Genomic DNA, 72089 nt, shown 5'->3' with positions numbered 1-72089 from the left:
TAAGATTGAGGCTGTTGCAAAAAACAGTGAGGTAAAAGAGAACCCCAAAATGAAAATCCATTCTACTCCAAGAAGTAATCTGAAGTCGTACTTCTCAGCAGTTAGAAGATCAGCGAATTCAGCGCCAGTGGGACTTGTAGCTGCCAGGAAGCTTGCCTTGATTGTAAAATCAGTAATTATTGGTTTGAGGGAGTAGATATAAATCACCAACAGGAAAGAAGTAACAAGTATTATGAGAAGGGTGATGGAGGACATGGCCTTCCCATTTCGGAAGAAAAGCTTGTGGGATTCCCTTAGGAGTCCCAGAAAATCCAAAAGCATGTTAAACTTCATCAAAGGAAAGAGGGATTGATACTCTTCAGAGCTTCTAAATCTTTCTTGCATTGCAAAGGGGTACATAAGTGTAGCGTATTTATATTATGTTTTCCTTCCTTCTCAAGAGTACGTAGGTCCATTCTAATTTGTCAAAAATACTAGGTCTATTCTATTATTTCCTACATTTATATCCACATAGAAAAGTCATTAGATTGTTACGTCTTGAGCAAGGAAAGCCAATCACGGCCCAAGGCCCCAAGTCAATAATCATTTTGTGACTCGGCTCAATTTCCTAGAAATTTCTTCCAAATTCAAGCACAGTTGATGGAACCAGTCCACAAGGACCACAAATTCACAGCAGAAGGAAGACCCAGCAAGCAAGAATTTTAAATGTTTGTACCTGGAACTAAAAAATGGTTCAGGAAATAATTTATTTTTGAGCAGAAGACCTCAAAATTTATTAAAAATAGGCGAAATCTCTCCACTAACTATTTTCACCTTAGAAACACTTAAAGCAGAATATCTTGGTGTACAAATGGATGGAAGTATCAAGGCCCTGCGAAAAGCTAGCTCTAGTTCATGTGTTCACACCAAATCTTGTTCATTTATGGGTCTAATCGAAATGTCCATTTATAATATGTTAGTGTTAAAGCCGGCCCTGAGGCGATGCAGGTGGTGCAACTGCACCAGGTCTCCGATTTCGGGAGGTCTCCCAACTCATAATATGTTAGTGTTAAAGCCGGCCCTGAGGCGATGCAGGTGGTGCAACTGCACCAGGTCTCCGATTTCGGGAGGTCTCCCAACTCATAATATGTTAGTGTTAAAGCCGGCCCTGAGGCGATGCAAGTGTTGCAACTGCACCAGGTCTCCGATTTCGGGAGGTCTCCCAACTCATAATATGTTAGTGTTAAAGCCGGCCCTGAGGCGATGCAGGTGTTGCAACTGCACCAGGTCTCCGATTTCGGGAGGTCTCCCAACTCGTAAAGTTTTAATATGTTATGGACATCAGATATATACCAATGAAAACCTTGATAAAATGTAATGTGATGTAGCACAGTTGGCAAATGCACTTTTAAGTTTATAGGGATCACGGGATCAGTATCGACCACTGCTGGTTCCTTTTCAGATTTGTATTTAATATTATTGTGATTAAAGACTTATTTCATTTCTCTAGGTGAATCTTTCTTTCTATTTATTCTCTTTTTTTTGTTACAAAATTTTTCCTTTTTGTTTTTTTATTTTTAATTTTATTTTTATTTTACGAAATAGAAGTTGAAATTCATTCGATCAACAGCCAAAAGTCAGTCTACAAAACTTACATAAGAAAGCCAAAGCAACAGACTAGCTAAGCTAAAGCAAACTATTAAAATCTCTAAGACACTCACTATTTAGTAAGCCTATACAAGAATGATCAAAACTTCACTTTCTACTGAAAGAAATCATTCAACTAGCCTTTACCTGTCAAGCACGCAATTGTGGTACAAACAAGAGACTAGAAACGTCATAGAAGACATATAGAAGTTTAAACCAGACTCACACAGGCTTAGAGAAGACTAGAAAGAAAACTAGTAAATAACCAGCTCCTTCCCTTTCGAGTTAGAGCTTGAAGCAGTATCAGCCTTGTTTAGCTATGGCAATAGCTGTCTCTTGGCTGCCCTTTTCTTCTCAGTACCATCATCAACCTTCGCTGCATTGTTTTTTTCACCATACGGTAGCTTGTTCTTGCTACCAGTAGGCCTGCCTCGCTTCATTTTCAACTGACTATTATTGTCCTCATTTTGCAACACCGGCACTAGCCCCAAGTTCTTCGGTTCCAAATTCGATTTCTTTTCCCCACTGCGAGGCTTAGCTTCAGTTTCTAGGAGAAATAGAGACACCCTCCTTCTCCATACCTGGATGCTTACCTGTTAGTCTCTCAGGAATCATCACTAGCTCTGACAGCTCACGAATAGTTACCTGACGGCTTGGTCGCTGCAACAATGTTGCCGGATTATGAAGCACACACTCCGGCATTTGGTTTGGAACAGAGGGGAACAGAGGTACGAAAGACTAGGTGTTTGGCATTAACCGAAACCCTAGCCCTAGTACCTGCATTAACCCTGCTGCTCCTTATCGTGCCAGGTGTAGTCACTGAGGCACCTGCTAGTTGCAGTGCCATAGCAGGTGGTGCATCCACCGTCTGAGAGCCCAGAATAGTGCGCTCTGCCTCGGTATCATCTTCATCCAATGCCGAACCTGAACATGGGGGTCCTACATGAGTGAAAAATCACAAGTAGCACATCAACCAAACAACTTATCATACCTGAATTTGCAGAGGAATTCAACTTTGTGTTCTACCCAATGCCACTGCTTGAATGACAGAGGACGATTGAACAGGATCTCAACCCTAATCCGAAGCCTTCCATCCTGTTTTCCAAGTTTGTCAATCTCTTAGAAGTCCCCAAGAGCTTATCAAATCATTGTCATCACCTTTTCAGAACGGAAGACCAGTGGAATGCCTTGAAGCATGATCCAATACGATGACTAGGTGAACGGGACAGTCTCAATATCAGCGACGCCGTCGTAGTAGGCTAAGGCTATCAACGCATGATTGTAGCCCCACGGGGCTCCTTTCCAATCCGATCACGATCAGCGGCATCAGATAGCGTGAAAAGGATTCTCTGCCATTCAGCCTCCTCTAGTTGCAGTGAGCCATTCACTCTCCAAGCATTGCAAAACATCCCAAGGAAGGATCTGACCTTGTACTCCCTAGCAGTGCTTCCCTACCATGAAAACATATGCCTGCCTCAGACCTTTCCCCTGTGTAGTCTGCAAATCAACCTGCTTTTTTTCTAACTTGTTTGTTTTTTTCTGTATATTTTTATTTTTGTTTTCTTTTGTGACAGAATTTTGTTCTCTTTTATATAAGTGATCAAGCCCCTCCAAAGTAGCTACAAATTTGTAAAATTTCCTCGTTTGATCATAGGATTAGATAAGATAAAATAAAAAATTTATCATGGAACTTTTATCTAAAGAATTTTTTATAAGGCCTCATTTAAATCCCACGCCAGCCTCTCAAAATTATAAACGGTAATGAATCTTCCATCTACCAGCTAACATTGAAACCGGCATCATGATTACACTAATGCCAGAGTTGAGTTTTGGTCACTCCTCCGTAACTATTGTGAATGCTCACATCCTTCCTAAAAATCTAACAACTTACTAAAGTAATAATAAACTATAACCCATGATTAAGTTTTTGTACTAAATAAATAGCATTCCAAGAAAAAGAAAAATTAATTTGACAATAAATATCTTCTTGTCATTTAATATTTATAGCTTTTTTTTTTCCTGACGAAACAAGAGAGACTTTATTCATCAAACAAGATTGAGATCGTACAAGAGGGCATCCGAAAAGAAATCCGGATCATGATTGAACCATTCATATTGGATATCAGAATCAAAACTGATGTTTGCTAACTCATGAGCTACCTTATTAGCTTGCCAAGTTTGCAGTATATCTTTGATGTCTACTATAAATTACTCAAACCTGATAGATCTTCAGATGGGGATGAAATAGCATGAACATTAACCAAACAATCAGTCTCTATTATTGTACTGTTCACTCCCAAAGCCAGAAGCATGAGCATCCCTTGTTTTATGGCTAGCAATCTGACATGAAGGGGAGAAGTCACAAAGGATTTTCTAATAGAGAAGGCAGTCAAGAAAGCAGCTTGATCATTGCGAAGAACACCTTTTACACCACCATAAGTAACATTGGGGAGATAAGACCCATCAATATTCAAGTTCATAGTCTCAGGCCTAGGAGGACACCAAGATTTGGCTATAGGCCTCTGTGGTGTAGATGATCCTAAGCCAGAAGAAACGTTGGCTTGTAAATACTCTTCATACCATCTCTGTGTTTGTCTTTCCACAACTTATCATTCCAGTTCTTCCATAAGCTCTATAAAGTAACCAACATTTTATCAAACAATCCAGAAGACAAGGAAGTAGCTCTCTCAAGTAGCCAGTCTTTGAATTCAAATAAGACGAGATATCAAGAACAAGATTGAAAGGATGAGCACCCCAAATATTACGAGCTATAGGGCATTAACATAAAGTATGGCCCAAATCTTCCAAAGGAAACGGACAGTGTAAACAATGAAGGTCACCCATATAAACTTTCAAAGATAAACAAGTACGAGTTGGCAACAGATTGTGAGAAGCTCTCCAACCAAAAATTGCAACCTTACATGGAACTTTAGCTTTCCACAATGGGGCATATGGGTTGCCTCCAGAAGAAGAAGACATAATATGACTCAAAGTAAAATCTCTAGCAACTTTATAAGCAGACTTTACTGAAAAGAAACCTTTCTTGCTGGCTTCCATGTGATGGTATCTTATATTCTTCTATGACTTCGAGGGATGCACAGAACCTGTGTCACAACTTCAAGGGGAAAACAAGCATGCAATGCCGCCTCATTCCAAGAGTGTGAGCCAATATAAAAAAGGTCTACAACTTTATCAAAAATAATAGCCAGTTTAGATAAAGAGTGAGAAGAGATTGAGGGAATCCACTCATTTTCCCAAACACTAATGTGACTGCCATCTCCAACGTTCCAAAGAAGACCAGCTTTGATAATAGGCTTAGTCTCGATGATGCTCCTCTATGCATAGGATGGTCTATCTCCCATATTAGCAGTCAAGAAACTCCCATATGAAAAGTAGATTGATTTGAATAAACGACTCACTGATGAGGCTGGATTTGACATCAAATGCCAACCTTGCTTAGAAAGCATGGCAAAGTTATGTGCATGTAAGCTCTTGAAACCCATACCACCCTCCTGTTTCGACAAGCACATTCACTCCCAAGAGCGCCAATGAATTTTCTTTTGATCATCTGTACTGCCCCAAAAATATTTGTGCACACAATTGCTGAAGATCATCACAAAGAGACTTAGGAAGCAAGTAGCAATTCATCACATATTAAGGCACTGATTGAGCCATTACGTTGATCAAAGTTTCCTTCCCTGCAATACTAAGGGTTTTAGATCTCCAATTGACAAGCTTCTTTGTTAATCTTTCTTTTAAATAAGCAAAAACAGCCGTCTTCGATCTCCCCACATGAAGCGGTAAGCCAAGATACTAACCATGATCAGAAACTCCTTGAACCCGGAGAATACTAGCCAAAAAAAGTTAGAATCCATGCTAACATTAGAACTGAACACAACACTACTCTTTTGAAGGTTTATTTTCTAACCAGAAGCTCTTCCATAGATATCCAGAATTAATAGTCTTGACACTCAAGCACTCATGCTCCGAAGCTTCACCAAACATAAGGCTATCATCTGCAAATAACATATGATGAATAATGGGAGCTGAATGATTTATGAACATTCCCTTGAGGGTACCCTGAGCAACTGGAGCAGTGATAAAAGATGAAAGTACATCCTTCTGCGCATAGTATAAGCAAATATGGGATAAAGGGTCTCCTTGCCGGATTCCCCTAATTGGAGTAATGAAACCAATAGGTTCACCATTAATAGTGAGAGAGTAACTTACAGATTTCAATGAAGACAAAATACCTCCACCCATTTTGAACAGAAGCCTAGCCTTACCAAAATAGCTTCTAGAGAAGTCCATTCAAGACGATCATAAGCCTTACTTATGTCTAGCTTGAGGGAGAAGAAACCTTCAGCTTGAGTACGTAGCTTCTTCATAAAATGAGTAATCTCTGTAGCCACCAAAAAGTTATCAAAGTCTTCCTGGCACATAAGCACCTTGTAATGGGGAGATAATATGAGGTAATATCGCTTTTAGCTTGTTAGCTAACACTTTAGATGCAATCTTATACACCACATTGCACAGGAAAATAAGGCAGAGATCAGAAGCTGTCTTTTGTTCCTTCACTTTGGGAATGAGACTAAATGAGTAAAGTTAGACTCATGTGGTAATTGGTCGGTTTCAAGCATAGTTCTCTCACAGCCAAGCAAACATCAACATGTACAGTAGACCAATATTTCTGAAAAAATAAGGTGACATACAATCAAGGCCCAGAGACTTAGAGGGATCCATTTGAAAAAGAGCTACTTTAATTTCATCATCCGTGTAAAAAGCAACTAATTCTGCATTCATCTGTGAAGTAATCTGAGGTTAAACAACTTCCAAAATTAGATTAGAAGCAACAGGATCATAGCCCTCAGATTTGAAGATGTGCTCATAGTGAGTAGTAAGAACAACAATTATGTTAGAAGGAGAAGTGTGCCAAGTACCTGCAAAATCAAAGAGCCCCTTGATAGAGTTCCTGCACTTTTGGTTGCAGGCCTTCCTATGAAAAAATGTTGTATTCCTATCACCTTCTTTTAACCATTGCACCCTAGAGCGCTGCCTCCAGTACGTCTCATTTCAAGACAATAGCTCAATGAGCCGGAATTGTAATGCTTTTTGCTCTTCAAACTGCTCTGGATCATAAGGCTTACTCATAAGCTGCTCAAGTTTGTTTTGGAACACTCTCATCTCTGTATGCCGCTGCTGAAAGACTCCAACATGCCATTTCATTAATAACTTTTCTGTGTTTTGAATTTTCCTCCCAACTTATAACATTGGATCACCCGTAGAAGGTATCATCCAACCTCGTTGTATTAAATTTGGGCAATCTTTATGCTGAGACCACATCTCCTCAAACAGGAAACGTTTTGGGGCTCTATGATTAAGAGCTGCTGTCGAGTTAACCTCTACAAGGAGAGGGTTGTGGTTAGACAAGCTAAGAGGAAGGGTAACAACCTGAGAGTGTGGAAACTTATCTCTCCATTCCACCATGTGACAAGCACAATCTAATCTTTCTTTTGCAAATCTATTAGCCCAAGTAAATCTAGAACCAACAAACTTCATATCAACAAGGACACAATAAGCAAGAGCCTGCCTGAATCGCGCCATAGGTACGTACGATCTCAGAGGACCACCGGACTTTTCAGCATTGCTAAGAATTTCATTAAAGTCTTCTGCAACCAACCAAGGCAGAGTAGATTGAAAAGCCAAGGTGCATAGGAGATCCTAGGTTCGAATACGATTTGCAGTGGATGCAAAGCCGTGTATACCAGTGAAATGAAATTCCTTTGGGGAGCCCTTTGCACCAATTTTCACATCTATATGGTTGTTGAAATAATTTCGAATTTGCACTGGAATTCCTTGACGCCAGAGAAAAGCCAACCCCCGGGAGTCCTGTGAACAAAGCTAACATTTACAATACTCAAATCCCAAACACAATCTGATAAAAATATGAAATTGGGGTTCCTTTGTCAAATGATATTCACCAAAGCATCTTGTGTTTCTAAAATATTATTGAGTTCCTCAAGGTTTTTGGATTCAAACATGGCCAGTTGGACGAAAATTCTGGGAATAAAACGAGAAAAAATGATATGCTTAGACGGAAGCTGTAACCGGTCGAGCAAAGCCAAGCAGACTTCTAAATTGCAGAAACCTAGTCGGGTCGTGGCCTACAGACTACGCTGTTCACTGGTGGCGGTTCAAATTGCGTCGCTGACAAGCAGTGAGATGACAGCAGACACGCAGTGAAGCAGCGCCCAAATAGGATCATCCCTCGTTTAGAGGTTGGGATGCACGGACAGAGAGCACCATCACGGTTGAAGTGATAGCCGGAGTCGCAGTGAAAGAGGCAGAAGCCAATCTTGGTTTTTTCTTTGTTTTGTTAAGGGTTTTTTTTTTTTTTTTTTTTTAAATTATTATTATTATTATTTTAGAATGAACTAGTTTATTCTCTATGAATTTGATTATTGAACACAATTTAGCCGTCTTCTTCCTTATAGTCAAGAACGCGCCGCAAGTGTCCTAGATCGAATTTCGATTTTGCGAGGTTTTTCTCGTCCCACAGTGCGCCAACGTTAGTGTGGTCTCTAACCTTGAAAATGTTGTGCAAGTATGCTGCTGGATGGGTGATTGTTTATAGCGTTCAGATTATGGCTCTTTGGGAGTGTTGTGCTTGGAGGAATGGCAGAGATGATCAGTGTTGAGTTTCCAGTGTGAAACCATCATGAGGCATTGGAGGTCGTGGGTACAAGTTCATGGGACGGTCTATGGCGAATTGGGATGGGTTTGGATATCGGTCCATATCGATTCCAGGTGGCGGCGTCAGCATCAGGTGGTTCTGAGTGTACAGGATGACTCAAATCTGGTTTGCTTAGTATATCCAGTGTTTGAGACTCACAAGTGGCTGATGTGGTGTATCGACGTTGATGTTCCTGGATTGGTGGCGGCGGGGTCGTGCCTGCACTGTGCTTGCGACTGATGTGCAGAGGGAGTAGAGACTAGACCTGGGCTGGGCCAATCCTACATTGGATTGCTGTTTTTTGTTTTTTAGTTTTCCAACAAGTCTCGCCCTTTTTCTAGTGAATTTTAGTAAGTTTCGGCCCGATCTATGCCCTCTGTGTGTTTTTTTTTGTTCTAGTATTATGGTTCTTGCCTTTTCTATTTTATTTTTGCTAGCGAAAGCTCTTCTAGGAGCCTTTTATAAGTGTTTGGTTTCATCATACCACAATTGCTTGCTCGGCGTGTGGAGTCAAGTAGAATAGATTGCCTATAAGGCAAAGTGTTTTTGTTTTTAGCATAGACTAATAGGTGCTCATATTGTCATCATGGAGTAGTCGTCTTTGTACTATTCTAACCAAATTCAGGGTCATATTAATATTATGAATCCTTCAGTTAAAAAATCATTAGAAAAAGAAAACCAAAATGATTGATAGTTAAGGGTGTAAAATCATTTAAGGATTTTGTTTTAGAATTTAGAATTTAGAGTTTTCAAAAATAAAAAATAAAAACCAAAGTAGCAATGCTTTATCTCCATGATGTGAAATGTAAATATTGAAACTAATTTATTGTAAAGTTGCATCCGATACCTTGGCTTACCTATGAGAGTTGGAAAATCAAAGACGGCTATCTTTGACTACATCAAAGAAAAGCTAACCAAGAAGCTGATCAATTGGAAAGCTAAAATACTCAATTGTGCAGGTAAGGAAATTTTAATAAAAGCTGCGCACAAACAATGCATTAGAGAAAAATACACAAACAGTACCTGAACTTAGCCCCATTCTAAACATTAGTATCTGACTATGCAAAACTACAACTTTGGTACCCGAAGTTTGAAGCCCAACCCAATAATCGTACACCCCGTCCATAATAGCGTTAAGTGTCAGGCCATGTGGCAAACCATAAAGAGTAATTGGGTCATTTCGTTACCCAACCTGATCTATCTCCTCTACCGAAGCAGAGTTGCAGATTGTTTCTTCCTCCCCTTGTCGCCTCTATCTTCGTCTACTTCAAATTCGGGCTTCGCCGAAGACGGCAGCAAAAAAAACCGACTGGCTGTGGAAGCAAGGTGACTTCTTAAGGTAATGGGCGGGGCTCGTACTGTAGAACGGGAAGAAAGGTGATCACTGGAACTGTGATGGTCTAGAGCCGAAAAAGGCGTCGTCTTTCAAATTATGGTGAGGGGTTAGGGAGGGTAGGGATTTGGGGGTTTGGGAAGGTTCAGATTGGTCATTTGGGTCTCTAGAAGTATATGAGTTTGGCTTTGGTGGTTTTGAGGTGCAGGTTCCCGTGGTGATGAATTAAAGTGTGGGAATTTGGGAGCAGGCAAGTATTTTTCTGGGTTCGAAAAATTGAGGAGATGAATCAATGGTTATGGTGGTGGTGACATTTGGTAAGCTCTAGTGTCCATCACGGTTTAGAATGGGCCTAAGTTCGGGTACTATTTGTATATTTTTCTCATGTCTTTATATGCAATGGACTGTTATTTGTTGCCAAAGAGTTTATATGATAACATCCATGAACTGTGTGCTTCCTTCTTTTGGGGTGATACTGATGAGAAAAAAAAATACATTGGAGAAGTTGGGAAAGAATGTGCCTCACAAAACAGGAGGGTGGTATGAGTTTTAAAAATATTTATGCTTACAATTTGGCTATGCTTGCTAAGCAGGGTTAGAGAATTATCACTAATCCCGACTTATTAATCGCTAAATTATACAAGGCTTGTTATTTTCCCTCTGGCTCCTTGTGGGAGGCGGAACGTGGTGACTCACCTTCATTCTCCTAGAGAAGTATTATCAATGGAAGGCCTGTTCTTAAAGCTGGTGTTCAATGGAAGATTGGAGATGGAAAATAAGTCAACTTATGGTCAGACAAATGGATTCCTATAGCTCAACAGTTTAGAGTCCAGAGACCTCCAAATTTTACTTTTGAAAAGGTAGCTGATTTGACTAAATGAACATACGAGAGAATGGATACCTTCTACTGTTCATGCTCTCTAGCCTGATGATATTGCTACTAGAATTTTATGTATTCCACTTAGCCGGCACACAAGTACAGATAGACTTATTTGGAATGAAGAAGAACTGACGGGGACCAAAAAAAACCTTTACTCCTGCTCTGCCTTCTCTCTAGAAACTAGAGAGAGAAAGTAGATCTGAAACCTCTTCTCCCCCTTCTCTCTTGCTGGGAGCTAGATCCATCCGGGTCCAGATCTCCGGTTTGAGGGACGGGGGAGCGCGCTCTCTGTCGGGCTTTTAGTCCCAGTGCCCATTGTCTTTGCGTTGCGGCTTGTTAATTTTTCCCATCCCATCCACAGATTCATCTCCATACCCATGTCGTCTGTTGCCAAAGTTCTCCTCTCTGTCCTCCTCCCATCCTTTCTCTTCTATTTTTTCCTCAACCCATCTCACCTCAATCCAAAAACCCTTCTCTCCTCTGCTAATTGCAGCAAGCTCCACCCCTTCGATGCCGCTAGAAAAACGTCCCCGAGACCGGATCCGTCCCCAAGATATGATTACGGTGATTTGGACGCTAGAACGACCCCGTCTTTTTCAAAGACAAAGGAGTGGGGAAATCCCTCAAGATTCCACCCTGGGTGCCGGACCGAAGGTTCGCAGCTTCATGGTAGCGAGCATAGGAGAGAAAACGGTGGCGGAACCACTACAACACCCCTCGACGGCGACGCTGTTCCTTATGGAGATGGCGATGAATTTGTGATCGGTGTTCACTGATTTGGGCTGGGCTCCCTGTTTAGGCTACTGTTTGCTGGGTCTCATGTTTTGGGCCCATCATTTTATGTAATGTGTTTTACTAAGTTTGTTCCCCTTTGTGGGAGTAGGTGTTACGTTATGTTTGTACCCCTTTGTGGGTTTCCCCTTCATGGGCCTGTTTGTATTAATCTGGGCTAGTTGCTCTCATTAATATATTTTCCTATTTGATCAAAAAGACTTATTTGGAATTTGGAGAAACGGGGATTCTATTATGTTAAATCGGCATACTTCAACAAGTGCTCACCTCAACCGCCAATGGAGACTTATATGGACTTATGGAAAAAACTTTGAAAAGCTAGAGTTCTAGGGAAGGTACAAAAATGTGTATGGAGGCTTGCAATAACCTACTGCCCACAAGAGAGAGATTGCTCATCAAGGGATACAATGGAGATGTGAATAGTCTGTTGTATGCTCATCGAATGGAAGACACTTCCCATCTATTCTGTAAGTGTCCAATTGCGACCCAAAATTATTGCAGCACTACCTTTTAATCTAAGTGACACTTTGCTGCCCTCTATTCCATTCAAAGAGTGGATGCTTGAAAGAGCCGAGTCTCCAACCTGAAATTTTTGCTAAGCTTTTGATGATCATATGGGCCCTCTGGAAGAATAGGAATAATGCCCTCTGGTTAGGTACTCAACAAAGAGCGCAAGATGTTGTATTGAGTAGCTTCACATGGCTGGACGAGTCTAGACCTGCACCCTGCAAGAAGCAGAACCGGCAGCAATGGAAGCTAGCTGATCATGGGCGGCTTAAACTCAATGTCGACGCTACATTCTTACCTAACCAGAACCATGGAGGAATTGGAGGTGTGCTTCGAAAGTATGATGGTCAGTTTGTTGCAGCATACGCTAGACCTGTCCAGTGCACGACTTCTCCAAAACAATATGAACTGCTTGCAATAAGGGAGGGCTTTGATCTGCTATACTCGCTTCAAGTCAAAGATGTCACCATAGAAAGTGTCGTATGGAGGCAATTCAAGAAGTTCAAGGCTCTGTTATCAACTACTAGCGAATGGAGGTCTTATAGATGATATTCATCAAGCTTGGAAGAAACTAGAAGGTGTAACTTTAGTCTACACTCCTAGAACATGTAACTATGCGGCACATCGCCTAGCTAGTGTAAGATTTGAAGCAGATCAGGGTGTAGTTTGGTTAAGTCAAGCACCAGAGAGTATACTTGTAATGGCAGCTTTATTTTTGTTGTTTGCCAAGTGTTTCTGCCTAGATCTAGGGGGTCTATAGAGAAGCCTAGAAGATATTCGGCGGACAACGGGTCCGGAAGACGTTCAGCGGACAGTGGGTCTGGAAGATGTTAGCTGTTCTCCTGTTCTGTATAACACGAGCTTCAAGAGGGAGACCGAGGTGTCCGGTCTTCGCTTCTCTGATGTCTAAATTAGTTGAGTATTATTATTGACAGAATAACACTAAATGTACAGTAGTTGCTTGCCGTAATTATTAAGGTTTAGACTTATATAGGGAGCTGAGGATCGGAGCTTCTCCATATTTTCGATGTGGAACTACCGTGCATCAAAAGGGATTGAATGGAGACCGAATGGAGATCTGATCCCATCTAAAAGGACATCTTTAGCAAGCGCACGATTCGGCTCGCTGGTGAGTGGTGAGACTGTGGCATGGCCGAAACAGTCACAGAACGAGTGCTAATTATGCTCAGCAATAGGCTGTATGTACACCAAACATAGTCTCTAGTCTAAAATAGTTTTGCATTTCCATTTATTACTAGATCAGAAAGGGGAAAAAAAAAAAAAAAAAAACACTGCACAAAACCTGAAGAATTTGAAAGGACCAAAACCCAGATACTTTCCGTCTCTAATCAAATGTATGTGGCAATCTCCGATGAAGAAATTGTTGCAGTTGCACATATTACACTTCTGGCAACTCAAATCGTTAATCAGGCAACTTTCATCTCTTTACTTTTTCTTTTTTAAATAACTGAGACTATGGTAAGTTCAAAGTTCAACATATCTAAATCATAAACACTGCTGATTACTAGATGTCCTATACGGCACTGTCTTTGGCTATATCCTATACAGCTGATGGTTTCTTCATAATATTTTTCATAAGAATAGTTGCCGGTGCAATGCAGTCGTGCATATTTGAAATAATGTCAAATTTGTCTTCTCTTAAAAACAGAGGAGGAAGAAAAGAAAAACAAAAGAGAAAACAGAGAAAAGGATATCGAGTCATACTCATACCTTGGAATATGCCTCCAGTAGTCGTAGAATAAATCTATGAAAGAAGACTGTCCCCATCAACCGCCCTTGGATAAGCTTAGGTCAGAAACGTTGGAATACGAGACTCACCAACTAATTTTCCTAAAGCCATCCACAGCATCTCCCTCACACAGTTTGCAGGAGGTGGTTTAAGCATTAAGAATATCTATCTACCTCAATTTCGAATAAGAACGTAACGGACCTAATATAAGTGATTTCAGCATCGAATAAAGGGTTTGTCTCCCATGATGATCAATCGTGTAAAATCAACCTTAAAAACCAATCTAGAAAACTCATTATTGTGATTTGTGACGACATCCTGGTTCAGACTTCCATAGCCTAATTAATCAAAGCGATTTCAACTAAGACAAGCTGGTTTTCTTTTGAATCAAAACAAGGCCAACCTTTCATATCTGTGTTTTGAACCAAACCCAAGTCAATGAATACACCACAGATTTGATTCCAGAAAAAAAAAAAATGCCACGAAATGAGATATATATATATATACAATGACAAACCTTTAGAACAATCTAATATACATTAGCAAACAAAACAAACAAGACCAAATTCAAAGTATGATACAAAAGTTTACCTATTTCCTACCAAACCCTTGAATTAGTGTTCCTATTAAAATTCCACAAGCGCTTTGCCTCTTCTTCTTCACCGGCGGCGGAGGCAGTGTTCCCTAATTGAACAGGTGTCCGGCAAATGGGACAAACCGAAACCTTAACGAGCCACGTGTCGAGGCACCTCCTATGGAACAGGTGACCACATGCAGGGAGTTTCCGGCACCACTGGCCTTCCCGAAACGCGTCCAGGCAGACGACGCAGTCGGACGACGACGCCGTTTGGTTTTGGGTTCGGAAGCGGAACTGAGGGAGGGTCTTGAAGTGTCTGGGGGAGAACCCAGATGATGGGAGGTCGAACTGGGTGCGGCGACGGTGGAGAGCGCCGGCGGAGAGGATGAGAAAGAGGAGGAAGGCGACGAAGCCGAGGAAGAGGAAGAAGATTGAGGTTATGAAGGTCATTATGAGAGCTTTGAGGATTGAAGATAGGAGCTTCGGATTGGGTTTTGGGGGCGGTGGTTGATCATGATGGTGGTGGTGGTGGTGGTGGTGGTGGTGGTGAGGATGAGGAGGCATGGTGGGGTTTGATCCCAGTTTTGGTAAATGAAGATTTAGAGATCAAAGTTTAGGGGATTGACTATGACTATAAAAAAGGGAGAGGAAGATGGATTGGCTTAAATTAGAAAGCTCCTTTGTTGTTCTGCTTTCCAGAATCTGGGCTCGGTTTTGGATTAACAAGTGGACAGCTCTATATACCAATTGTTGGACTTGGAAATTGATAATACCAAGTGAAGAATCAAAGAAAAGTCCTTGGAGTGTGGTCTTCGAAGAACGGCTAGCCCAAGGTTGACACGGCCCAAAAAGGTGGGGTATATGTACTAGAATTAGGACTCACACTGTGAGCGATATCTTAGGCGGTGTCTAGTAACGTTTTACATCATGGTTTTTCGAAGAACTTGTGCAAAATGAAAATGAATTAAATTACATTTTTAATATCCGAAAAGGCATGTGGCAGCTTAATTAGAAATACTTTCAAAAAAAAAAAATGAAAATAGTAAATCACGTCGTGTACAAATAATATAAACAAGACAACAACTATGTGAGGTCGCTCACGTTGATAGCAACTATGAAAATGAATTAAATTACATAGCGACTTTGATCGAGCGGCGTTACAACTATCAGTGAGGCCTCCGCTCAATCAAAGTCGTTGTTAAGTCAGTTGGTCGGTGAGGTTGTCTTTCGGTCAGTGGGTCACTAGTGGGTCGATCGGCGAGGTCATCAACAGGTCGTTGAGGTCGCCAGTGGGTCGCTCAATGCAGTCACTGGTCGATTGTTAAGGTTGTTAAGTTTGTAGTTGAGGTAGCCAATTGGTTTGTGAGGTCGTCGATCGGTTGATAAGGTGGGGTTGTTGTATTTTCCATATGTGATTTTTTTTTTTTTTTTGGAATCCTATTTTCTAAAAACACTTGAAATTTAAACATAGACAAAACAATTATATTTGGCATTTTTGGGGTTTTCTAAATTCGTTTTTTGACAACAAGCATGTACTTTTGTATTTGAACATAAACTATTTTGCAAAACTTCTGTTGCTCTAGAGCGTACGTAGGCAATGCGGTATGTGGTACAATGATATATATTTCACACAATCATTGTTTTTTTCGATGAAAAAGTATAACAACAAAAAGCTACAAAGTAGCTCATCTAAAACAGTCTAACTAAGTCATGTCCAAATGAAAAGCTTGAACTGCTGAAGTCGGAACTCATCAAAATAAGTTTCCCACACATAACACTACATTTACATGCATTTGGCTGCTCATGTACATTGAGGAATTGCATAGTACATAGCAAAATAAATCAATTCCTATACTCAAATCTAACTATGTGGTTATATCGATCACTACGTCAAAATCTCTGAATGAGCGGAATGAAGTAGAGGCTTCTTTAGTGGACACTCGTCACCCTAACAGTTAATTTTTTTGCAAGTAGAGGATGATTTGTTCCCTATAGAGGATTGTTTCTTCTTCATAGAGGAAACCTGAGTCTTCAACTTGGAGCTTCAAGCATTCTTACTCACAGCAGTACACGAGAGAGATTTTTCCTCTTCTTTCTTCCTTAGCACAAAACTAGAATGAGCATCAACACTACTCAACCTCTTTTGTTATTAGGGAGAGGCAAAGTGGACTGAGCCTGGCCACTTACCCAGAGCTGGACACTTTGGGGTTGCAGCCTCTAAGAGTTTAGGGTGGTTGTAGGCATGGTCGATTGAAATGGCCTAATATGACAGTCAAAGCAATAAATGTTGACAGTGGTAATGAAAAATTCAATTTTAACTACTTAATAGATAAACAGCAAACCTGCTGAGTTTAACATGTAATTAACAACCTACTTAAACCCCTGAAATAGGCCCATGCTAGGCCAATCAATGGATCCCTTCTTCAAATCAAGCCGCTTTTTAGAGGACATGTTCACCTCTTTTGGGTGCTTGATCCTGTTGGAATTTACTTAGAACATTTCAAAATACCAGCTATATTTGAAACCACACTTTCAGAATACACTCTACATAGTGCAGCCTATAGGTTCTTAGTTATCAATAGTGACCATAATTTAATGGAGGTCAATACCAAAGTTGAAACTAAGAACGCAACATTCTTTGAAAATGTTTTTCCAATGAAACATGGACATTCTCTCATTTCGCAATTATACTTTGAAGGGACGTATTCCGAAACTTTAAATAGTACTTTTCATATTACGAAATAAAACATATAATGGGAAAAATAGGTATATACGCCTAAGACATAATATTGTGAAGCAATTGCTTGAGAATGGAGTCATATCCATTGACTACGTAAAATCAGAGTTGAATTTAGCGGATCCTCTAACAAAACCACTAAGCTGAAAACTAGTGAGTGAAACATCAAGGGGAATGGGGCTTATGCCTATAGACAAAGATCAAGAGTGATGGTAACCCAACCTATGTGATTAGAAATCCCATGAAGTATGTTCATATGGGTAATAATAAGTCACTTGTTGGTCAGTGGTGCACTATCAAATAAAACTATTGATAGTCCCTCCCTATGGTGTAAATAGATATTGCTTGAACTGCAATGTGTAAGGTAGGCCTCATCATATGGCCCTTGGGCCCTAAGCCCGCCCTAAACCCGCCCGGCCCGTAGGGCCGAAGCCCAGCCCGGCCCTTCCATTAGGGCGGGCCGGCCCGACCCTTTCTCAAATAGGGTAGGGTAAGGGTCATGCAAATGAATTCCGGCCCTACCCTACGGCCCGACCCGATTGAGCCCGAAAGGGCCAAGCCCGGCCCGGACCTAAAATTTATATTTTATTTTTATTATTTTTCTATATTACATATTTATATAAAAAGAAATAAGAAATATGTTATTTTAGAGAATGGGTATTAGATTGAACATTTGAACCCAATTAATTTATGTAAATCTAATTTTTATATCATACACTCCAAAGAGAATGGACACTAATTTTTTTATAAATCTATATTTATATATCATACACTCCAAAGAGCAACTTCTATCAATTCAAAGAAAATGAGAAAATCAACCGTTGGATGTGATTATTACAATAAATTATGCGTGTGGTTAAAAATTTAGTCAATTTCACCATAGTTTCGAACCCGATCGGATTGGTCAACCATATTCACTTGTATGTTTTCTTGGTTGACCGATGACGTGACAACCGCAAAACGTGCTAATTTTTTTACATCACATTTTTAAATATTTCATCAATGGATGTGCGTAGATATAAGATAAAAATTTCAAATTTAATTACAAATATGTTGGTCTATACCAATTTGCCTCCTAAAGTTGTATAACTTATACATTGCATTTAAATGATTGAGGTTACCCTCCATGAGCAAAATGGGGGACGAAATTGAATTTTTAAAAATGAACCGCTGGATGTTGTTTTCATATGAATATATGTTAGTGGTAGAAATTTCAGCAATTTCCGCCTTCGGTTGGACCTCGATCTACCCGGTCAACTCAATACCCTAAATAGAACATAAAACAAATATGCTCTTAACCGGTCCTTGGCAATTCACTTTTTTCGATGTTTCAGCTCCCACACTCTCATGGGTAGGGGTTCTACTTACTGATGTCAAAATTCCGCAACGTTTGTCCGCGCATGGTGCCGCTCCCCTTAAGGAAGTTTGCTTGTACAAAGCGTTGACCGCTACGTTGGACGCCTTATTCACGGCAGATCGGCCTAATTTCTTTACACAATACCTATCAATGTTGTATAAACATATGAGAATTTTCAGATTGGTCGATTTTCATTTCAAAATTTTTGGATCGCACATAATCCTTATATGCCTTGAAATGTAGTATAACTAGTTTATTAGGCTTGTTACCCTCCATGAGCAAAATGGGGGATGAAATGGAATTTTTTAAAATGAACTGCTGGATATTGTTTTCATATGAATATATGTTAGTGGTAGAAATTTCAGCAATTTCCGCCTTCGGTTGGACCTCGATCTACCCGGTCAACTCAATACCCTAAATAGAACATAAAACAAATATGCTCTTAACCGGTTCTTGGCAATTCACTTTTTTCGATCTTTCAGCTCCCACACTCTCATGGGTAGGGGGTCTACTTACGGATGTCAAAATTCCGCAACGTTTGTCCGCGCATGGTGCCGCTCCCCTTAGGGAAGTTTGCTTGTGCAAAGCGTTGACTGCTACGTTGGACGCCTTATTCACGGCAGATCGGCCTAATTTCTTTACACAATACCTATCAATGTTGTATAAACATATGAGAATTTTCAGATTGGTCGATTTTCATTTCAAAATTTTTGGATCGCACATAATCCTTATATGCCTTGTAATGTAGTATAACTAGTTTATTAGGCTTGTTACCCTCCATGAGCATTGTAAGATTGATCAATTGGCCCGCCCGAATAAGCCATAATTTTTTTTTTATTTTTTCTATTTTTTAATTACGTTTCTCTTTTTTCTATAATATGCAATTTATCTCTTTCTTTGTAATTGATTTCATAAGTTTTGTTTAATTTCTATTTTCTTTCTTACACAACAATTAATATTGGGAGATTTATATATAGATAGTTAATTGAATATAACCACCTTAAGTAATATTAATAAATGTTATAAGTTACAAGTATTATATGAATATAAAATATGTTCAATAAAAAACAATGAGTCTTTTATCACCAATATATACCATTAAGCCATATTTTGAGAAGAAAAAAATAATGTTTTTTTTTGTTAAACAAAATAAGGCCCTTTTTGGCCCATTTCTGCCCTATTTGGCCCTATTTGAGGGCCGGCCCGACCCGGCCCTTTCGGCCCTAACAGATCGGGCTTTTCGGGCGGGTAAGGGTTAACATATTTAAGTCCCGGCCCGACCCTACCCGGCCCTAAATTTTGTTGACTTTGACTAGGCCCGGCCCGGCCCGACCCTAAGCCCTAAAATTTAGGGTAGGGCTGGCCCTAGCCCGGCCCATGATGACCCCTAGTGTAAGGTTGAACAAATGTTCTTAATGAGTTCCATAGCCCAAACATTTGGGTGGTGTGTTTATTTGCAGTACACACTTGATGGATTCACCTATATTGATGTGGAAGTGGGGCCGCTTCCTATGAGAGTAAGGCATACTCTCTAGAGCATTCATGAATATCCAAGTAGGGCGCATGGCCTATTTGCGCCAACCCGCTTCGAACAACTTGATCCAAGAGTTAATGTGGATGGTTAGTTGACTGATTCACAGTTAGAAATTTTGATTCATAGAAAATTTTATTTTCACCAAGGTTTCGTGGGTCATGACTAATTTGTCCTATGGCTGGTTCATAGTCGAAAAGACACCAGTTCTGATGCATTGATTCTCACTTTCTTTTGGAATTTCTTATCTTACACTTTCCTTGAAATTTTGGTATTTTGAAATAGTGGGGAATTGTTGGAATTTACTCAGAATATTTCAAAATACCAGCTATATTTGAAACCTCCATTGGACCTTTAATTACAGATGGCAATAGTCATTAACTCTCTTTGATTGTGATTGACACAAAGATTTCATCAGTTTACTCATATACCATTCATTTGGTCAAAGTCTGCAATTATGGTGGTTCATTCCTTATTTGCTTTCTTCCATTTTAGTTTACTCATCAATGTCAAGAAATATATTGCCTTTCTGTTACATCAGGTACAGAGTGTAAATATTGTCATTCCTATTTTGATGTTTTGATTCTTCCTAATCAATGTCATAATATTCCTTTCGGTTACATAAGTTACATACCTTAATTGCTATTGTTAAATTGTCATTGCATTGATCATTCCTGCCCTATATATAATCCCTAGCTTTCCAGATCAAAATAGACAACAAAAATTCAATCTCCTTTGTTTCCTTTCCGAGCTCAAGTTACTCATGTGTTTCCTTTAATTTTCTCTATTCCACCAAAAGAAAGTTTCAAGTTGTTCGATACGATCCGAGTATTGCGAGTGTACACCTACAAGGATCGAGATTGTTGTACCCTGGAGGGTAGGCCGTCAACACTTATTGCTACACCAAGATATAATCTCTGAAAGGCGGACATCTACTCTTAAGGGCACTGTACCACACGCCTCAACCTATAAGTTCGTACTCAAAGCATCATCCATCTCCAGAATTTCCAACAAATCCACCCGTCATGGAAATTTCGTTCTGTGTCCCATTTTAGGATTCTCTTTAAGGGCCAGTTTAGTATGACTGTGCTTATAAGATAAGTTTGTTCATGCTGTGATATGAGAATAAGTGGTTGTCAAGTAAAGCAGCTATGTGTTTTTTTTTTCTTTTTTTTTGAAAGGGGTTTGGAACCCAGCCTAGCTAGGAGGTTCAGCCCCACGCTCGGTTCCATTTATTATATTAATAGTAGTACTTTGCGTCGGGGGGGGGGGGGGCATAAAACCTGAACCCCGCGCTACATTAGAACAATTACAATAATCCTCGTAGAGAATGTCCTGAATAATAGCAAGAGTCTCCTCTAACCAAACATCATCAAGTGCAAACAAGCGAGCAAGGTGAGCGAGACGATCTGCTACACCATTTGCTTCCCTATAAATATGTCTGATCTCAATAGATTGGAAAGCCGTCATATAGGACTTACAATCTTCCAATACCCGACCAACATCAGAGAAGTCATTCCCCTCTCTTTTCAGGGCTGCTATAAGGAGGGTGGAGTCACTTTCAATTTCAACTTCTGTCCATTCTTGGTGAATATCAAGTAACAAGCCCGCTCTACACGCTTCAACCTCCATATAAAGAGCTGAGTGAGCATGTAGAAATGGTCTAGCCAATGGCGCAACTCCCAAGCCTCTATCATTTCTAACCACAACCCCAATACCACCACAACCTGTTTCCACATGGAAGGCACCATCAACATTAATTTTGAGCCTACCACTAGGAGGACACTGCCATTTGGTTAGGGCTCTCTTCTTTTTGCAGCTCGGTTTAGCCTGTACCTTTAGGAACTCCTCCAAATACCTCTTCACCCAATCCACTATGAATAGAGGGCTAAATGAAACCTTTTTCCAAATAATATTGTTACGCTCGGACCACAGAGCCCATAACAACATGAAGAACATACAAACCTACTCCCCCCTCAACTTATCCAACATATCAAAGACCCATGCATTTAACGTACTTGCATGGTGGTCAACAACATTCAAACTTAAGGAAGAAGAAGACCAAAACATAATTAAAGCTGGGCAATGTTTAGAAAGGTGAATACCTGTCTCAAAGCTCTCCATGCAGAATACACACCTTAAATCAGGTAACTCTACTCTTCTTGTAGCTAAAGCTGTACGTGTAGGTAGCACACCTCGAAGCAAGCGCCAAATAAACACCCTAACTTTGGGCGGTACCCTAGTCTTCCATACAAAGTTCCAATACTTTCCCAGCGGTCCACCAATTACCTTAGTCGATGTAGACGCAATATTACTAGCCCCTCTCCAAGACCTCAGTGCATGGTACCCGCTCTTCACAAAGTACAACCCCTTCTTATCAAAATGCCATATCAAATGATCGTCTGTCTGTCTCAAACTCAGTGGTATACTTGCAATAGTCTTCACTTCATCAACTGTGAACAACTATTCTAACAGGTGAGTTTGCCACTCCATCTCCTCAACATCGATCAGGTTTAGTAAACTAAGGGGGGTGTATTGTATATGGAATTAGTGGAACTTTTAAAGAAATCTATGGAATTTAAAAGTCTGGGTGTATTCAATATAGACTTTTAACAGTCCATGAAAGTCTTGAGGTATTCAATTAGGATTTTTAAAGACTTCATGAATTCCACCAAAATCTAGAGGTATTCAATTAAGACTTTTAAAAATGAATAAAAGTACAGAGGTATTCAAAATATCATTCATACTTATGGAATTAGAAAATCATGACTATACATACCAAACTCCAATAATTTTCCAGCCTCCAGACCAAAGATTTCAAAAAGTCTATCAAAGTTTCATCTTCAACAAAAAAAAAATGGTCTATCAAAGTTCTTCTCTCTACGCACGAACAAGTTTGTCATTCATCATCTCTCTTTCTTAATTTTTAATCTTTTATGATATCAACCTTTTTTGATACCCAACATGTTCATTGTAGTTGTTGAATATGATTTTTGTTTTGTTTTGTTTTTTGTTTTTTTTTTTTCCAATTGTGATACTTCGAACTCTAATAGCAATAAAAATGATTTATGAAACCCTAAAACTCAAATATTGTGGTCTAACCCTAAGACCTTGAACCATACTAAATTTTATCTTATTAATTCATTATTCTCATTAATTTGAATTTATATTATGGTTCAAAAAAAGGTTGAACAATTGAATTTCAATTGATTGATTATAGATCAAGACATTGACCAATATTGCTACAATATATGTTAATCAGCAAAAACAAAATTGATGAGAATAATTAACTATAAACATCAAGTGATCTATATTGTATATTTATGTTGTTGGGAGATTAGGAATGAGAACAAACTCGCTAGACAGATTAACAATCATTTATTTGAGTCAATTTCTATTAGAAGATACTGGAGCATTGAAGAGACAACAAGTTATTATTTTGTTCTGTGTTTGGGCTGCATTAAAAAACATTTTGTTTTTTTTTTTTATATTTTGTACATCCTAGGAAATCTGTAGAAGTCATTCATAATAAAGTATATAGATTTTCATGAATCAATAAAAGTCTGTTGCTAAAATCAATGGTTTTAAGAAATCCATAACAGTCTATCAACTTTTTAAAGAGTCTGTGGACTTTTCAAAAAGTCTGTCATTTAAAAAAAGTCTGCACAAATCCAAATACAATACACCCCCCTAAATTTTTAAAAGTGCTAATAGTATTAAAAACAATGACAAAGTGTTTGGTTCGACTTGAAACTAAAAGTGCTACAGTAAAAAAATAAGCTACTTCCATAAGTTTAGCTGAGAGGGCTTCTACTTGTAAATATAAAAGAACTTTTGACGTAAAAAGAAAAAATGTCCAGGGGACCTAAAAGAGCCCTGGTATTTAAAATATATTGTTGTTTTTAGTTTACCAAACACATTACTATCAATTGTTTTAAACTTAAGCTGTTTATAAGATTTTTTCTAATGCAGCCTGAATTGTCAAAATTTGTTCACAATAAATTCACTTTGTTAAAAAAAAAAAAAATTGGCTTACATGAACACGCAGTTAGATTAAACATTAGTCTCAAAGATGGGACCTGCCATGCTAAGAAGACGAAATGTGAACCATGCATGAGCGTAGAATCAATCTACAAACCTAGATATCCCTTCAAAATCCATCGTAACGGCAACGTTAACTTTCTTTCTTCCCAATATGGTACGGTTGCTACCTTTGTTAGAACCAATCAGCATATAGGAATACATACAGTGTGTGTGTGTGTGTGTGTGTGTGTGTATTGAATATATATATATTGAATACAAACAAAATATATAACAACAAATAAAAAAAAAAAAAAAAGAAATCAAATAAATTTGAACATAAATTAAATTTCACTAACTTGATCAGATAGAGGCCTGCAACGCAGTGACCTAAGATAGAAATTTACCCCCATTTGTGTTGTAGTTTCAGACATCCGAGGATACAACTATTAAATGGTACAAAGTTCTTGTGCAAGAACTGGTACCCTGGCGAATTTTACTTTACGCTTCTCAAAGAAATAATTTAGGAGGAAGAAGAAGAAGAAGATTTTTCGATGATTGAATGACGACCTTGGGTCGTCTTTATATAAAAGGCAAAACGAACAGTTGTGTCGGCAGTTGTCGTTTGATTTCATCCATTGCAACTGTTTGGTTTTATCCAAAAAAAAAAAGAATATTAATTCAAAAAATAAAACCAAATTTAATTAACAGAGCCCAAGGCCTAAGGCCCATCTTTGATTTTTATATATATGCATAATCCTATGGGAAACCCAATAGAAAAGCCCACAAAGTGCACCTCTAGACTTATCAACCATTTACTTCTTTACATGGATGTTTCTTTATAAAGGCTATGAGCCTTTAAAACTTCTTCCATGTGGGACTAAAGTCCCACAAGTTCCAACAATACACCACATTTTCTATTCAAACCCTAACAATACCCCACATTTGAATAGAAAATAAGATAATTAGGAACTTATCGTTATTTCGGAGAACTTAGATAGGATATGCATCGGAAAATGTGTCTTTTAGACTTGAACATTTCGTAGTGAATACTTATCGGATTTACTTTATGAAGTAATGAACTCAAGTCTTGAACTATTCACGTTTTGTAGTAAACTGAGACAACAAGTATCACACATATCATATCTAGATATATTTCAAATTCTTACGGTTGTGTTCATTTTGGTCCTGAACAACTTCTTACTTCATGAGATTTTTTAGAGAACTTAGCCATGTTGGTTCTCATAGATGTGACCCCGCATCATTCTCATATAGGGAATGTCAATTAAGAATAGTCCGTACTATCCCACTTAAAAGCTATTAGCATTATCAAGAATATATTAATATTCATCCCTTAATCGTCAATGGAAAACACACTTTGTTTCATCTTAGGAATGAGCATATATGTGTGTGTTATGCATCTCCAATGTTGCTAGGTTAGGTTTCCGCCAAGTAGTGACTCATTGTATAGGCTTTAAGTCAATTCCTTCGATGTAAATAGTACTTGCTCTCTATTAAGGCCTTTAGTCAAAGGATCCGCTATATTTTCCTTTGATTTTACATAGTCAATGGAAATGATTCCATTCTTGAGCAAGTCTTGTATTGTTTTGTGATGTCGCCTTATATGCCTTGATTTGCCATTGTAGATTTGGTTCTTTGCTCTTGTAAGAGCAGCCATATTATCACAATGTATGCAAATGGTTGTGACAGGCTTTGGCCACAACGGAATACCTTCTAGAAAATTTTTGAGTCATTCCGCTTCTTTGGCGGCTTTGTCTAAGACTACAAATTCTGCTTCCATAGTCGAACGTGTATTCACAGTTTGTCTCGATGATTTCCAAGATACGGCTGCACCTCCAAGTGTAAATACATACCCACTTGTGGACTTACTTTCCGAATTATTGGAAATCCAATTTGCATCACAATACCCTTTTAATACAGGAGGATATTTGGTATAATGCAACCCATAGTCTATTGTATTTTTTCTGATATCGTAAGACTCTCACTAAAGCAATCCAATGTTCTTTTCCCGGATTGCTTGAGTACCTACTAAGTCGACTTAAACTATATGCCAAATCCGGTCTTGTACAATTTATTATGTACATTAAGCTTCCAAGAACTTGTGTATACGCCAATTGAGACACACTATCACCTTGATTTTTCTTAAGATGACTAGAGGGATCAAATGGAGTAATAACCAGCCTATCATCATAGTGTCCAAATTTTCTAAGGACCTTTTCTACATAATGAGATTGAGTAAGTATGTAACCATTCGAATTTCTTTGAATTCGAATACCAAGAATCACATATGCTATTCCCATATCTTTCATATCAAAAGAGGAATGCAACATTTTCTTTGTTTGATTAATTACATCCTTACTTGTTCCCATAATGAGCATGTCGTCCACATATAAATATACAATGATAAATGTGTTTCTACATTCTTTGACATAGACACATTTGTCACATTCATTTATTTTGAATCCATTTGATAATAGTACATTATCAAATTTCTCATGCCATTGCTTTGGAGATTGTTTAAGTCCGTAAAGGGACTTAACCAATTTACAAGATTTATTTTCTTGACCTTTAACAATAAACCCTTCGGGTTGTTCCATGTAGATTTCTTCATCTAGCTAGTTCGCCATTTAGAAATGCGGTTTTCACATCCATTTGGTGTATTTCCAAATTGTGTACAACCGCTATAGCAATTAATGTTCGTATTGACGTAATTCTTGTCACCGGTGAATAAGTATCGAAAAAATGTACACCTTCTTTTTGACGATACCCTTTAGCTACTATACGATCTTTGTATTCTTCTATGGTACCATCAGGTCTCATCTTTCTTTTGAAATCCATTTATGGCCTATTGGTTTATATCCCGGAGGTAAATCAACCAATGTCCAAGTATTATTTTGCATAATGGATTCCACTTCACTTTGAATAGCCTCTTTCCAATAAGGTGCTTCTGATGATTCCATGGCAGCCTTATATGTTTGAGGTTCTCCTTCAAGATTAAAGGTCATGAACTCAGGTCCAAAATCTTTAGCAATTTTTTCACGTTTACTTCTCCTTGGTTCTAGAATTTCTTCTTGAATAGTAGAAGTATTATCTTCACCAATTTCAGTAATTTTGTTTAACTCAATTTGAGGCAACGTATCTTCATACGTTCTTTTCCTTGGATTAGACCTATACTTGTAAGGAAGAATATCCTCAAAGAATTCTGCTTTGGCAGATTCTATGATGGTGTTTATGTTTATATCAGCAACATCAGACTTGTAAACCAAAAATCTATAGGTAGCACTATTATTGGCAGGGCCAATATATATGCAATCTATTGTTTTTGGTCGAAGTTTAGTTCTCTTTGGAAAGGGAACTTGAACTTTTGCAAGACAACCCCACACTTTCATCGTTTTATAAGTAGGCAGTCGTCCTTTCATAGTTCATAAGGAGATTGATCACTTAGCTTATAAGGAATCCTATTTAATATCATATTTACAGTAAGCAAGGCCTTAGCCCACAGATTATGTGGTGCTCCCAAACTAATTAACATTGAATTTATCATATTTTTCAATGTTCTATTCTTTCGTTTGACAACTCCATTTTGTTGTGGAGTATATGGCTGTCACGCCCCGAATTTTGAATAAAAGAATTCAAATCCGAAACGCGAAAACTCAACAAGCACAAGAAAATGCTTAGAAAATTTTCATTTAAATTAAGGAACTAAACAAACTGAGCTCACAATATCAATACCGACTCGTTCTTTAGAGTCACATATTACACTAAGGAAAGTTTACAAATTAAACTGAATAACAATTCAATAAGTAAACGCACCCGCCACACTCACTACACAGCGGAAGACTAAAACCAATACATTTCTATATATGTCCATGCTACAGAAAGTACACCTCAACCTCGACGACGATTACTCGATATTCTAACCTGCACAATAACCCCTACACCATGGAATAGTGCACCGGGTTGAAACAACAAACCCGGTAAGCTTTTGCAAGCTCGTATGAGTAAACTCAATTAAAATGACTCACGTCACGCATGCTTATAATTTCTCAACTCGTGAGATAAATTAAAGCAACAACATTTAACTCTACAAAACACAACCAAACATACAATCACACTAGATAAAAATTAGTAATCCCTGCATAGAAAATTAGTTGAGGAGATCACCTAAAATCACACAACTCAAAATCATAGTAATCTCTGCGTGTATTTTAGTTCAGGAGATTACAATTAAATCAACCATTAGAATGAGAAGGAAAATCAATAAGGAAGTCAAACAACTCACACTAAAATCGATGATCACCCATCAACTCCAAACTAAAGTCGATGATCACCCATCAACTTCCAATAAATCATATTATCTCAACTCACACCCTAATATAAAATCAAGTCCCTCCTCAGACAACAAAAGAAAGCATACACTCGAAACTCTCTTTTAAAAACATGTACTCTTGAGTGACATAACACAAAGTTAAACATGTACTCTTTTGTCGTAAAACAGAAAAGACACAGAGAATAGAATGTGTGTATTATTCATCTCACCATGAGGAGCCTTATATAGGACTACATGGCGTACACAAAAGGGTAATGCTTAATTACAATCCAATCACTCCTACAATTACAACCTATCAATCACCAATCTATAGGGATAGACACCTATTACTCAACATCTATTTACATGATTATCCACAAATATTTACAACACTCCCCCTTGGATATTCCATGTCAATATTGTTGCATAGGCTGAGCGCTTCTAAGTTGCCCCGTCAAAAACTTTGCCAAGTAATAAAAACCCTGTGGGGAAAAAAAACAACCTTGGTCGAAGGAGAAAAAGAGCACAACGCGCTTGAGTGTGGAGTAGTAGTATCACAGCTTCAGAGATAGGTGAAGTCTTCTTATCAACACCATAGGTAGGTAGTATGTCTACGAGAGGGATGCATTAGAGTTGCTACACCAAAATCTTGCCCGGTAAACCCAGTGGGAGAAACCCGTGGTCGAAGGGAAAAGATGAGCAAATGCATGTATATGTCGAATCAAAGCATCTTCAGGATGTAGTATAAGTGGGATGACCATGCTAAAGATGTGCCTCGTTAAAACCTTGTCAGGTAACAAAACCCAGTGGGACAAAATAACCCTGGACGAAGGACAAAAAGAGTACACGATGGTCAAGTGGGTATGCTTCAAGATACTCCCCCTGATTTTGACTCCCCCTGAAAATTACATTTCAGGTAATTTAGATAGTTTATGTAGACCAATACCTTGGACATGCTTCTGGAATATAGACTTTGGTACTGACTTCGTGAAGACCTTGGACATGTACATTCACATACTGCTTCGTGAAGAGCTAGTATCTCAGCATGATTCGAAGAGGTAGCAACAAGTCTATTTCGTAGACCTCCAAGAAATTGCAGTATTCCCAATGGTAAAGACATAACCAGTTTGGGAACGTGCCTTGTGCGGGTCTGATAGATAGTCTATATCAACATATCCAACAAGGCAAGCATCATTCTGAGGATCAAGGGGGTTTGATCCATTCCTTGATGCGTAGGGATAGAATAAGCCCATATCCGCCGTACCTCTAAGGTAGCGAAAAATGTCTTTTATGCCATTCCAGTGGCGGCGTGTTGGCGCAGAGATATATCTAGCTAACAAGTTCACATCGAATGAGATGTCCTGTCTAGGGCATTAAGCCAAGTACAATAATGCGCCTATTGCACTTAGATATGGGACTTCTGGCACCAATATCTCTTCGTTATCATCTGCAGGACGATACGGTTCTTTCTAGACTTCGGACGACTATGGGTATGCGCTTTTATCCTCATTAAAGCATCTTAACATCTTCTAGATGTAATTTGGTTGATGGACCAAAATTTCATCTGCACTGTGCTCGGGCTCCAGGTCGAGACAATAATTTGTTCTCACAAGGCCTTTCATCTCAAATCCCAACTTCAGGTGTTTTGCGGTTTCCTTGATCTCTTCAGGAGTATCAGTCAAATTTATGTCATTGACATAGACCATCATAATTGCAAACTCGGAACTTGTTTCCTTAATAAACACTCATGGGCATAGTTTATTATTCACATATCCCATCCCGATCAAATATTCACTTAGACGGTTATACCTCCTCCGTCTAAATTGTTTCAATCCATAAAGTGAACGCCTCAAAACTAATGGAGAGCGTGTTCCGTGATCTAGAACTATTTGCATCGGGTATCATAAGTCATTCATGAACTTTCATGTATATCTCTGTATCGTGATCCCCATAGAGATAAGTTATGACCACATTCATAAGCTGCATATTCAGTTTTTCGGAAACTACTAAACTGGAAAGGTAGTGGAACGTTATGACGTCCATTACGGGAGAATACGCCTCCTCGTAATCAATCACAGGGCGTTGAGAAAATTCTTGCGCCACGAGACGAGCCTTGTGTATCACAATCTCAATTTTCTCATTATGCTTCCTTACAAATACCCATTTAAATTCTACGGGTTTAACATGGGGAGGTGTAGGAACAACAGGTCCAAACACCTAGCTTTCTCTTTGTCAAGGAATCTAATTTGACCTGGATTGCTTATTTCCTTTTTGGCCAGTCGTCTCTTCATTGATATTGATCAACAAAGCAGGGTTCGAGGTCATCGCTTATTATAATTTTGGTGGCCACCGCAAATACTAATATACCATCGATGATAATCTCAATCCGATTCCAAATCTCACTAAATTTACAGAGATTTCTCTATTCTCGGGAGTGGGTTCAAATGTTGGAGCGTCCCCCAACATGGTCTCTTCTAGGACATACCCATAATCCGGATTTATCTCGTGAGATGAATCGGTTTGAGATTGCGATGTCAAGAGGATTCGTTTGTGCCAAGTTTACCCTCTTCTGGGGATAAGAATCCTTTGAACCTAATGGTCTACCTCACTTCTGGGCAGGGACATATGACTGGTTAGCCGCCATGGTCGTACCTCGTCCATCTAGGACGACACATCCTACTGGGACGTCTATCCTTGCAGGCACATTTGCAGCAGGTATATATGATCTCGTCACTTTTGCTAGATCAGAGAAAGTGCAATTACAGAATGGATGTATGTATTTCCCAACTAACGGAACTTATCAATATATAAACTTAGGAATCAGTCTTAGGAGTGCAGGCCAGTTCGCATCTTAATACAGGATAGCAAGACAACTTGAATCCTAAACGAAACTGCAGATCAATCTCAATAAGTCTGACGATGTTATGCTTTACTCAATTAGCCAAACCATTCAAAGTAAACTCATCACACATAACACAAGATCTGTTGACGCAGTAAAACCCTCCAAAGAGGTAAACAACTGCGGGCACTATGCCGGTGAACAATCCACTATATGAATATGAAAGTACATAAAGATCTTACACAACTCATCTACTAGAACCAATCTAGTGGGCAGCGGTGTCTCCTCATCTTTGCTACTTCCAAATCAGCGACCTTGTTCTCCTTTGTCAATCTTGAGATGGCATAACTCTCACCTCGGTTGTCAATCACCTCAAGGCACAAATCATGCATGAACTACCAACACACATGAAGCATAAAACCAGAAGACATTTTTTGACAGAAAAAAAAAACTTGGGATTTGATAATCCTTCAAAAGCTAAACAAGGAACAGCTTATGAAGGATTCTCACATGAAACTTTAGCTCAATGCTTTCTGAAGATAAAGGCAGAAAACTCTCAAGTCTCAAGAAGGCAACGACCAAATATTTTGATATATTCCACCACTTGAATAACCCTAAGAGAAACATATATATAGGAGAGGACGAGCTAGGGTTTCTGATGTACATGGGCTTCATGACGTCTTTTTAAAAAGCATGGATTAAAATAGAATCATCATTTAGAAAGCCCATAAACCAATTTAAGAAAGTTTGAATGCTTTTGATAAAACCATATGAAAAATCGCAGATCAGTACAATAGGATTGAAAAGAGAATCGCATCCTATAATAGGATTCAAAGGCAAGTTTAGTCCTAACCACTTTACAAGCATGCACATGTATGCAAGACATACCTGATTGATGAGAGTGGTACATGAAGCTTGAAGCATTCCATTCTTTCAAGGATCCAAGAGTAGAAAGCTATTACAAGAAACGATGACTCTTGGCTGTTGCGCTTAGGAAATGCCAATCAAAATTAACATTGCACTAACAATCTCCCCCTTTGACATTTCCTAGGCAAAACAACATATACATTTAATCATACACAATAGTTGATCCTATACTACCATGACCCAAGAAATATGAATTTCCAAGTTCTAATCTGCACACAAAACACATAACACCCGTGAAGAACATGTATGGTTGAAGTAGTGTAAGCATAAGCATATGAAACATTAAACTTCCAATCTCTCCCCCTTTTTGCCTGGAAAGGACAAAGGGACCAAAGCATATTGTGCATAAGATTTCACTCCCCCTAAATTCAATACCCATGTATTGGTAGCAGCGGAAACAAACATTAATCAGGGGGTTAGGAATAAAATATCAAAATGACCCTGCAATAGAATTGAACCTTCAAACACTCTTGAATATCAGTATGTTATGACAAATTTCAAAAGATCAAGAAGAATAGTGTATATGTTTGAACCAAGGTAACCTTCACTTTGTAGCAGACACAATTAAGAAGAACCAAGCAGAGATGATGCATGAGACATACCATTACCACACATAGAGCAATCAAGCAGAGCTTTTCCAAGATAACATCAACATGAACACTTCTCAAGAGCATCAACCAGCAGATTTGAAAGAGAGCAGGTTTCAGTAACAAAACACTTATAGCTAACAGATTTCAATTTTTTTTCCAATGTACGCTTCTGGCCACACACTTGGAGGTTATACAAAGATATTACACTCATTTTTCTCAGTGGTTTCAACGTGGTAACCGTTGGTTCGAATATCCTTAATACTCAATAACATTCTTCTGGAACGTGGAGATTATAAGGCCTCATTAATGGTAGGTTCAGTACCATTGGACAACATACAATGGGTTTTGCCATAACCCTCTATCAGGTTGGATTGGCCTGATACAGTTGTCACAGAGGTATGAATAGACATAAGTTTGAAAAATATCTCCGATCTGGGAGTATAGTGTGCGTAATAGCACTTTTAACCAGACAACAAACTTCCCCACAGAATATGCCTATTCATTTATTTAATTCAATGGATCACATGTATAAATAAGTTTATTGAATTAAATATATTCGAACATAACCACATTTCTAAAATCCAAAATAATTGAAAACATAAATCACCAAAATCCGAAGATGTTTCATTCATTAAGATGAAATAGATATGGCACAAGGGGCCAATTATACCCATGTCTTCGAGTTCTAATCCTCGGTATGTTCTGTAACTGCCTGAAAATCCATGATCTCTAGTGTGGAATCGATAGAAAATGACCCTTTAATAAAGTTGGTATTTTGAGTTCCGCGACCGGCGTAATTCTCATCTACTGCTTCGGCTATCGCACAACAGGTGCGGGACCAGCAGTCAATTCCTCCACATCGATAACAAAGATCATGCTGATTCTGGTGGCGACAGGCCGGACCAGTGTTCCTTTCAACTCGGGCTTGTTGAGTTATGACATCATGGTTCCTACCACGTGGGCTTTGGCCACGTGGAGCCTGATTACGTGGCCTCTTGGGCTTTGGCCAAGTGGCAGACGGTCATATGGGCTATTTTCGTTCTGCTAATAATGTCTTGCTTCAAGTAAGAAAATGGTCATCTGATGGTGAAAGTGCTCTTCCAGAGCGACCCAAAGAGTCTGTGTATCCTTTTCATCGGATACTCAACTTGGAGTGTTTTCTCCATATGTTTCCTTTTCAAAAATTATGGCACTCATATTAAAAGCCTCAATGACGACATTGTTAGCATTGATTGTTGATCTCATCTTCTTTGCAGTCAGATGAATTTTCACATCTTGAGTTCACTTTAGATAGTTTCTTCGGGAGACCACCAAAGCAACAAAGTCAAACATGTTAAGATTTGGGGAAAATTTCGCAAACAGTACACCAAGTAAAGACCACTAATAATTCTTATACATAAAGTTCCAAACCAAACATTTTGGTACACGAAATCTGAAACTCGACCCACTATCAGTACACGACGTCAATTTTTGACATCAAAATGTCCATTATGCCCTCAGTTTTTTTTTTTAATAATTTTTTTTTTCTGTTATTTTTTTCTATTATTTTTTTTTCCTTCTTTTTTTCTGTTATTTTTTTTCCTTCGTTTTTTCTGTTATTTTTTTATATTATTTTTTTTCCTTCTTTTTTTCTGTTATTTTTTTTCCTTCGCTTTTTCTGTTATTTTTTTCTATTATTTTTTTTCCTTCTTTTTTCTGTTATTTTTTTTTCCTTCTTTTTTTCTGTTATTTTTTTCTATTATTTTTTTTCCTTCGTTTTTTCTGTTATTTTTTTTCCTTCGTTTTTATCTCTTTCTTCTTCCTTCTTCCGGGCTCACTCCCTCGCTTCCAACGCCGCCTTCCTCACCTCCACGCTCACTCCCTCGCTTCCAATGCCGCCCTTGCCCTCCAATTGGTGAGATTTATGGTTCTACAGCTTATATTTGTAACTCAGCAAATATTTAGTCATGTGAAAAGAAAGAAAGAGATAAAAACGAAGGAAGAAAAAAAAAATAACAGAAAAAATGAAGGAAAAAAAATAATAGAAAAAAATAACAGAAAAAATGACGGAAAAAAATAATAGAAAAAAATAACAGATAAAACGAAGGAAAAAAAAAACAGAAAAAAAAATAATAGAAAAAAAGAAGGAAAAAAAACGAAGGAAAAAAAAAACAGAAAAAATGAAGGAAAAAAAAATTTATTAAAAAAAAAAAAGAACTGAGGGCATAATGGACATTTTGGTGTAAAAAATTGACATCGTGTACTGATAGTGGGTCGAGTTTCAGATTTCGTGTACCGAAATGTTTGGTTTGGAACTTTATGTATAAGAATTATTAGTGGCCTTTACTTGGTGTACTGTTTGCGAAATTTTCCCTAAGATTTGACATTTCTTACACGAAAGGAACAAATAATATTAGTGCTTTGGGTAATATCATCCATAAGCAAGTAATGAGAACTTCAGGTTCTATAACATGGTATGAAAAATCGGATTAGACATGTAAAATCTACTGGTTTTATCATGTGTGGTGAATTTATGAAGGAAACTTCAAGTTTCTTAAACGGCATTATCGAAACTACAAGTTCGATATATGTATGAACTACTGGTTCATTTAGAACTTCTAGTTCATTAGGTACTTGCATTTTCTACACATATTCTAGTGCAAAAATTTAGACAAGTAACTCAATAATATTGAATGAAGCAAATTGAAATAATCTCACAAATTTGGATAAATAAAAATCACAAATCAATTGAGATATTAATTGCATGCTACTAATTTAACATATTAACCATCACACAATTATGTGAATAAATGCTTCTGGCAATTAATTACACATATTAGATATGGTGAATCTATTTACAATATGAAATTATTTTTCCTTTTATTTTGATTCTGCTAGACCAAAGAAGGAGTGGGCTTGATAGTGAAGCCTATCAGGCTTAGTCTACGGGCTAGTGACCTGGGCTTAGTCTGCGGGCTTGTGACCCGGGCTTTCATGCGTAAGTCAAATGGTGTGTGAGACCTGCTGGGCTGCTAGGTCCTGCTGATGGAGAGTAGGCCTGCTGGGCTCAAACTGGTCTACCAAGGAATGAAAAATTATTACTCAACCCTTTCGGTAACTCCAATTGAATACGACCAGGTAAGGAAAAATGAGGTTTAGGTGGAGCGAGGTTCACTTAAGTACACGGCCTCATCTGAACCTTGCCTAGACATCGCATCCAACTGGATGAGCCTAGTTTGAGAAGATTCATAACTTTTGTCATGGCAACATGTGAGCTTCTGTTCTGGTCTTGCAACTTGGGCTTGAGCTTCTGGCTCGGATTTGTTGTTGTGACTTTGGGCTTGATTTGAGCTTCTGACTCAGCCTCATTTAATATTCACAATTATAACATAATTAAATTCAATATATGTTATTAAATCATAACGTAAATAAATTAATACAGCGGTTATGTACCTAAGGAAATGGGTTCAAATCCCATTAATGCTTCTGGCATTTCGTATAGGTAATAAATTGGGTAAATGCTTCTGGCATAATGTTAATGTAATAATCGCGTAATAATTTAGCCTATAATGCTTCTAGCATAAGGAATTATAATGGCATAATTCAAATTAGTGTAACCAAAAATTAAGCCCATAATTCGCGTAATATACAATATTAAAATGTAGTAATAAAGGATACATTGTGAAACTACTATGGCAATTGTTTTGGATAAATATCAATCAAAACCAAAACATGAATTGAATCAATTGATCAATCACCAATTATATGGAGTTGAATATGCTTCTGGCAGTATTAATATTAAATGGTGGTGATAATTACCAATTGGCCATAATGGCACAGTGGACAACATGCTGGGCTGGTACACATTGTGGTTGGGTTTGAATCCTAGAAATAGCAGACTTTATTTTTGCATGATTGATTGATGCTCTCTAGTTGTGAATTGGTGCTACTGGACCAAGTGCTAGAAATAGCTACAACCAAAGTATCCTAATTTTTTTCTTTTCCAATCAAACAATCCAAAACATGAACAAGTATATATATTCCAAATAAAACAATCAGAATTTAGGGTTCATGCATCATGGAGGATTTTTCATGTTCAATCAATAGGCTCAAATAAGCATGAATAAAATTAGATTTTGGAAAACATTACTTGATGAATGACGGATTAATCTTCAGCTTATGTGTGCAGAACTGAGAAGGTTGTCTTCTCAACTAATCCAAGAGATATTCGCCTCTTCTGGTAGGAAACTCCGAATCTCAAAGCTATTCGATCCAAATCTTAGAGCTAGTCGTGAACACGGAGCAGATTCTCTTCTGAATAGCTCCCACTTCGAATGGTGTACAGGTCTCAAAACGACTCCAATATGGCTAAGATTTGGAGGTCAGATAGAAGAGGCAGAGATGAACAACTTTGATGAAGGAAAAATTTTGATCTGAGGTCCCGATCAAGAGGTTTCGGGGTGTGCAAACAGGCTGATCTGCACAGGAACTAGCGTGCTGCTATGCTGCAGGGGCAGCAGGCGTGCGACGGTGCTACAGGAGCAGTGGGGGCTGCAGGGAGGCTGCGGCAGGGGGGTTTTTTCCTGGCTAGAGCTTGGGTTAGAGTTTTCGTGCTGATAACGTGTTGTAAAACAGAAAAGTTTTTGAGAGAGAGAGAGAGAGTTTGGACGCAGAGAATAGAATGTGTGTATTATTCATCTCACCATGAGGAGCCTTATATAGGACTACATGGTGTACACAAAAGGGTAATGCTTAATTACAATCCAATCACTCCTACAATTACAATCTATCAATCACCAATCTATAGGGATAGGCACATATTACTCAACATCTATTTACATGATTATCCACAAATATTTACAACATCTTTTAAAATTTAGCTTGGTATAGTTGTGAGGAGAAGGGTGCCATTTAATGACCTTACCAATGCTTGAAGGAGCAAAAAAAGGCCGGGCTTTGTATTATGTTCTCTGTAGGCAGCACTAAAGGAGGCAGAGGCATGCACCACAGAGATAGGAACAAACTCACCAGACCTGAAGATAACATTGTTTCTGGACTTCTAGATTTGCCAGCAGATAATTAAGCATTCTTCAATAGTAGGAGAATCTTCAGTCTGAAAAAGAGAGATCGACCAATGATCCAAATTAGGGAAGGAAGAAGGCTTCCGAATTGAATTAGTCATATTCCAGACAGTATTGGTTTTAGGACAGGAGTAAAAACATGCTTCACTCCATTATTACAGAGAGCACAAACAACATATTAGCCATGACAAGAACGAGCTAGTCTAGCTCTAGTCTTTAGCCTATCCCTAACCAAAAGTTAAAATTTTATAGTCTTTAGCCTATCCCTAACCAAAAGCCAAGCAAAAATCTTAACTTTTGGGGGGATATTGAGCTTCCAGATCTTATTCAACATTTTCGTCTTAGGATGGTTATCCTGATCGCATTAGATTCAGGTTGCCGTCTTAACGGAAAACTTACCATTAGAGGTCAGCCCCCAGAAAAATTCATCATCAACATCAACTAAGGAATATTGATAAAGGAAATATCTCTAACAATGGAGGCATCTAAAAAATTGAGAAAGTTTAGATATAAGAGCAACTCCAACAGCTTCCCTATAATTTCCATATAATAGGGAAGCAAAAGTCAAAGATTTAGCATTTTTTTCTTCTCCAACTCTAACAGATTCTCTATTTTACAGCAATCTCTAAAATCTCCATATTCTTCCTTAAAATTTTAGAGATTGCTGTAAATATAGGGAATTTGGTTTTCTCTTTCCTCACTTTCCCTAAAATAGGGATAGTTATAGGGAATCTATTGGAGCAAAAGATGCTTATTTTTTCCTAAAGTAGAGAAAAATCAAAATATAGGGAAGCTGTTGGAGTTGCTCTAATCCATGAACCGTTGTCAATGTAATCCGAAACTGAATCATCTAAATTAATCATATTCCTGATATTAGTATCAACTAGCTGAATCAGAGAAAAATCATAAATCTAATTAAAAATCCAGAACTTAATATTTTTCCCATTAAGGTATTCAATTTTTGTGAATGATTGAATGATATAATATATCGAAGTTATCTTAAACACCTGACAAGAAATCTTTTACATTTGGAGATCCACGTGAAAAGGAAGGAAGCATAATACAAAAAACATATAATCTACAAAGCAGCAAGGAACTGTCCGGAGAGGTCATGACAAAGCAAGTCCATAAAACGTGAAGATAAGGCCTGCTCTTCCATTTGGTTCCGGTATGCCCTAACTTGTGGTTCCAAATTGGCCATAATAATGCCTTTGGAGATGAAAAATAATGAAACGCGTTGCTGCAGAAATGGTGCTGCATGGCGCAGAAGATTGACAAGGATGTAAGCATACTAAAAATGTGAAGATAAGGAAAATCAAAGATCTATATGCACCCAGATTAGGCCATGCAACGGGAGAATATTGCCAAAATTGTGGTCCATTGTATATTTGTTTCATCTTCATAATAATGTGGGTATGGGACACCATTTTGTAGTCTGTTTTATTTGTTGGTTTCTAATACAACGTGATATCTGCTGCTGCGTTTTTCACGTTTGCATGGAATACGATTAACAACGGTTTGATTAACGATCAATCAATTAATCTCAAATTTAACCGGTCTGCTTATAGTTATTTTGTCTGAATTTCGTTATAAAATAGCTCCAAAAACATTAGATTAACGGTGAATCAATCTCAAATTTAACTGGTCAGTTTATAGCTATTCCGTCTCAATATCCTTGTAAAACAACTCGAAAAAATATAGTATTAAAGAATAAAGGAAAATGAGTTAAAATATGAGATCCAAAAGCTCGTACGAAAGCTAAATTTTTTTCTGCTTTATTTTTCTTTTATAGATGTAATTAGTTTAAACGATGATTGCTACAAGCATGTGTTTCACAACCTAGCTAGTTCCTCAGTTTCTTATGTGTGAAAATTTTGAAGAAATGAACTTGAATTTCTGGTGTACCCTTGTTCATACGGGACCTTGGTCCCCTACTAGAAAAAAGTACAAAGCATCTGCATTCATGAGAAGTTATGAGAGTCAGGCCAAATGAAGAAAAAATTGGTTAACAAAACAAAACAAAATTAACAATAATGGAGGTAGTTTTTAATTTTATTTTAAAAATTACATAAAATTTTTCATTACAATGTATAATTGATAACAGAAACCAGCAATGAAATTCTAATTGCTCTCTACATATAGGTGTCATACACAAAAAACTAAATTAAAGAGCCATATAGAGAGATCATTAGAGGCTACTTTAACATGAGACAATTCTTAGGTTCACCCCTAGGGTGAATGAGCATATTCACCCCCATTGTCGATTAATGCATAATAACTTTATAATTTTCTAATCAAACCATTCATGTTATATAACGTAATACAAAGATTAGCTTTCTAAAAAATCAATCAAATTGAAGACCTTTCAGTTATTCATTTCTATGAAATACATGGACGGTTCATCATAATAGTAGTAAGTGTTGTTAGAACCATCCATTTGTTTGATTCAATTAGATAATTAAACGATTTCCAATTCGATTGATTTTTTACAGAGATGATCTTTAAATGTTAATTTAAGATATGAACAATTGGATTATAAATTTATTAAATAAAAGTATGTTAATCGACAATGGGCGTGAATATGCTCATTCACCCTAGGGGTGAACCTAAGAATTGTCATTTAACATGCTTTCGATAATATTTAAGGAGCTAAAATAGAGAAAATCTTGTTGGGGGTGCTTTTATATACTTAATATTATTAAGAGAGTGTTGAAGGATGTCGACATAATGTGTGCCTCTACAAACTAGGGTTTAGAGTTGTAATAGGAATGTGTTATATGTATTCAATTGTAATTGGATTCTATTACCTTTTTGGGTACCTTGTAACTCCCTATTTAAAGGGCTCCTATTATCAATGATAAGACACAATTCTATTCTCCTACAACACGTTATCAGCACGAGTTCTAACCCTAGCTTCAGAAAAAAATGCTAGAAGAAAAAATCTTTTTCTTCTCTGCCGCCAACCCAAAAACAAAAAAAAAAAAAAACAGAAACTTGATACCTGCCTCAGCCTCAGCCTCACCTCACTGGCCGGACTTCTCCAGCAGCCCAGCCCGTCCGGCCTCTTCTCCAGCAGCCCCCGCGCCCACCAGACTGCCGCCACCAGTACCACTGCTGCTTTCACGCAGCCCGCCTGCAACCCGCACAGCCCACACCTAACCACAGCTGCCCAGCCTCACTCGGCCTCGCCTCCCTCCAGCCCGCACCGCTCAGCCTCCGCGCAAGCCTACTGCAGCCCAGCCTCCGTGCGCAGCCACAGCCCAGCCACCGCACCTCTCCAGCCACCGCACCGGCCCGCCTGCAGCCACCGCACCAGCACCTCTGCTGCAGATCGGAGACCAGAAGAAAGAAAAGAGAGGAAGACCAGAAGAAAGAAAAGGAAGAAGGAGAAGAACCAGAAGGAAGAAAGAAGTCGCGAAAAAAAAAAATGAAAAAAAAAAAAGAAAAAAAAAAAAACGAGAGGGACCCGGCCGGCCAGAAAAACAGAAAAAAAAGAAGAAAGAAAAAAAAAAGAAAGAGGAAAGCCCAACGAACAACAGCCCAGAGAGAAAAAAAAAAAACACGCCTGCTCCAACACGCGCGTGTCCTTAAGCCAAGAACAATCACGTAAGTTTTTATAATTAAGGTTGCTGCTTTCTTGTATTTAAATTCCTTTTATTTTCTGCAAATATTAGAATATATGCTGCCAAATGGTTTTGAGTATTTAACAAAGCGGAATTGTGGGGATTCACGCTTAACGAACTAAGAGTGTTCGTATGAACTAAGAGTGTTCGTATGAACTAAGAGTGTTCATAATTAAACGAACTAAGAGTGTTCGTGTGAACTAAGAGCGTTCACAATGCTTGGACTAAGAGCGTCCGTAAGCATCAAATTGTGACCATATTAAAACATCATGGTTTGGTCTAATCCAAAAGAGATTCTTGGAAATTGATTTCTTGGTAGCATAGCTCGGAAATCTTATTATTTTAGTTTTCGTGGAAGTTTAGCTCCGAAACTAATATATCTTATCTTCTTATTTTCAGGATGTCGAATGAACCTAGACTCGATTTTCCCATGCTTGACTCAACAGGCTCGGAGTACCATAGCTGGGTAACCGATGTTGAGAACCATCTCACTTCAAAGGGAATATTGCCCATAATCCAGGCACCTAACCCGGATCTTGTGTTCATCCCAACACTTGCAAAACATGCTCAAGCAGTCATCTTGATGCGACGTCATATGGACAAAGCACTCAGATTAGAGTATATGTCGATCAAGGATGCAAGAGAGCTATGGGTAGCGCTAGAAGAGCGCTTTGGCAATGTCCAAGATTCCCTCCTCCCTGACTTGAAGGTTCAATGGAACAATCTGCGCTTTGCTGACTTCAAGTCTGTTGCTGAATATAATTCAGAAGCTCTTCGCATACAATCAATGTTGAGGTTTTGTGGAAAACCTATCACAGAGCAAGAGTTAATTGAGAAGACTCTCTCCACCTTCCCCGTTTCAGCCATTGTGATATCAAAGCAATACCGTACTGAAGTCAATGCTGGACGGATCACGAGGTTTCATCAGCTTATCAATATCATATCTGTAGCTGAGAAACATGATAACATACTCGTGTGGAATTATAATTCAAGACCCATTGGAACTAAGAGCGTTCATGAGGCGAATTATAATGCACCCAAAGGAGGGTGCAAGGAGCGGTACCCTAAGAATGGGGGACATGAGGGACGTATGGGCCCATATAACCGCCCTAACCAGGAAGGAAACCGCAAGTTTGGTGTGGATACACGTGGTGGTAATGCCACACGTGGGAGAGGGGGTCGGGGTATCCCTAGCCGTAATGGTGGCTCAATGGGTCGTGGTGGTGGCACCAACCCTCCTAGGGAACGCCCGCAATGTGCACAACGTGCACCTCAATTAAAGGGAGGCAACCACAATGATGAGTGTCATCGATGTGGATCAATTGAGCATTGGTTCAAGCAATGCAAGGCAAGCGAGGAACTAGCTTCAAGATACAGGGCATATAGGGACCTGAGGGAGCAAGAAGTGTACCTTGCAGAAGAAGAAGAAGATGGTGGAGATGTCAATCTCACCATAGAGGACTTCAAAGCTGAAGATGAATTGCACAGGGATGCAGCAGACTTTCATTAGATTAGTCCTTTTATTTTTCCAAGAACTTTTGTAATGGCAATTTGCCTTAGTCAATAAATGACAATTGTATTAACTCTTTCTTATGTGGCGAACCCAATAAAATGTGATGTCTAGGAAAGTCATTGAGATTATTGGTACTTAAGAGAGCCTCGCTCCACCAACATCTCTCTCTACTTTCCTGGTCATATTTGATAGGAGTTACCAAACGGATAGAGTGACTACAATGTTTCTTAGTTTGATTTTATTTTGGATTAGATTTTTGGAAACTTTGATGTAATCATTGGCTATTAATAAAGTGTCAATTTTTTTTAATGTCTTGGACATACCTTAATTCGAACTTTATTATATAAGAGCCAATGGTTTTCATGTGGAAACACATTATGAGAATGGACAGAGTTCCTTTGCATCACCTCTAATGACTACGGACATAAACGAGTCTTAGAGAAACTTATGTGTCGCTCTAGTGGGTTGTATGCAACCACTATTCGAGTTATTGAATCCAACCATGTCATGAGAGACGACTTATGGGATTCTGACACATATAGGCTTTAACATGATGATCCGTGTATTAAAGACTTTACACGGACATCCATTTTCAGAACGAAGAAAAGTAAGAACCAAGAATTGGTTCGAGGAGCTGCACATGCGCCTCATGGCGCCATGATTGTGCAAAGACCGGCCATACATGGCCGGCGCCGCCTACCCCCTGCGGCAAATACATGGCATTGACGCCATAAACTCCTCTCTCTACTTCTCAAGTCTATTGTGACATTATGGCTTAACCAAAAGTCTCATTGGTTGATTATAAAGCCCATGTTTCGTTCTGTAAAGCCTGTTATTTAGGATTGAGACCATCTTATGCAAAGGAGATTGAGGAAATAATTCCATTCTTACAAAGAATCTAAGGGAATTCTATGGATTTGATCAACCAACTTGCGGACCGTATAGATGTTTTATGGTGTTGGTTGATACGCAAACACGCTGGTCATGTGTTGTGCCATTATCCACTCGTAATGCTGCTTATACTACACTCCTAGCACATAACATATGGCTACGGGCTCACTACCCAGATCATCCCATTCAGTCAATTTGACTTGATAATGCTAGAGAGTTTACATCGACAATTTTCGATGACTATTGCATATCATTGGGTATTGATATCAAGTATCGTATTCCCATGTACACACCCAATTGGTCTCGCGGAAAAGCCACCATTAAACGACTACGATGGTAGCCCGGACATTGGTAATGCGCACCAATATTTCCGCTTGGGTTATGCAATATCGCATGCAGCTATGCTAATTCGTCTACGACTCATAGCAGCCACTCAACTTTTATTTGCGTTACAGCTAGTGACTGGGTTCGAGTCTAATATCTCGTATTTATGCATATTTGAGTGTGCGGTGCATGTGCCAATTGTGCCGCCACAGCGCATCAACATGAGTCATTGCAACGAATGCATATATATATGTATAAGTCCGCTACGTAGAACCCTTGACAGGCGATCTCTATTTCGCTGGATTTGCGAATTGTCACTTTGATGAGACAGTCTTCCCGTCGTTAGGGGGAGATTAGAACGTCAATTTTCAACAGGAACGACAGGAATTGTCGTGGTCTGTCCCCACTATGTCTCATCTTGATCCCCTAAAAGTGACGAGATCACATATACCTGCTGCAAACATGCCTGCAAGGATTGATGTCCCCACAAGAGGACATGGTGTCACCCAGAGAAGATGGGTACGGCACCACCACCATGGATAGTGGTATGGTGACGCCACAAGGTGGCATAATGGCGTCATAGGCCATGGGTTCCGCTAGAGAGCGCAGGAGACCCATAAGTTCGATGGATTCTCGCCCTAAGAGGAGAGCGAGTTTGGCACAACTTGATCCATTGATCATTGATACTCAAAATCCGTCTCATGAGAATATTTTGGATTGTGGTTATGTCCAAGAGACATCGTTGGGGGACGCCTCAATGTTAGAACCAATTCCTGAGAATATAGAGATCTCTACGAACTACACTAGTGTACATGAGGACGTGGAATTATTGAGACCAATGATATCGAACCTTACTCCGTTGAAGAATGCCAACGTAGAGAAAATTGGCCTAAATGGAAAGATGCGATCCAGGTTGAATTGGATTCACTAACGAAGAGGAATGATTTCGGGCCTGAGATGCCAACACCTCCTAACATAAAACATGTTGACATTAATAGGTCTTCGTTAGATAGCGTGACGAGAAAAAGAGATGGTAATCTCACCTTATGGCGCAAGGTTTCTCACAACGCCCTGGAATCGACTACGAGAAGACATATTCTCTCGTAATGGATGTCACTGCACTCCACTACCTTGTCAGTTTGGTAGTTTCCAAATAACTGAACATGCAGCTTACAAATGTGGTCACTACATATCTTTATGGGGATCTAGATACGGAATATAATGAAGGTTCTTGTTAACTTCATTTACCCAAGTCAAGTGGCTCTAGACCACGGAGCGCGTTTGCAACGAGGTTGAAACGCTCACTAAAGTGACTACTTGATTGGGAAGGGATATGATGAACTATGCCCACGCGTTTCCATGACAAGTTCCAGATTTTCAATTGTCGCGGTTTATGTTGATAAACATAATTGGAACCCTTGTGGGTTAAGGAAAACCGTTGAACACCTGAAATCCGAGTTTGAGAGGAATGACCTTGGGAGAACACGGTTTTGTCTAAATTCAGAACTTGTATACCATGTCAAGAGACATTTTTGATAAAGTCAAAGATGCACCATGGTCGTCCGTAGTCTTGGCCCTAAGAGGGATCCGTTTCGTCACAGGGATGATGACGAAGACGTGTTAATAGCAGAAGTGCTTACTTATGTACAATATGCGCATTATTGTACTTAGCACAATACAAGACTGGACACCTCAATTATTATGAACTTGCTGGCTAGACCTAGCCCCGCGCCAACGCAACGCCATTAGATTGGTATAAAGACAATCTTTCGATACTTGAGAGGTACGATTGATATGGGCTTGTTCTATCCCTACAGCGAGACGGAAGTGTGGGATCGGACCCCACAAGGCAAAATGCCACCTTCCGTGCTCCTCCTCCCCTCCATCAAAATGACAACAGGCACTTCTAAATATTGAAGTGAACCAAATCCGATCTGAGGATAATGTAGCGGACTTATTTACTAAGTCGTTACCAAAATCCACTTTCGAGAAACATGTGAAGAGCATCGGATTAAGGAAGTTATCCGAACTCCCATGATTGTAGCAATCAGGGGGAGATATTGACATCAGGGGGAGGTATGATGTCTACATGTTAGATCTCGAAGAGTGAAGGACGTGTTGTGCTCTTTTTGTCCTTCGACCAGGGTTATTTTTGTCCCACAGGGTTTTTGTTACCTGGCAAGGTTTTTAACGAGGCAACAATCAAAGCGTCATCACCAAGTTTGAGCGGCACAAGGGGGAGTGTTGAAGGATGTCGACATAATGTGTGCCTCTACAAACTAGGGTTTAGAGTTGTAATAGGAATGTGTTATAGGTATTCAATTGTAATTGGATTCTATTACCTTTTTGGGTACCTTGTAACTCCCTATTTAAAGGGCTCCTATTATCAATGATAAGACACAATTCTATTCTCCTACAACAGAGAGATGAGTTTTGTACCATGTGGCCAGAATAAAACTCAAATGGATAATTTTAAGCACGTCTAAGCCTACATTATGAGTTTTTCTATTATTCTTTAACCATATTTATATTTGCATTGGGTCGCCTCTCGGACCTTTTGGAGACAATTTTGATTTCGGTGATTATAGATCACTAGAAACTACTTTAACATGCTTTCGATAATATTTAAGGAGCTAAAATAGAGAAATTAAATATTGTTGCGCGTGCTTTTATATACTTAATATTATTAAGAGAGATGAGTTTTGTACCATGTGGTCAGAATAAAACTCAAATGGATAATTTTGGTTAGAATAAAACTCAAATGGATAATTTTAAGCACGTCTAAGCCTACATTATGAGTTTTTCTATTATTATCTTTAACCATATTTATATTTGTATTGGGTCGCCTCTCGGACCTTTTGGAGACAGGTTTGATTTTGGTGATTATTGATGGATTCTTTCATCCAGGGAGTCATAAGTTGTCAGATAATTTTTTAAATTTTTTTTTAATTTATTTTTTATGGTAGTTACTTCAAAGATCTATACTATCTATTCTAATGGTGCTTTAGTTTTTATGATCATTTGTATAGTGACCTTCTTTTGGCGTCTTATTTTTTTTTTTAAAGAGAGGACGTCATAATTCATTGAGAAAAGCTAATTGTTACAAAAGAAATTGCTATGTTCTGGAGGGACATGCCCACTCCAAGAAACCTGCAATCCTGAAACCAAAGCATACTTACCTAGCTTGTGAGCTAGCATATTTGACTCTCTATAAACATGAGAGAAATAAGAACCAGCATATTGAATTCTTTTCGCGTCTTATGAGATAGACTATTATGCAAAATGGAATTTTTTTTCTTTTCCTAAATAGATACTGAATTTTTATACACTGCTATAGTTGAGATCTATTTGAGTTGAGTTAGTACTTTAGTGACTACTAATTTGATAGTTTCATGCATATTGTTGTATTCAATATGTTGCATAACATGAGCTTTCGATAATGCAGAACTCTTTCATTAAATTTCACTATTTTGCTGGTAAAACCTTGAAAAGCTACTTCTAAATTTCATACGCGGTCTTATAAGAAAAAGAAGAAGAAGTTCATACATGCTTTTTCAACTGTTGTAGAGCAATATCTTGTCTTTACCAGATTAAACAAATTTAGCAATGGATCCATTTTAATATTGGAATACATGTTTCTCCCAGTTTTACATAACTTTTTCTCCGTCCTTCATTCTTTATCTTTTGTATATCAACACGTGTTTGGTACTTGTACTTCATTTTTGTTTCATGAAAAACGTTCAGACCACCCAAAAAAAAAAAAATCTAAATGGAACGTGCACATTACTGTGAAGAACTCTCGCTTCTCATAGTAGGACGACCTCCTTGATCACTTGTTTCCCTATAAATACCACAGCGTTCCTCTCCCTATGCACAAACCAACTTTCCCCAACTACTCTTTCATAACCATTGCTTAGTTATTCTTCCGAATATACAAGATGTTCCAAATGCCCATTGTCCCAAACATCATTGACAATCTCAAGAATGGTTCCAACAAGAAGATCAAGGGAACCGTGGTGCTGATGAAGAAGAATGCGTTGGACTTTAATGACTTCCATGCTTCGGTTCTCGACCGTGTGCATGAGTTGTTGGGCCAAGGCGTTTCTTTGCAGCTCATTAGTGCTGTTAATGGTGATTCTTGTGAGTAATCTCATCTCATCTCTATTCCATGCCTAACTAAATATGTATGGGGTGATGGTCTTTTTCACTCGAAAGTCATAAGAATCTTATGTTGCCCGACCATATATGAACTTAGAGTCTTGGACAACACATTCACTAAAGAACAAATGGTATTGATAGTCTTTCTAGACTACATTGCAAGAGATTGTACATTTTGTTTACCATATATAGGTAGATTTTCTTTAGTTTTTTTCTTCTTATAATTAAACTTGGTTCTGTAAATTTTTGCAGCAAATGGGTCGCAAGGGAAACTCGGAAAAGTAGCATATTTGGAGAACTGGATTACCACACTTGGTCCGTTAACAGCAGGAGAGACTGCATTCAAGGTTACCTTCGACGTTGAAGGCGAAATTGGAGTTCCAGGAGCATTCACAATAAGAAACAATCATCACAGTGAGTTCTTCCTTAAGACGGTCACACTCGAAGATGTTCCCGGTGCGGGTCAGATCCACTTTGTTTGCAACTCATGGGTCTACCCTGCATCCAAATACAAGAAAGACCGTATTTTCTTTGCTAACAAGGTAATTACTGATATTTTAAATTTATAACTTGATTCAAATTCTTCGAAAAATATGGTTTGTTGATTAACTTAATTGAAAATGAAGATGACGTACAGTTTCTATGTAATATTTGCAGACGTATCTTCCGAATGATACACCATTGCCACTACGCAAATACAGACAACAGGAACTTGAGCAGTTAAGAGGAAATGGAACAGGAGAGCTCAAGGAATGGGACAGGGTCTACGACTATGCTTACTACAATGATCTCGGTGACCCAGACAAGGGTTCCTACTATGCCCGTCCAGTTCTAGGAGGGTCTAGCCAGTACCCTTACCCTCGTAGAGGAAGAACCGGTCGACCACCAACAAGGACAGGTAGATTAGCCCTTTACATATGTTTCATTAAATTAATTCTATATATAATTAGTTAACTTTGATGACAATAGTTAATATATTTCCTTGTTAACAGATCCCAACTGCGAGAGTAGGATCCCTCTTCTGATGAGCTTAGACATTTATGTTCCGAGAGATGAACGATTCGGACACTTGAAGATGTCCGACTTCCTTGCTTATGCACTGAAATCTTTGGTTCAGTTCGTTAGACCAGAGCTACAAGCTGTGTTTGATAAAACTCCCAACGAGTTTGACAGCTTTCAAGATGTTCTCAACCTCTATGAAGGAGGGTTTCCGTTGCCTGAAGGCTTATTAAAGGATATTGGCGACAACATTCCTTTGCCAATGATCAAGGAAATTTTCCGAACTGACGGTGAACGATTCCTTAGATTCCCCGTGCCTCAAGTGATCAAAGGTATGAGCCTCTATATATTATATATTCCTTATTTCCTTTGATATATAATATCAAAGGAAGATATATCATACTATATATATTCCTTCATTCATATTCACTGATTTAACTGTGATGTATTATTGATTTGGAGCAGAGGATAGGACTGCTTGGAGGACTGATGAAGAATTTGCCAGAGAAATGCTTGCTGGAGTTAACCCTGTCACTATTCGTCGCCTCCAAGTAACCTTCACATCATTTCTTGTCTATAATTATTGACAAAAAAGAAATAGTAACTTCAAAGCTAGATCAAGGCTAGTCTTTCCTTATATTTGTTCATAAATTATGTTATTTACTTCTAATGTAACTCCAGGAGTTTCCACCAGCAAGTAAACTAGATCCAAAAGTTTATGGTGATCACAGCAGTACCATAACAGAACAAAACATCAAGAATAACTTGGACGGGCTAACAGTGCATCAGGTAATTATATGTCGGATAAATTTCCTACAAAAATAAAAAGGCATATCACGTATATTTGAGTGATGTTGATTTTTTATGTTCTGTAATGATGAAATTTAACGAATTCTTTTGGTTGCATAGGCACTCAGGGACAACAGGTTATTCGTATTAGACCATCATGATGCTTTCATGCCGTACCTGAGGCGGATAAACTCTACTGGAAACAGGATCTATGGCAGCAGGACACTCCTTTTCTTGAAAAGTGATGGGACTTTGAAGCCATTGGTGATTGAACTAAGCTTGCCTCATCCTGATGGAGATCAATTTGGTTGCACTAGCAAAGTATATACACCATCTGAACATGGTGTTGAGAGCTCTATATGGCAACTGGCTAAAGCTTATGTGGCTGTAAATGACTCTGGATTTCATCAACTGATCAGTCACTGGTATAATTACTTCACTCCTGCTAAAGAATGGGAGCTTAGAGATTAAGTTCATGTTCATCACATATACTTTTATCTTTCGGCTACAGGTTGAATACCCATGCGGTTATCGAGCCATTTGTAATAGCCACCAACAGGCAGCTGAGCGTGCTTCATCCAGTCCACAAACTTCTGCATCCTCACTTCCGTGACACGATGAATATAAATGCACAGGCCAGGCAAATTCTCATTAATGCTGGTGGCATTCTGGAGACCACAGTTTTCCCAGCTAAGTATGCCATGGAATTGTCAGCTGTGGTTTATAAGAGTTGGGTTTTCCCTGACCAAGCTCTCCCTGCAGATCTCATCAAGAGGTACACAAAATTAGTGATGATTATCGCCCGCATTATATTTAACATGAATTGATATGTATAAATTCCCCTTAAAACACGGACTACATTTTTAGAGAATGATCGAGTTAAGTGGGGTAACTGCGTTGGACCCTAACTTTAACATGTTACAAAATATTTCGTCTCTTGAAAACAAAGCTCGATTTAAAATCTATAACTGAAGGAGGCTCAATTATAATACTAGCTAGCTTATATAACCGTACCTAGAACAACAATTTTAGAACTGTACCTAGAGATTCTTAGGTCTCAGTTTTACGATTCCCCTTAGACCGCTAAATTTAAAAGATGACTCTTTCCTATGGGCCGGGGTTTGCCACCTTTCTCTAACAATGCTTATGCCTTGGCTCAATACAGAGGGATGGCTGTCAAGGATGCCAATTCTCCACACGGTGTTCGCCTACTGATAGAGGACTACCCATATGCTGTTGATGGACTGAATATCTGGTCTGCAATAAAAACTTGGGTTACAGACTATTGCTCCTTCTACTACAAGACTGATGATATGGTTCAAAAAGACACTGAACTCCAGTCCTGGTGGAAGGAACTTGTGGAGAAGGGTCATGGTGACAAAAAGAATGAACCCTGGTGGCCTAAAATGAAGACTCGTGATGAGCTCATCGAAACATGCACTATCGTCATTTGGACTGCCTCTGCTCTCCATGCAGCCGTCAACTTCGGACAGTACCCTTTCGCCGGGTACCTTCCGAACCGGCCAACTGTAAGCAGGAGATTCATGCCTGAGATAGGAACTCCGGAATATGAAGAGCTCAAGACCAACCCTGATTTGGCTTTCTTGAAAACTGTTACTGCTCAGCTTCAGACTGTGCTTGGTGTTTCACTGATAGAAATTCTGTCTAGGCATGCTAGTGATGAAGTCTATCTTGGGCAGAGAGACACACCTGGGTGGACATCGGACACAAAAGTGTTGGAAGCCTTCGAGAGGTTTGGAAAGAAACTGGCTGAAATTGAGGCTGAAATTGTACGCATGAACAATGACGGGAAGCTGAAGAACCGAGTTGGACCGGTCAAGGTGCCTTATACTTTGCTCTATCCTACCGGTGAAGTCGGACTTTCTGGCAAGGGAATCCCCAACAGTGTCTCAATCTAAAGCAGCTACTTTCTCTATTGTTAAAAATGTTGTTGTTATTGTGTTTTTTTTTTTCTTGTTTAATTGAGAGGTATATTGCTTAAATAACCCCAAGTACTTGAAAATGGGAAACCCTCTCAAATAAAATTATTGCCTAAAGTTATGTCCCAAATCCTGTGCTTTTTGTTCCTTGCTGAGGTATACATTCCTTTGTCCAAAGTCCATTATGATCCTACACCTCTCACTTGGAATAACTGTTTTACTAATTGGTTAGTTGGATAAAATTGATAAAAGATGAAGGTAAATTCTCTCTCTCTCTCTCTATATATATATATACAGATCCTATCCAGAGCGAGGCCTCGCTCTGAAATTAAAGTGCGAGGTTGGAGTTTAGGGTCACTATTCGGTTGCATATCCACATCTCGACCGTTCAGTTTTTAGGTACTAATGTATAGATCATCTATGCAAAATTTCAGCCAAATTGATGGTCGTTAAGGCATTGATAACTGCCTTAAAGCTAGTACGGTTCAGGTTTGACAGATTCAGTTCGTCCATTGGTTTAAGCGAGTTAGATATATATATAGACACACACATACATACATATATATGAGGCCCGTTCTAGAGAGGATGTCTTTTGTAAAACTCCGAAAATTCGTTATTAATTCCTAAATGTTTCCTGGAATTAATAAAGTGTTCGTTTGTACTAGGGCTGAGATTTTAGACCCGAAAAACCGAGGAACCGGTCCAAACCGACCCGAACCGGTCGGTTCGGTTCGGTTTTCTCTCTTAATTTAGTCATTGTTTTCCAGTTCGGTTCTTGTATAATAGTAACGGTTCGGTTTCGGTTTCCATATTCAGTTTTTGCCTTTACCCGAACCGAGGCGATTTAGAGAATATTGTATAATTGTTGTTTCTTTTCGGTGTCTCCCACTCTCCCTAACCCTAAGATTCTCTCTACATACCCACCCCATCCACTTTTTTTTAATCTGATGTGCCCATGTGTGAAGATGCTCCCCTATTTGTGCTTTTGCTTTAGTAAAGAAAATCATATTCTCCAAGTTCTCTCAAACCTTCTCTCCCATTCTCTCTCTTTCTCCCCTCTGTTTCTTTTATTCTTGTTGTTCCCTTCCTTTCTCGTCTCTTTCTTCCTCCCTCTCTTCTCAGTTCTCACTCTTTTGTTTGGTTTTGATTTTATCAGAGATAGTTTTGAAAACCAATTTTCTACTTCTTATTTCTTTATTCAGCTGGTACCATGATTTGTTTATAGGAGAAAGTTGTTGTCCTCTTTGATACCATGATTTGTTTTTCAGTTATATTTCTAAGCTTTGGTTGTGTTCCGGATACCGTGAGATTTGGGAAGCAAAGTGTGTTTGGAATGAGGATTAGGCCTAGCTTCTCAGTTCAGATCTTCTCCAATTTCTCAAGCGTAGCCGGCAGCGGGCAATCGACAGCCCTAATCCCTATCCCCTACCCTCATAATTGTTCTTCCTTCTTCCTTCTATTTGAAAAGTTGCAAAACCCAGAAAACCCAGTTCATCTGTGGGTTTGTGCTTCGAACCCCATTTCTGATCTCCACCATTCCTTCATATGTGGTTCTGTGTATAGGAACCGAACACAGTACAGAACCGACCCGAGAAAACCAGTTCGGCTCCAATACGGTTCCAAGTATGCAAAAGTGTAATAACCAAACCGGAAAATGCTATCAGTTCCGGTTCCGGTTCCTGGTAGCCCTTGTTTGTACTAGTTCGTGGTTTGAGGGTGGAGCAGAAGTGTTTCGAACTATTTTTCACTCAAAATGTTTTGATTCAAGAGTTGACTTTTTGTACGTTTCAATTTTTGTGAAAACTTCATTCCCGAAAGTCGTAGAGCGCGTCGGTACGAGTTCGGGCATATGCGGAACGCGAAAATCGGAGTTTGTATGAAGAAGTTATGGATATCGGAAAAAGTTTCCATTTTGGGAGATATAGGGAAAAATCCGAAAAAAATATCAGAAAATCAGAATTTCCGAAAAGGGAAACTTTTTCTCTCTCTTCGGTCCCGACCCCAGATCGCCCAGCCGACTTCGACCGGCGAGTTCTTACTCCTCCGGCCACCAATCGACGAGCCGTTTGTTCCATTCTCTTCGTCTCACTTCCATCTCCAACTATGTGAAGTTTCACGCCGTGGGTTGGCCCGTACATGGCGCAGCAACGCCGAGAAGTGGTGGCAGCGCTGCAACATTTCGCCATCTTGGAACTCACAATTCTGGCCAAATCCGGCCAAATTCGAAGGGGAGGCCAACTGGGCTTTGTTTTTCTTGCCATGCTCTACAAACTCACCAAGTTTCACTTCTCAATTCAACCCGAGGAAGACGAATTTCGGATTTGAGCGATTTTGGGCGATTTCGGCCTCTTTCTTTTTGAGGTAAATTTCGGCCTTTACACTTGAAATTTGACTTTGGTGTAGTTATGAAAGTTGTAATTGGAGTTGAGATGAAGAACTTTTGTGTTGGAAGTTTTGTCAAATTTTGACTTTGGGCCGGCGGCGGCGACGCCACTATGGTGGTGGTTTCCGACTACTTCCGGCCACCCCAGGAATAGGTTTATGTTCCTCTTTTTTATCTACACATCGATACGATCATTTTGATATATAGTTTGTAATTTTTGGAAATCGTATGAGCAAGTTAAGAATTTTCAAAGTTTTAGGGTTTTCGGTTTGATCGGTTTATGATCCGTAAGGATTCGGCCATCCGATTGACTTGTAATTTTGATGGATTGATCGTACAAGTATTCCAGAAACCTCGGGTGGTCTGGAATGAAGTTTCGCCTCGATTGGCGTTACTTTTGGATTGTTGGATTGATTTGGAAGTTCGGAAATTAATTGTTTTTAGTGTTTCAAATACTAAATCGAGGTCGTATTTTATTAGGTGTTTGACGAAGTTGTTCAGACAGATTGTTACGCTTGTGTATCTCATATGGTGTATGAAGACGCAGTGGATTTAGAGGTGAGTAAATCTCACGTGGTTCATTTACGAACCGAGTTATTTAATTGTCGGAATTGAATTATAATTGTAAATCGTTTTCGAAAATAAAGATTTTTTTGAACCTACTTCTACTGGAGATATTTCAAGCTTTTCCTATTCCAAATCAAGAAAGGAATATGAAGCCAAGTCTTACAAGGAAACTAAAAGCCAAACATGAGTAGAAATCTTCCCTGTATAAGGGAGCATGAATTACACACGAGGAGGACATCTCGGGAGTAGATTGAAGATGCCTAAGGAGCAGAGATGACTCATCCATCTTCCCCTTCTTTTTCCTTCCATTCTTTTTATGTTTTTCCAATGTTTTATTTAGTTATCTTTGCTAAACCTTTTTCTAGGGCTAGGGTGATGCCTTAGCATGATTGTTTATGTACTTTGATGTTTTATTGATGGATTTATAGTTTCTTTATGATGAATGCTTAATCACTATGGGCAGAGATGCAATATAATGAATCCTTACATGTTAAATTTATACATGAGAAGGATAGACTGCATAGCTAGGGTATAAGATTTTTACCGGAGAGGGAGAGCATCATACACTTAAATAAAACTATGGTCTAGAGTACTTGAGAAGAACTTAGATACAAGCATTATCATCTAAATTAGAAACAAAAGAATCTGTTAATTGCATAGAAACATAAATAGGATTGTTAGTGGTTGACTCTAAAACTCTAGGTTAATTCCATCATCTTTGCTTTTTTTTTTTTTTTTGATTAGATAAATAACTCAAACGCTACAACTACTCTTTCATGAGTCGAACTCACAACCTCTCACATACAAAGAGGAGGCTATGTTACTAGACCAAATGGTACCGGGCATCATCTTTGCTTTTAAACTTATATTTTGTTTATTTGTTTCTTTCTTTTATTTTCACATTATATCTTCATTCAAAAATCTAAAAACACTATCTTCTTTCTCTTGATTGTTCATTATGTTTTGATGTTCTTAGTTTGGATTAATTGAGTTAGGATTTAAATTGATTATCAATCCTCAGTTGGAACAACCTTGTACTTGCACACTATACTAATGGTGATTCGTGCGATTGCGAGTACTTTTAATTAAAATTTCCCAACAATTGTGTCATGGATCTGGTAAAGAGTACAATTTTGTTATTGTTTTTGATGTTTTAATGAGAGATTTTTTAGTCCATCATCGCCTTTTTACAAATGTGTGGGTACGCGACCCGTTTTGAATTGTTTAGATTACAATTGTAGAAATTGTGTATTGAGTGATAAATGTGAAATTATGTATTGAGTAATGATTGAATTGTTGTGGTAGTACCAGTGTGGTGCTTGTGTACAGTACTAATGCGGTGAATAAAAGGCATCTCAAGTGTATTTTTTCTTTCTTGTCCAAGAGGGACTTTGATATTGATGACATGCGTGGTGAATATTGTGTAGTAGAAGTCTCAAGTGTCTACTTCTTCTATTGTCCAAGGACTTGATGTCTGATTTATTATTCTGATAACAATAATTTGAATCGTCACTATGGTGATTTGTGTTTTCTTTTGTACCTACATGTACGTTTGCAAAGCATAATTAGCTATAATCAGCCACGTTCATCGTACCGCCAGAGGTACCAACTACCGTCAAAGGAGTGACCCACGGATAAGCAGCCAGGCGGGCCACGGCCTGAGCACAAGAGTTCCCTGGGATCACCGCTGACGCGCCACCACGCACTCTGCCAAGACGGCATCAGAAGCTACTGAAACTGGGAACTGAAGCACATCAGTCCCACATCGAAAACAAAGAGAAGATCAGACCTCTCCTCACCTATAAAAGGTCCTCTCTTCTCTCTTCATTACGACGCATTAACTACTCATTTATTATTGTGCTGCCTATGTGTATCAACTGACTTAGGCATCGGAGAAGTGAAGACCGCCCAACGCGGTCTCCCTCTGACGCCCTGTCTTTCATTTGGCAGCCAGCAAGGATCATCAAGTATACAGAGTAGCGGTCCGCCCACCGGACCCGCGTTAAACGAAGGTTTGGCTACCGCCAGACTTTGAGCATTAACATCTTTAATGGCAAAAAATAATTTTTTATTGTTGAGTTAACAATGATTGAAATTTTCACTGTGGTGACTTGCGTTTTCTCTTTAGATAAAAGGAATGGTGATGTTTGTATCTTGTGGTTTGATGATGTACGTGTTGGAATCTCATGGACTAAGTTTCCACGTAGAGATTTTGGTGTGAATATGAATATGTTGCAAACTTGACAATTATTGAGTTTGAAGAGAGTCTTGAGTTGACTTGCCTTCCTTGAGTTGACAGATAATTATTGTTTTGCATGGTGATGTTTTAGCCGATTCTTGAGAAATTATTTCGACTTAATTTTGAGTAATTGATAAGCTCATAAAGGTACATGATTTTGTATCGATTTCTTCATGTTTTCTTAGCTAGTTTTCCATCTATTTGAGTCATTTACTTTATTTTTATGTTTTATAAGTGTTATCGAGCAAAGTAGAAGAAAGGAAGCTAAATCAGTAAATCTGCCTGTGCAGATTAGTCAAATTCGACATGAAACTGAGAGCAGCTCAGCATGAATCAGATAGTGCGCTTTATATGCTTGGAAAGCCTTGGATGTCTAGTTTCCAGAAATTTTAACGGTTCATTCATATCATTTTTCTACAAGAAGTTATGGCTGATTTAGTACAGCAAGGTCGGACAGTCGGAGAATCTGGACACTTTGATGGAAATCCATGATTTGAGGCCCAAATTCCTTTTAGAAGCCCACCGACGAGTATTAACTGAATATCTCTGTTTATTAGAGATATATGACATATTTTTGTGGGTGAAAATTATTAGGAATCTTTGAAGGGAAGCTAACTTAGTTGCTTTTATTTATGTAGATACATCTCATTGTGCATGCATACTAGCTTGAAGGAATAAGAGTCTTGATCTTGCTGAGTACGATCCTGAGCTTGAACGCACACTTAGAGAGTTTTGAAAAATAGTCAAGGAGACGCGAGCATCAACATCCTTGCCACCACCATCCCCACCACACTTGAGTTCCGGGGAAGAGGAAGAAGAGAGGCAAGAAGAAATGGCTGAGAACCGTACTTTGAGGGAGTTGGCAACTCTCAATGTAGAACAACAACCGTTGTGCTGCCTGTGCATAACCTATCCAAATCTGAATGAGGCTGGAGGATTTGAGCTGAAGTCTAGCATGATTCACTATTTGCCTAAGTTTCATGGCTTCTTCACGGAAGATGTCAACTTGCATCTCAAGGAGTTACATATTGTATGTTCAGGAATGAAGCCAGCGACTGTCCATGAAGACCATGTCATGTTAAGGGCCTTCCCATTCACATTGGAGGATAAGGCTAAGGAGTGGCTTTACAATTTGCCTTCCAGATCACTCACCACATGGAATCAAGTGAACCAAGCATTCCTTGAGCAATATTTTCCAGCTACAAAGGCTGCAAGCATAAGAAAGGATATATATGCAATTCGGCAAATGCATGGAGTGTCCTTTGGAGGATACTATGAGAGATTCATGCGCTTGGTTGCTTCATGTCCTAATCATCAAATCTCGAGCACCTTCTCATACAATATTTCTATGAAGGATTGTGTGGCACAGATCGTGTGATGCTTGATGCAGCAAGTGGGGGAGCATTCATGGACAAGACGCAATCTACTACTAAAGCATTGTTAAAAAACATAGCTGGAAATACTCGGCAATTTGGAGGGAGAGATGAGCTATCACTTAAGAGCGTCAAAGAGGTAAGTACTAATTCTAATATTGATTTGCAATTAGCTAACTTAACTAATCTTGTGAAACAAGTTGTGATAGCACCAAAGCAAGTATACGGTGTGTGCTTAATGGTGGGACATGTTTCTGATATGTGTCAATCATTGATGGAGCAAAATGGTTTTGAGCAAGCTAATGTGGTTGGATTTCAAGGGCAACAAAGGCTGAAATATGATCCATTCTCTAATACCTATAATGCAGGGTGACTTGATCATCCGAATTTTACGTGGAGCAATAATGACAATGTTTTGCAACCTCATGGAAGCAATTACAATCACCCATCTGGATTTTATCAAGCAAGATCGCAAGCATCTTATCAACCTCCTCCTCAACAACAAGCTCCAAGTAAGTCTCTTAAGGATTTAGTTGCTTCTTTAGCTAACTCTCAACAATCTTTTCAATAGAAAACGTAACAGATAAGTCCATTGAGAATCTTGAATGTCAAGTTAGTCAACTAGTATGCATGATAGGATAACAACACCAACAAGGAAAACTTCCTAGTCAAATAGTGATCAATCCAAAAGGAGGCTTCGAGAGTGCTTGTTCTATGACCTTGAGGAGTGGAAAGCAAATCTTGGAGGAGCCACATGTGAACAAGAGGGCTAGAGAAGCTGGCGGACATGAGGAGGAGCGAACGGAAGGATCTGCCATTAGAAACGATCAATCGTCAGAAATAAATTATCAATCTCTTGGGAACTTAGAGAGTTTCAGCCAAAAACAATTGATTGTCAACACGACACTATGCCAAAAAATGCTTCAGACGACAGACCATATCTGTCGTCTGATGAAGTAAAAATCTGTTGTCTAAGTGGCTGCCGTCTCTAAGCCATTCAGACGACAGATATTCTCCGTCGTTTATAAGCTACTCAGACGACAGATTCAGTTTAAGTTCTGTCGTCTGAAGTACCTAATATTGAAGAATCGAAGTCTATCTGTCGTCTGAAACACCATACCACTACATATTAATGTTGTTGGAAATTCACTTCATCAACGGATTCAAAAAATAACTGTCGATGTAGTTAATGTAAGATGATGGAGTTTTTATTGTTTCTGTCGTTTGATTGAACCAATATTAAGCTTAGTTGTTGCTTCTGTCGTCTGATTTGAAGAACAATGACAGTTATATGTTGACTGATTTCCTATGCAACAACATAATTCTGTTGTTTGAAGTTGGTAGAAACAACATATCAACCACCTACTTCTGTTGTCTGAGAGCTCTTTGAACTCTACTTTTCTGTTGTTTGAACGTGGTAGAAACAACATATCAACACCTACTTCTGTTGACTGAGAGCTATTTGAACTCTACTTTTCTGTTGTTTGAACGTGGTAGAAACAACATATCAATCACCTAATTCTGTTGTCTGAGAGCTCTTTGAACTCTACTTTTCTGTTGTTTGAACTTGGTAGAAACAACATATGATCATTTGTTTCTGTTGTTTCTATTTTCTTGATACAACATAAATTGTGCTGTATTTTCTTGATACAACATAAACCTGCATATATCTGTTGCCTTTCAACCATTTTAACATCAGTCATTTACAATCATCAAAATTAACCATAAAATTGGACTAAAATCAGCATTGAAAATGATGGCTACGTTTCATTAATTGCATCAACATCATCCAAAATACAATCCATAGTTCCAACTCTAAACCTAGCCAACAGTTACATTATGATCAAGAGAACCAAAAAACCATCTTATCTCGATCATTTACCTAGTGCACAAAGTCAAAAACCTATAAGGTAAAGAAAGAGTAGCTAGACAGAGCAACTGCATGCATAATTTAAGTTCATCAACACTTTCCATCAGTTATATATAAATGCACAAAAGCAGTTCCAAGTGCTACTCATCTACCTTAAACAGAACCAAAGTTAGAACTGCATAACATGATTTGCCCATTCAGCTCAAACCACATCAATATCCTTCTGTGTGTAAGCCAATCATCCGCTTCCAATGCTAGCCTAATGAGCCTAACTCCAAGCTTTTACTACACAGCACCAACAGCAAAAAAAAAATATGATCAGCAGTATGTAGCATACAACAAGTTCAGATTGCACAAATAGAACAGAACAAAAAATGATGGATGTAACAGAATAGCTTAAGGGAAAGATATATTTCTATTTGGCTATCCGTATGAAAGGGAGAGCGAACTAGAAATTTTAGACATAGACCTTTGACCATGATTAAAAGACTCCAGTCTAGTGCATAGTAACGTAAAAGTAGATATATGCATATATTAAACAAGCATCAAAAGCACCTTAAAATAAGACCCACATGAAGCAAGAACTCCTTCCCCTATATCCTGCGAAATCATGTAATATATATACATATATTACTAGTTAAGTCTCAAAAATACAAACCAAACTTCAGTTGTAGAGTTAAACCTAAAAATGCTTACCAAACACCAAGTCTTGCACTTCCGAATTGCAGGTAATACAATTTGACTATTACTGAAGACTGATCATCTCTTTTTTTTTTTTTTTTTTCAAAACAATTTGTCTGACCATTCAATTAAAGTATTGGCTACAAAAGTTGATCTGAATATTCCAAAATATAATTTCTTACAATTGAAGACCTACATTACAGAGAAGAATACTTAACTTTGATTACAAGGAAAGCCAGAACCCACTAATGTTTCAAGGCTGCAGCTATTTTCTTCTGAACCATTTCCACTCCAAGACGAGGAGATAATCTAGGTAGAGTTTCCTGGACCAGACATTGACATTTTCATTAGATGAAACTACAAATGTGACCCAAGAAAACAATAAAATCTTAATTCTGGCCTATACTAAAAGAATGTTTTATAACATGCTAATAAAATTGCAGGGTCAGCAATGAGTGCAAGTACTATACTATCTATAATCTACAAAGAACTCCAGTCTTAATAAAGAGAACAAAAAGGATCAGAAAACTTGAAATGCTTCAAGTTGGCTGTTGATCTGAGTATGGAACTATAATTCCACCATCTAATGCAAAATGTTTTCTTGATACTTGGCAATGCAACGAAGCATTTTTTTTTTTTTTTTCTAAACAGACTAGCAACTAAATCCATATCCTTGCAATCATGCACAGGAAAAAAGAAAAGAAAAAAAAAAGTAAACTCAATCAGAGATGTATGACTTGGAAAATTAATCATGGATATTATAAAACTAACAAATGACTGAAACATTAGATATGCAAAGAGGTTCTGCATCCATCAGCAAGCACTTAGGAGTAAGAATCATAAATCTACAGAAGATAGGTCACATCAGCAGGAAAAAAGCAAAACAGAAATTAATGAAGAACCATGGAATTCGAAAAGGATTCCATTAGAATTAATAAGAAAAGGTAATACATAGTCTGGGGCCTCCAACCATAACCAAGTTGGAAACGTGAAGGCATAAACGCATTGATTCAAACGTCAGCCAAATATCAGAGGATAATGGAACATTCATATTAGTCAGGTAATATTCCAATCAATCTCAACAATGGATAACTGGTTTCAGTATCTAATTAATCTTCTTTGATTGAATGCAATGATAACCAAACCAGTTAATTAGATCCATGTACCAGAACAAAAAGAAAGAATCGTAGGAAGCGTTTACATTTACCCACTACTCAGCCAAACATCATCTTCAAATCCCAGCAGCACCACAAAACTGCTCTGCTCAAAGTCGCCTTGACCAAAACCAGCAACAAACCTGCAAGGAATGTCAAGCAAACCGAGTTCAAAAGCACCCATCTCTGTCAATCCTCACCGACAGCAAGGAGGAAACAAAAAGAAAAGCATAAAGCTTTCTTGTCAAAACAGCTTGCTGTTATCATATTGCATCCAAACAAAAAAAATCCGAGCAAAGAGTCTTTGAAACTTTGGCTCTGCTGCTCTTCAAATCAAAATGAGCTCGGTGGTTTCTCTCAAAAAAGTGTCAAAGAAGAAAACCAAATGAGCTACAAGAGTGCAGTTCATAAAAAAATAAATAAAAGAAAAAGGGATGTGTGGCCTATCGTTCTCCATCAGTGAAGATGACAGAGCCACCTCTTGGAAAGTCACTTAATGGAGCATAATCACATGATCAAGTTTTCTCCAACACACCAAAGCACAAAGCAACATATATAAAAACAAAAATTAAAGTTCTGGTGGTGTTGCAGACCAAAGGGGCTAGTTTAATTAAGCTATGAATAAGACGAAAAGCTTGATTAACAAAGTGCTCCAGATGATTGCAGAAGATGACAAAGTGAAAAGCAAAAGCAAAAGAAGAAAAAATGAATGGTGGCGTTAGCAGACAATGGAATCATGCATGAGCCAAATATAATGCATTCTTGTCAAAATCTGCTGGACTCTTGTAATGAGGCAGTGGATTAATTAACAAGGATGAATGCCAAGGCTTATCAAAGGAAGAATAAAAGTCAAAGAAAGGGAAGAAGCAAAAGTCAATAAGACAAAGCTCACCAAGACTACCTCAATCAAATTCTGCAGAGATTGTCTTTGGCCTTTCATCGAACAGTTGGTGGGCATCACGTTGCTATTCTACAAATAAAAGAATGAGGGACAGCGACTCAAAACAGGTTCCCAATTCGTCGGCAACCAAGACAGCAACTGCACTCTGCCTTGTTCAGATTTGCCTCGACTAGAATCCAATACCATGAAGCAATTTCAAAATCCCAAAGTCTCTGACAAGCAAGACAAAATTTCACAATTTGATTTCTTTTGTTCACAAATCCAACGAAGGAGTAACGAAAGACAATCAAAATCCTCACCCGGCTTCGCATAGTGAAGTCAGTTGCAAGGTTCAGACAATGACATGTTCTCTTGCCATGAATAAAGGTGCAGAACCATCTCCCAGCACTATGAGCCTAGAATCCAAGAAATTAAGAAAGACGTAATAATCCATTCATGAAAATCAACTGCAGGTAATAAAGTCCAGCTAACAAAGTTAATAGAATGAAAAATTAATGTGGGGACAAGCATAACCTCAAATTGCAATTGAGAAGCAAGGAGTCTAAGCAATTGTCCCACCAGCTACGACTAAACATACAAAGCTAAACAAAATGAGATTCATATAAACCAAACTCGCAGGTATAATCCCAGACAATCAAACTGAATAAACAAGCTCACAGACTCACATGTATAATCCAAACAATCAAACAATCAGCAATTGTTTAAATAAACGTCAAACAACCATCACTCCATTAACAAAGCATCAATTCCAAACAATAAGCAATTGCAGCAAGCCAGCAACCATCCAATCAATAAACCCAAACATGGATTTCATATACTCAAACATAGATTTCATATACCCAATGTCCCAATCAATAAGAAGTGAAAATTTCAGAAAACCCAACAGAAAAAACGAGGAACTAAATCTCAGGCATCAGATATAGAGTCATGGAGGCTGAAGATTGAGAGGGAGGAGCACTATTAGAGAGGAGTCAGAGCCTTAGATTCTGAATAACCATAAACCATCCCAAATCGAAATGAACCATAAACCATCCCCAAATCCATAAACCAGAATAAAACCCAATTCTATTTCAATCACCCCATCTCTAAATCGTTATCCCAAATCTAATTTCAAAGGAAACTCCCAATTCGATATCCCAAAGAAACCCTAAAACCCCAAATCGATATCCCCAGGAAGCCCTAAAACCCAACACAAATCAAGGTCGAAACCCTAAGACGAAGAATAAGACTTACCGTGAAATCGTTTGTGCAATCGAAGAACTCCACCAACAGTGTCTTCTTGACCTAGATCGGGGAGAGGTTGATGATACTCTTCTGTGTAGAAAACCTAGATCAGGGAGAGAATAACCATAATTGGGAAAGGGAAAGAATGTCTCTGATCGGGGCAGAAGAACCAAAATGGCCGGGGAGCTGCAGTTGCTCGGGGTCTAGCTCAGGGAGAGGGAAAGAAGGTTTCTGTTTTTTTGACCAAGTGTTGAGAAAACTCGAGGTATAGGCATCTAGTTCACATTAAGTTTTAGTTCAGCCAAAAAACTATTTTTGTCCACATAAGGGTAAATAATTTTTTCATTTACTCAGACAACAGAATCTGTTGTCTGAATTTTCTAAACTGTAACAAACTTGAAAAAGTTGAATTGGTGTTGATTTTGATACCATTTAGACGACATAAATAGTTAAAACTGTTGTCTGAAGATGTTCAAAAAAATTAGACAACAGAAAAAACGTCTTCTGTCGTCTGAGGGGTATGGTATGAAGCATTTTTTGACATAGTGCGAAATCAGAACCAAACACACTTTCAAAAAATCAAAGGTAACTTGTGATGTTCCAGTTTCTACTAATCTTTCTTCTATCCCTTTTCCGCATAGGTTTGCCAAAACTAAGAAGGATGAACTTGAGAAGAGCATTTTGGATACATTCCGGAAAGTTCAAGTTAACATTCCGCTCTCGGAGGCAATAAAGCAAGTGCCGAAATATGCGAAGTTCTTGAAAGAGATTTGCATTAAGAAGAAGTTTAAGGGCAATAAGATCGTGGCTCTCAATGAGGAAGTGTCAGCTGTGCTCCAATGGAAGCTTCCACCAAAACTTAAGGATCCTAGGAGTTTCACTATTTTATGCACTATAGGTGAAAAGAGGTTTGATAATGCTTTGCTAGATTTAGGGGCTTTGATAAATTTAATGACATATTCTGTGTTTGCAGCTCTTGATCTAGGTGAACTAAACGAAACTTCAATGATCATTGAACTTGCGTATTGTTCATGTGTTTATCCTAAGGGAGTGATTGAAGATGTGCTGGTGCATGTAGATAGACTAATCTTGCCCACTAATTTCTTCGCTCTTGAGATGGAGGACGCACCTTTGCCCACAATATTACCATTAATTTTAGGGCATCCATTCATGGCTACAGCCCACACCAACATTGATGTGCTCAAGGGGGCGTTGAGCATGTCGGTTTTTGGAGAAACGGTGAAGTTTAAGTTGGTTGAGCCTATTAAACTACCTTTAGATGTGCAAGAGCGATTTTGTGATGATAAAAGTGTGAGAAAAGAAGTAAAGTTTCTTAGAACTTGGACAACACCCAAGGTGAATGCATGGGATCCCGAAGATTTTGAACTGAAAACAAAGTCAACTAAAGATCCTTCTACCAAGCAATAAGGAGGGGGTGAATCACAGCACTATTGAAACCATGGCTGCTCATGGAGCATTGCCATGCCAAGAAGGTAAGCCTAAACCTTGTGAAATTCATGCCCCCTTCACTAACGTAGAGGATGTTCATTTTATTGATAGGTCACCTTAAGGGGATTCTAAGCCAAGCATGAGCTTTCTCCTTACTAAAGCACTATCTACAAGTTTCTATGCCGAGCCCCCTACAAAGAGAACTACAAGTGATGTTTCCCCACACTCACCCAATCAAAATAAGAGATCATTTATGAGGAACACAACAAAATTCTTCACAAAGTCTTCAAATGAAGGCTTCTTCGGCAATGGTTGATAGTTGGACGTTCCGTCAAGCTGAGGACGTTAAACAAAGAGCTTTTAACCCCTAGAGATTGGAGTAGGGGACTTTGTCTATATCAAGGTGAAACCCCGAAAAGCAGTCAGTCGGTTCGGGGTCAAAGGAAAGTTGGCACCCCGATACATCGGACCTTTTCTGATAGTCCAGAGAATTGGAAATGTGACTTATCGAGTAGATTTGCCACAAGAACTAGAGCAGATCCACGACGTACTCCACGTGACTCAACTTAAGAAGAGTCTGCCAGAGACCCAGCAAGTCATAACTTGGAGAGACTTGCCACTGCAAAGTGACGCTACCTACAAGACTGAGCTTACATGGATTTTAGCACGAAGTACAAGGCAGCTGAGGAACCGCGAGGTTCCGTTGGTGAAAGTTCAGTGGACGCAGCAAGGAAAGAAGGAGGTTACTTGGGAACTTGAGGCAGAGATGTGCGAGAAGCACCCCCACCTATTCAACTAATTAGGTACAAATTTCGAGGACGAAATTTCTTTAAGGGGGTAGAGTGTAGACACCCGTACTTTTCTTGTTTATTTTATTTTGTCGTACAACATATAGGACTACATATTTGTAAGGTACAAAAGTAGTAGCGCTTAGGTAAGACTATGAGGTTATTTAAAGGATAAAGAATTTAGAGAAAATCCAATTTGGGTCAAGGAAACTTTTCTTGAAGTACCGAGGCTTAGGAAAACCCCGGAAAATTTTTCAGAAAAGATTCGGTGATGTTTTGGAGAAATAAGGATGTTTGGAGTAGTATTTTCGAAGTGGGCTTCAGAGAAAATTAAGAGAAAAAGAAAATGGGAGCAGCCAAGCCCACTTGGCCCAAAGTGAAGGGCAAGTTGGACTTTTTACACTAATCAAAGGGGAAGTATTTAAGGCTTCCCATGACCAAACCCTAGCCTCAAAACTTCATTTCCTCACTTCAAACTCCTTCTCTCTCTTCAGCCCTCCTTCTCTCTCATCCTCTCTCTCTCTCTCTCTCTCTCTTTGCGTCATCGGTAGCCGCCGCGCCGCCACCGCCGGCACCCCAATCAACACCAAAAATTTCAGATTTTCTCCTCTTTATTCATTCTATCCATTTCTCAAACCAAAATCAAGAGATTTAGCCATCCAATCATCCAAAAACGCTAGAACCCGAAATCAATTTGGGGGTTTTTGTGATTTCTTCATTCTAAGTCCAAATCAAGGTAATCTCCCTCCTAATCTAACCTCTATTCATCCGATCTATACTTATTTCTTATCAAATTCGAGTTTTTGATTTTCATTTGTGATTTTGGTGCATGAACCCGATTTTCCCTTAAACCATGAGGCTAGGCTACGGGTTTGGCAAGGATTTGTGGTAAGGATCTATCCCATGCAACCATATTTCAAGTTTTTGGTTGTGGTGTTAATTTTTGGACGGAGTTGTAGGTGAAGAAGGCTAAGGAGGAGGAGAGGCCGTGAGTGTTTGGAGAAGAAAGGGTAAGGATTGGGTTTTGGACAAACCCTTGAATTTTTGGAGTTGTTTTTGTTGATTTTAAATTTCGTTGAGTCATTTTGTTGGTGGAAGAAGGCTAAGTAGTAGGATTTATTAGTTTAGTTTTCAAAGTGTTGAGAATTTGTGTTGAAGATTTTGGTGGTTTTTGTTGTGTAATTTTGACCAAAAGAAAAAGAAAGGGAAGAAGAAAAGAAGTGTCTTTATTTTGGAAGAAAAAAGAAAAATGAAATGAGTAAAAGTTGAATTAAAAAGGTTTTACTATGGTAAAGTGGTAAAAAGTGAAAAGGGTGAAAGTAAAGGTAAAATCAGTGAAATGAGTTAAGAGGTAAAAGTGAAAGTAAAGAGGTAAAAACCACGGTAAAAGTAAAGAGGTGAAAAAGGAGGAGTAAAAGAGTAAAAGTAGAAGTAAAACTTTATTTATAATTATTTACTTATTTATTTTTAAAATAAATAAGAAATAATGGTAAATAAAGGGGTACTTGGTCAAAAGTCAGAAGTCGAAGTGAAATGTCAAAAGTCAACTCCGAGGGTTGACCAAGGTTGACCAACCTCGTAAAACGCAAGGATCGACTCGACTTTGGTCGCTTGGATTGGCGATAGTTTAATGGAGCAATAAGGATGTTTTCCTTTTTAAGAAAGAAGTTAGTTTCCCAAATTTGTAAAAGTTGAAAGAAATAATAAATAGCCTCATTAAAATAAAAAGGATTTAGTATGCGCGATTACTTAGGAAACACGATCGTTAAGGAAGCACGATCGTTAAGGAAGCTTAAGTGGAAAGCACCGGAGTGTGGAATACGCCGGCATTTCCAGGTAGGGGTAACTGTCCTTTCCTTGTTAGAGGTTTTTCTATATACGTGGAATGCTCTAGTATAACAGTATGTTGCCTGTAAGTATGTTTTTTGGTTGTTCATTAGTCGATACCTCGTGATATCTGTGTTTTCATAACTGATAATTGTTAATTGCGAAAACCGAGGCTAGACTTGCATGTTGAGATATTATACCCCACTGTATGTTTGTACTTGTGACCTGAAAGTGAATGGGACCTAGATGCGTTGATTCCTAGTCATCTCACGGTGTCGATAACCGTGAACCTTGGGAGGATGCTGTGCTCCTATGTGCATCGAGGAAAGGTAAGTACCAACGGTGAACCAGTCATAGGACACTCAGGGCCAAGAAATGGACACTTTCGCTACTCGTATTCACAAGAACTAAAGAGTAGTTGGCCGGTTCTCGAAGAATGACGAACCCGTCGGTCACCGATTGTTTTAGATTAGCCGACAGATAAGTATCTCAGAGCTCCAAGTGGTGTGAAGCATGCTGCATATGATATTCTGAAAAAGACAACGATGATTGTTTTTGTTTGCATTTGTTTTACTCGATTTTACAAATGCCCACAATCTATATTCTAGTAGGTATGTTTTACTTATTAGTTTTCAAATCTAACTAAGGTTGGGTCGGCCCCAATTGGGCTAGCGAGGACGAAATGCTCACCCCTACATTTCAGGTTACAATAAGGTCACTCCGGACGATCTGGACTAGAAGTGGGTCGTTGGCCGATTTCGTGTGTTACTGTCCCTATTGCTTGAAGTCCTCCCCTTTGGTAATCTATCAATTTACTCACTATCCTTTCAATGTTGAACTCATTTGAATTCTGTGAGGTCCGCCTACCTGGGAGCGCGCCTCACTCTATGTTTTTTTGTTGCGGTTGAACTCCTTTTATTTCGGTTATGATGTAAGCCCTAAGGCGTCGCAGTGCATTTGCCTACTTTATTTTGAAGTATTTCCAGGCTTGTTAATTTGAATATTGGGTTGTTGATCGAAAGTCCTTTCTTAAAAGTTTTAGTTTTTTTCTTACTTTAAAAAAAAAAATCGTATTTCAAAAGGCCTTGTAGTATTAAGTTGGTAGGTCTACGCTATGTCTGCGACGTATTGAGTTCCTATTGGCTTAATATTACGGTGCTATGGTATACCCATTCGGATTGCCATACCGTCCGACGGAGAAAAGAGAAATTTTCTTAAAACCCTTGCGCTCTATCTTCGTGCAAATGAGGTATTTTTTTTAAGATGAAGATATTAAGATCTTATTTTAAATGAATAAGATTGGTCCGCAAGAGAAGTATGAATTTTTGACAAAACGAATACCATATAGATTTTTTTGTCTAAAAATGTGAATCTTTATCAAATCAAGCTTTGAAATATTTAATTACGAGCCTAATGTTTTCTTACAAACTATACATATTTGATTTAAATGCGTGAATCTCTATCAACCATTCAGTTCTCATACAATAAAAAAAAAAACCATTAATTTATTTTCCAAAACCGTATTTTCTTAATCTTTCCCATTGGGTTATGAATATTTTCTTAAAATTTCTTAGTTGAATTCTACATCAATATTCTGAATACTCTCTCTTTACTGGATACATTTTTGTTTAATGAAGTGAGTGATGAAACATTTTAACACATCTGAAGAACATGGTGTAGCCGAAGACAATCCAATTACTGGAAAGCCCGACTATGGTTTTGCATCATTGAATCAATGATTTACCAAAGGTATAATATTATGAACCAATGACTTGTCAATCAAAGTTTTTGTTTTTTTTTTTTTTGAGGCGCTTGTTAATAAATTATCGATATTTTTGTTTTAAAAACCTTTTCAACATAGTTTTCTTTATTAGAGATCATGGTTTCTTTTCAGTTTATCATTATTGTTTGTTTGAAATTTTTAGTTGTTTCTAGCTTTTGGATATCTGATCTAATCTCAAATAAGTCCATGCCCTTTTGAGTTATGGTTGTCATCATAGATATTAGTGGGTGCCTAGATTTGGGTAGTGGGTCCATTGTCAATAAGACATAGTTTTTTGCCGGCTTAATTAAGGTTATGCATTTCATTACCAATCTGTGTTGATGTGATTGAGAGATGCTGTGATAGCTCACCCAATAGTTTTTGATTGTGGTCACATGTCCCATTTATTGCTAACTGTTTTGGTCCATTAACATATCAGTCTCTCCTCTGTCGAGTGAGGGTGCTTAGTCTTAGTTTATTGATGTTTGCCTTTGTTATAATATGTGTTGTAATTGCGTTCAGTTTTTAATTGCATTATATTGAAATGAATTTCTTTCGATAAAAAAATTGCTAATTAGATTTTCTCTTTTAGTATAAATCATGTTATGCTTATTCAAAGAAGAGATCCATATGTTTTTAGAATTTTTCAGATGGCTCTCAACCCTAGCCGCCTTAGGCTGAGGCTTCAATGGCGATGTTTATCGTCAATCACTTTCTCAATCTATGCCAACTCTTCACCCGTTGGGGAGAGAGGTGGAAACTACCAAGCAGGCGTCGACGGCAGACCTCCAAGGACGAGCCTCGTGCTCTTTCCTCCAAGCGGCAACGATGGCTTGCTCCTAGAAGTGAGTAAAGTTTGCGGCAATTGGCGGTACGGTGCTCCTGCATCTACCGTTTCTGATGAATCGGATCTCCGACTTGCCTCAAGATGGGGGTGGATAGGAGGCTGGCCCTCGGGTTTGAACTTGAGGAGGCCTTGTTCTGGCGTCATCGAGCTCTGGGATATGAGGAAAATGGTCAGGCCGGCGGTTCATCGCCGAAGCAAACTTGTGGAGGAAGAAGAGTTTGATGACGGTGGTCGGTCTCGGCCGCGTCGGGGGCTTCTCAAGGTGGACGAAAGTCTTGCTGATTCTCGGTGTTGGATTAGAGTTTTGCGAGATCTGAATTCGGTCGTGGATCCGGGTCGGAGACGGGATGGCCTGCATCTTGTATGTGCGGCGGAGGTGGAGGCCGTGATAGTGATCGGAGCAAGAGTGGGTATGCTCATTTTGGGTTAGGTGCCAAGATCAGTTTCGAGGCCCAACTCGATTGGGCGGCCCAAATCTGTTGTATGGCCCAGGTCAAGTTTGCAGCCCAATTCTGGGAAGCTTTGGGTGCCTAGATCATTTTGGGTGCTCAAAACAGATTGGGTGTCAAGATTGTGGATTTTGGCCCAAGTTTGGACCAAACAGGCGGGCTCCGGCTTACTAGGGTTTCGGTTATGGGATCCTAGTGGAGGTTATGGGCTCATAAGGATTTTCTTTAGCCTTCCTTTTAAGTCTTTTATGTACTATGCTTATTTACTATGCAATCGTTTCGATCATAGTAAGATAGGCCTGTTTAGAATAAGTGAGCATGGATGTTCGTGAATGAGTGGTACTAGATATATATACCACGTTTTCTTATTTGCCCTCTGTTTTTCAAGGCAGTGGAAATGTATGTAATGTACTACTCTAGCTTGAGACTATTACTGAGAAATGTTGAATTTCATTCAAAAAAAAAAAGAGAAGAGATCCATATTTTATTATTTTGTGGATATGGTCTTCAAACCTTTGAGAATATCTTGTTATTAGATTTAGACTTTGTTGAGACTATTTCTCTACAAAATTTTTTGTAATAAAACGTTTTTGCCTGAGGCAAGTGCGTTAGAAACATGCTTAGGTTGTTAAAATATGTACAAATGCTTTTAGGAAGCAATACTTGTTTTTAATTTCTAACTTCTTTTGCCAAATGCTATCGTTGCATAGTTTGGAAGCACTTTAACCCGTTTTAAAAGCTCCTAAATG

The 72089-nt window shown here is 38.7% G+C and overlaps 3 protein-coding genes and 2 long non-coding RNA genes across 18 annotated transcripts in view; 2 read left to right on the top strand and 3 right to left on the bottom strand.

The window, feature by feature from the left end:
• Positions 1-414, bottom strand: part of LOC133710714 (uncharacterized) — a 1271-nt gene extending 857 nt beyond the window's left edge. Inside the window, exon 1 of the mRNA XM_062136850.1 lies at positions 1-414. This exon is cut by the window's left edge and continues 857 nt beyond it. Coding sequence (XP_061992834.1) covers positions 1-399 — 399 coding nt within the window. The 5' untranslated portion in view covers positions 400-414.
• A 13684-nt stretch (positions 415-14098) lies between these two features.
• On the bottom strand, positions 14099-14913 carry LOC133710074 (RING-H2 finger protein ATL56-like). The gene has a single exon (XM_062136051.1). The coding sequence runs from the start codon at positions 14760-14762 to the stop codon at positions 14220-14222; it is 543 nt and encodes a 180-aa protein (XP_061992035.1). The 5' UTR covers positions 14763-14913; the 3' UTR covers positions 14099-14219.
• Positions 14914-47808: 32895 nt separating this feature from the next.
• On the top strand, positions 47809-51973 carry LOC133712616 (probable linoleate 9S-lipoxygenase 5). The gene is made up of 9 exons (XM_062138728.1): positions 47809-48080; positions 48351-48640; positions 48756-48996; positions 49091-49429; positions 49563-49648; positions 49779-49886; positions 50007-50311; positions 50398-50661; positions 51052-51973. Exons 1-9 carry the CDS (start codon positions 47879-47881, stop codon positions 51803-51805), a joined length of 2589 nt encoding a protein of 862 aa, XP_061994712.1. The 5' UTR covers positions 47809-47878; the 3' UTR covers positions 51806-51973.
• Positions 51974-52720: 747 nt separating this feature from the next.
• On the top strand, positions 52721-68645 carry LOC133708376 (uncharacterized). 2 transcript variants are annotated; one of them, XR_009845795.1, is made up of 7 exons: positions 52721-54187; positions 54690-56584; positions 56727-56788; positions 57306-57544; positions 57654-58527; positions 58757-58904; positions 68230-68645. It is a non-coding gene; the product is annotated as an uncharacterized LOC133708376 (long non-coding RNA). The 2 variants fall into 2 exon arrangements; XR_009845794.1 differs by lacking the exon at positions 68230-68645 and having other exon boundaries at positions 58757-59604.
• LOC133713171 (uncharacterized) lies at positions 60130-64453 on the bottom strand. 13 transcript variants are annotated; one of them, XR_009847845.1, is made up of 6 exons: positions 64228-64453; positions 63294-63561; positions 62986-63206; positions 62141-62236; positions 60814-61262; positions 60130-60543 (listed from the first exon to the last, which is right to left on the bottom strand). It is a non-coding gene; the product is annotated as an uncharacterized LOC133713171 (long non-coding RNA). The 13 variants fall into 13 exon arrangements; XR_009847849.1 differs by having other exon boundaries at positions 62147-62236; XR_009847839.1 differs by having other exon boundaries at positions 62995-63206.
• Positions 68646-72089: the final 3444 nt, after the last annotated feature.

The sequence above is a fragment of the Rosa rugosa genome, chromosome 5 (assembly GCF_958449725.1).
Source record: "Rosa rugosa chromosome 5, drRosRugo1.1, whole genome shotgun sequence".
In the NCBI taxonomy this organism is placed as follows: Eukaryota; Viridiplantae; Streptophyta; class Magnoliopsida; order Rosales; family Rosaceae; genus Rosa; species Rosa rugosa.
This window is presented reverse-complemented; position numbering and strand designations above follow the sequence as displayed.

Excerpts from the sequence above, each read along its gene's own strand:
- LOC133710074 (XM_062136051.1), bottom strand. The coding sequence starts at position 14,762 with ATGCCTCCTCATCCTCACCACCACCACCACCACCACCACCACCACCAT.
- LOC133712616 (XM_062138728.1), top strand. The coding sequence starts at position 47,879 with ATGTTCCAAATGCCCATTGTCCCAAACATCATTGACAATCTCAAGAAT. Across the intron at positions 49,430-49,562 it reads CGTGCCTCAAGTGATCAAAG|AGGATAGGACTGCTTGGAGG; the intron begins GTATGAGCCTCT and ends GATTTGGAGCAG. Across the intron at positions 49,649-49,778 it reads TCACTATTCGTCGCCTCCAA|GAGTTTCCACCAGCAAGTAA; the intron begins GTAACCTTCACA and ends ATGTAACTCCAG.